The sequence below is a fragment of the Eublepharis macularius genome, chromosome 17 (assembly GCF_028583425.1).
Source record: "Eublepharis macularius isolate TG4126 chromosome 17, MPM_Emac_v1.0, whole genome shotgun sequence".
Lineage (NCBI taxonomy): Eukaryota > Metazoa > Chordata > Lepidosauria > Squamata > Eublepharidae > Eublepharis > Eublepharis macularius.
Genome location: NC_072806.1, coordinates 24,326,641 through 24,386,614, shown reverse-complemented (window position 1 = coordinate 24,386,614; position 59,974 = coordinate 24,326,641). Strand labels below are relative to the sequence as shown.

Sequence of the window (59,974 nt, the reverse complement as noted above, 5' to 3'; positions counted from 1 at the left end):
AGGGCATGTTCCCCTGGAGAAAATGGCTGCGTTGCAGGGTGAACTTGATGGCATTATACTCCGCAGAGGTCCCTCCTGTCCCAAACCCTGCCTTCCCAGGTGCCACTCCCAAAATCTCCAAGAATTTCCCAACCAGAAGTTGGCAACCTTAGGGCATGCTTTCAGTACTGGGTCGCCCGGGTCATGGGAATGTTTGTGGTCTGTGGGGATATTTACAGCAATGTAGTGATAGAAGATCAGGCTAGAACCCTGAAGATGTGAATTCACATCTTTATTGTGTTCTGAAGTTCATTTTGAGTAGTTATGCTATTTATTTAGGATTGCCAGGTATGGGTTGGGAAATTCCTGGAGATTTGGGGGTGGAGCCTAGAGAGGTGGAGTTTGGGTAGAGGAGTGGCCTCATTGAGGTATAATACTATCGACTGTACCTTCCAAGGCAGCCATATTCTCCAGAGGAATTCTCTGTCACCTGGAGATCAGTTGTAATTTCAGGAGATTTTCTCCAGCCACAACCTGGAGGCTGAAACAGAAATTAGGAGGGCTCCTCCGAGTCTGGAAAGCTACCCAATTGCAAAGAGAAAAACCTTGGAGGGACACTGGAAATTAAATGAAATAATTTTAATTAAAAATTTTGTGCAAAGTGCCAAAGTGCTAATATATAATTCATAATAAATATTATATATATATATATATCCAATAAATGCATATAAAAATACATATAAATTCAATCAAAATTCCAGCCGGTATAGTTTCACCACTAAGGTGATGAAGTAAAACCTCCAGAGATGTAGTTCATAATGTTAAAGACTTTTTCTGTTCTTTTGTAGAACCGTTGATTCCTGTGTGGAGATTCCTCAAATGGCAATGTAGTCTAGTGGTTACAGTCGAAGGCCAAAAATTATGGCTAAAGAGCCTGATGGGTTCTGCGAGCCTGTTATTCCGTTTTGGCAATGGTCCGTCGGATTTCATATCTACCTCGAGATGAATGTTATGGTGTTGGAGTAATTTATACAATGTATTTACGAGCCTTCGAAAAAGCAACTTGCCGAAATGAAATAACAGGCTGTCAGAACCCGTCAGGCTCTTTAGCCATAATTTTTGGCCTTCGACTGTGACCACTAAACTACGCTGTTCTTTGAGGAAACTCCACACGGGAATCAATGGTTCTACAAAAGAACAAAAAAGTCTTTAACATAATGAACTATATCACTGGAGGTTTTACTTCATCACCTTAGTGGTGAAATTATACCAGTTGGACTCTTGATTGAATTTATATGATTTTTTGTATGTATTTATTGGATATTTATATATAGTATTTATTAGGTATTATATTTTAGCACTTCTGCACCGTACACTCTACACAAAAAAATTTATAAAAATTCATTAATTTAACAACCTGAAGGCTGGCAAGCCTATGTTTATTCTTTGAGGACTCAAGCCAGCCAGCTTTTTCATATCATCTCACCTAATTCGCTGCCTCCCTACAACCCTCATTCCACATGATTTTTGTCTATGCTGGTCCCACGATCTCCAGCATAGCCTTTTTGGTGGTCAAAGGGGACCCCATCCTTCCCTTTTCTCACTGGGTAACCTGCCTCACCTACCTCACAGGGTTGTTGTGAGGAGAAAATGGGGAAGAAGACCTTTTTGCCCACCACAGCTCTTTGGAGAAAAGATAGCGTAAATAGATAGTTCCAATCTGTTATTTAGGCAATGGAGATGTGTGTTTTTTCCTCCTTTTTTTAGGGGTATTTTTTCTCTGTACACTTAGCAAGTAAAGACAAAACACTGGGTACATACAGGCATAGCCTCTCCAAGCATTTTTTTTAAAAAACCTTACATAAGTGCCCCATGGTGTGTATAAAGAGGATTTGCTACTACCCCCCCCTAATAATTTTCACTCTCATGCAATGCCATTAGTCTCTAGGCAATTAGTTTGAACAAATGTATTTTTTTCCTGTAAACCTCCAAAATATTTTTTTTGAAATCTCTCCGTCTGTGATTACGCAGCTCCTTATAATTACTCCAGTAATTCCCCAATTTATCATGCGGTGAGCCTCTCAGGACCCGTTTGAAGAACAGTGGGCTTAATGAAACCACGCAGGTTTGTTCTGTCCTTGCGCATGCCTGGCGATTGACAGTAGAGTGCTGCTTCCCGCGCTGGAATAATCATCAAATTCCTTTTGTACGCACAGTCTGATTATGCTGCGCACATTAGAGCAAAGTTAAAAAGCAGGGTGGGAGGCTTGCAGGTGGGGGAAAGAAGTCTATGTGCCTTGAACAAATGGATCTCTGCATGAAGCTAAAAAGCAAAAGCATTTGAATGGCATAAAAAAGGGGGATTGTCGTATTGAGGCATGTAATTCCGATTGGGACTTCACGCCCCCGCCCCATCCAGGAAGCAATTGGAAGCAAATGATATAGTTTGAAATTTGATGCAGTGTTGGGGGGGATACAGTCAGCGTGGCTTCCAGCTGAGACGCTTCTCTCTATGTGGGGGCAAATTCATTGTATATATAAGCAGGTCATTTTTTAATCGAAAGCCTTTCCAAGCTACTCGTACCAACAGGGCACCTTTGGAAAGCCGTGTATGTGCAGGCAATTGTTGCACAGTTAATTTTAGCAAACTTCTAGGGCCAAACTGGATACTTGAACAATTTTGGCTCCACGGCTGAAATGGCCCTCTCTTAGGCCAGAGGAAACAGTGCCAAATCTCCAAATTCGGGGCTTTTCCATCGTGCCCTGATAAATCTTTTTCAATCCCCCCCCCCCATTTTTTTTAAAAATTTGCTTAACATCCAGGCTGAGGAAGCCCCCTGGGGAATTCTGGGACATAGCTAGTCCTAATAGACATTTACCAAAATGTCTTCCTGCAATTTTTATAAGCCAATAGATCCCTGGAGATATTTCCATCCTAGAGAAAAAAATATTATTCTTACTATATTAGCATTTTGATAGCTCATATTCAAGATTAGTTATGCTGTTTATTCTCTAAGGGCTCAAGCCAGCCACCTTTTGACATCATCTCGCCCAATTCTCTGCCTCACTGCAACCCTCATTCCACATGACTTTTGTCTATGCTGGTCCCATGATCTCCAGCATAGCCTTTTCAGTGGTCAAAGGGGACCCCATCCTCTCTTTTTCTCCAGTGAAAATGCTGCTTGAATCCAACCCTGAGTTTGCATCAAAACATGATCTGTAATACTAGAATAAAACATTTTCAGGCCACATTTTTGTGGCCTTGAGAAGTGGTACATGGTAGCAAAATAATGACTGATGCTTAAGGAAACTTTCCTGTATACAGCAAGATGTTCTAGACAACATGAATGTACGGAGGGGCTGTGGCTCAGTGGCAGAGCACGAGCTCTGCCTGTAAAAGTCGCATGTTCAAATTTTGGCATCTCCATTTTAAAAAGGCTGGAAGGTTGGAAAAAGCCCTCTCTCTGCCAGAGACCCTGAAAGGCTGTTGCCAGTAAGACAAGACAATGCTGAGATAGACTAGTGATCCAACTCTGTGCTAGGCAATGTTATATATGCGTTCAAATTTGTTTTATTTGTTTCAGCAACACTATGAGATGCTAACAAAAAAGCTAATGCACAGAAATAACCTGCTATCTCCTCTTCTTGTTGAAGGGAAGCAGGCTGTCTCTTGCCGCTATTAATTACCCTATCCTAAACCCTGCCTCTAAACGTCTTGGGATGGCGACTGAGCCCTGTGTCAGCATATTCCAAAGACCCTTCAGCACCAAGCCAGTGGTGCACCAGTATGATCCCAGCATCGACAAAGAAATGGGCAGCATTCAGTACATGTTGGGAGTGGACTGCTGGCATAACTTTCAAAATTCCCAGACAACACATGCAGAGTGAAAATACAAGTTTGGGATGTCGAGTAAGGGAGATTTGAACCTATGGCTCAGTGCTACTTTCTGGGGATGTGCAATTGTGCGTTCTCTGGTTGCTGCCCTCGTCTCTGCACCCTCACCCCTTGCTTGGCAAGAAGGGGGTGCTCCTTAGGCTCTTCCCCCCACCCCAAGACCTAAATCCTTTTGCAGGAGAGGTTTGCGACTTGTTTTGGGTTGGGGTTGGAGAAGTGGGATGGGGTAGGGCTGGGGCTGGATCCGCTACGTTTCCTTCCCTGTGTGCCCACACAGCCCAAGGGAACATGTTAGCAGAAGAGAACTCAAACCACTTCTTTGGGGCTTTGTAGTGTGTGTTAATTCCAGGGTTCCAACCATGGGGTCCTCCTTACGAGGGGGGGGGTGTCTGTGCCCTTTGTTTCTCTTGCTGTGTTCTGTGTGTGGCAGTGGTAGGTTGATATCAATGGCTAAACCGGTAGCCTACTTCCCCGTCTGCTTGGTAAGGTGCTGTGCCAGGATTTGCTGTGTACTTTGCAGCAGATGCTCTACTCTGAACCTTCGCGTGACATTTTTTATTTATGTATTTCTCCTCAAGCGTAGGAGACGGACTAGGTGTAACAGCACCACAGAGGCATTGGGAGCTTAGGATAGGGCTGCCTGTTACAAGTTGGGAACCTGCAAAGAATCAAGGGGAGGAAGAGATAAACGAGGGAGAGATTTCCTTTTCTCCCCCTACAGTGAAAGAGTGCAGGCAGTTGCTCTCCAGAGCTAGATGAATATCTTCTGGCTCACCTAGCCCTGAACTTCAGAAGTCTAGTGCTGTCCTGCAACTACCCTAGTGTGCTAACTGTTGAGTCCCGGGTTAGGTGAGAACTAACCAAAACAGTGCAGGGAGGTGGGCATTTCAATCTCGTCTCCCTATGCTAGAGAGAAGAATTTGAGGTGTGCCAGTTCTGATTGTTCATATGTTTCTGGGATTGCCAGCCTCTGGGTGGGGGCTGGAGATCTCCCAGAATTACAACTACAGAGAGCAGTTCCCCTGGAGAAAATGGCTGCTTAGGAGAATGGACTCTATGGTATTTATACCCCATAACAACAACAGCAACAACAACAACATTCAATTTATATACCGCCCTTCAGGACAACTTAATGCTCACTCAGAGCTGTTTACAAAGTGTGTTATTGTTATCCTCATGACAATCACCCTGTGAGGTGAGTGGGTCTGAGAGAGCTCCGAGAAGCTGTGACTGACCCAAGGTCACCCAGCTGGCTCTCCAGATTCCTGCCACTCTTAACCACTGCACCAAACTGATAGATACTTCACTTCTGATGAAGGGGGCTTTGACTCTCTAAAGCTCATATCCTGGAAATCTAGTTGGACTTTAAGGTGCTATTGGACCCGAATCTTGCTCCCTCACATACCCCAGAATCCTATATGGGCCTCAAACAGTTTCCCAGGTACACCAATTTGCCCTCCTCCCTTTAACTGGCATTCAACTACCTTCAACAGTCCATGGGTTCTGGAGGGCAGCGAGCATGCTCGGTCCCATTGGGCTAGGGTGCGGAGAGTCCCCGTAATCTTGTCTGCAAGCAGCCCTATTGTGGTGACCTTCTGAAGCACGCTTGACTATATGGTTTATTATTAGGAGAGTGAGGGAAAATGGCACTTCAGCTGAGCAAGGAGAATGCCTGAAAAGCAAATTGCCAGCTCTGTTAACTGGTGGTGGTGGTGGGGACCTTTATTCAAACTGGCTAATACTTTCTCGTAGAGATTTTCTTTCAATAGTTTCTTAACGTCACTCTCTTACGCTGAAGTTCAAATTAACACCTGTGCTTATTCAGGGAGGGAGATAACCTTCGATGCGAGGTGGTAAACTGCCGAGCTAAGTGTTCCCATTTTTAGAAAGCAACACCCTCACCTTTCATTCATATATATATATATATATTTTACTGTGAGTAAGCCTGAGAATAAGAAAAATTACTTTCCAAGTCAATTCAAATAGGCTGCCCTTTAGAATTATTCTGCGGAAGCAGAGGCTGTCTGGCTGTGCTATCAGGGTACCAATTTTGCCTCCCTTTCATTGATGAGCTAACCAAGCTGAGATTTACAGCAGCACCCCACACACAAAAGGACTCCATCTCACACTCTCCTCTAGGTTATTGTACATTGGAAAGAGGGGGCAAGCTCATGGGCAAATAATTGTTTTTCATCACTGTACATGCAACGGCACACATCTGGTTAGGGATGCAACATGTATTGTATCTGTTTCTTGCTGCCCCAGACCTTCCTTACTGAGAGAATCTGAGGGCCAAGCTACAAGTGACGAATGACACTTGAACAGCAAGTGAACAGACTCAGAGCCAAGCTACAAGTGATGAATTACACTTGCCTCACAGGTATTCCTTCCTGTTCACTTGCGTTCCACTTGCAAGACTCACGTGTATTCCAGTGGAGCACAAGTGAATGGCAAGTGAACAGAGAGGAATACACGCAAGTCTGTTCACTTGCCGTTCAAATGTCATTCATCACTTGTAGCTTGGCTCTGAGCCACATGACTCCAGGTTCAGATGAACTAGGGATACATTGGTTGTTTTTATGCTTCTATTAAAAAAACCTTTTCTTAAAACAAAACTGCCTGACTAAACTAGGGTTGCTTTCTTTACCAAGTAAAAAGTTTTGATTAGTTCATCAGAGTAATTGATTCAAAACGACAGCCTTCCTTACAACTTTTCACTGGAGATATGTCTAAAAAATATCCGCTGGATGTAAGATGAAGCAAAACTGACAAGCCCTCCAAAGAAAGTTAATAGCTCATTGTACCAGTGTAGAATAGGGAACACTGTCTATTTAGTTTCTCAAATCAGCATTGCTAAATTGTGGAGCGGATAGATTGTTTGTTACCCTTCACAACCGAGGACCCTGAGCTCGGGCGACCACTTCTGGGCTGAACTGGAAGATCCCATCGTCTCACTGTTCACTGTCTGGGTCTGCCCTTAAAGACAACTCTGAAACTACATTTTGTACATTTGTACGTTTGGTACAGAATACTAGCTGGTCCAGGAGACGGGCTACTATCGGGCATCATGATATATATTCTTTCTGCAAATAGTTTCCACGGCCAAGGTCAGCTTCTGATGTGATCCCCCAACCCCTTGCGAGATCACAGATATCCCACCTTCATCTTACTTCTCCTTTCCCTAAATATCCTGATGGAAATAACTGTCCTCTTTACTTCTCTGTAGAGCATCAGGGAAAACAGAGGAGGAGACAGAAGGGGGAAAAAAATGAAACTTTCCTCTTTTAATAGTGTAAAGACTGCCATTTTCTAGTCAAAACCAACCAACAAACACAACATTCCAGGCAAGGAAAAACACTTTCCAATAATCGCGCCAACCTTCACACCTTTTCTGGCAGATAGGTCATTTTTGGAGCGATTCCATGTGGCTCTCTAATAGCAGCAATCTGTCCCTCTGTTACCCAATGAGGAAGTCTCCTTGTGAGTTGGGGGAATTAGCGTGCAAGGAGAGGCAGTGAGAGGCAGGTAGCTTCGGGATCTCCACCTGTGTATATGAGGACTGTCCCGGCTACAGAACTCTTTCAATGACAAGACAGATGTTTCAATCAAAAGGGAGGGGGAGGTATTGAAAATAATAAAGATCAACAGCGTGCAAAACACACACAACACACACTCAGAGCGAACTAGAAAGCAGTGGTGACAACCCGTGAAGGCTGAGTGGGTGAGGCACTCAGCGCCCTGAGTTGCCTGAGAATAGGAGAGTGGATTAGGGAAGATCGGTAGGGTGTGTTGTGATTAATTCAGGAACTCTGGGAAGACCATTTGTTTTAGGATCTATGCACAACTCCGGGGCGTGGAGGCTGAGAGCTGGCCTCGCCTGTCATCTCAGACGCTAACAATGTTCCGTCTCCCAGCTGGGATCTGGCTTTCATATTTCTGCCTGCTTGGGCTGTATTTTGTGTTTGAAACATTTAAAGAAGGGGCTTGTGGCATAGCCATATTCATAAGCAGAGCTTTTTCCTGGGAAAAGAGGTGGTGGAACTCAGTGGGTTGCCCTTGGAGAAAATAGTCACATGGCTGGTGGCCCCGCCCCCTGATCTCTAGACAGAGGGGAGTTTAGATTGCCCTCCGCGCTGCCAGATGGCAATCTAAACTCCCCTCTATCTGGAGATCAGGGGGTGGGGCCACCAGCCATGTGACCATTTTCAAGAGGTTCCGGAACTCCATTCCACGGCGTTCCAGCTGAAAAAAAGCCCTGTTCACAAGCCTTCTTAATATTCGAAGGGCAAGTCTGACTGCTAACACCACCGCATGAACAACAAGGCCTTATTGCTCATGCAGTGGAACAGATTGTCGTTGGAGAGCTGCTAGAGTGCATTGGTTAGCATATTGGACTTGGATTGTAAAAAACCTCATGCAACTCAAGATGTGACCTTAGGCCACTCCCTCCCTCTTGGTCTAACCTAGTTGTTGTGAGGATAAAATGGGAGAGGAAGAGAACCACATATGCTGCCCTCAACTCCATGAACAAAGGATGGGAGAAGAACTTGATAGATATCCCTCAGAGGGTCATGGAAACTCAAGATGTTTGTTGCCTGACTTGTAGGCAATAAAAACAGCACGGAAATCCATGAATGCCTGTTCCCAAACTCTCATGAGATTCCTTCTACTCACACGAGTTCAGCCACTATTTCCAGGTGCCTGTTGCCAGGGCCACCAAAAAGGGATCTTGTTTGGGAACTGGCCTCCACAGCATGCCACAGTGCTTTGAAGGGGGATCGGTTTGTCACGGCTATTAGCCATGTTGATCAAAGGGAACTTCCATATTCTGAGGTGGTAAAACTCTGAACACCAGTTTTAGGAGGCAACAACAGAGAAGAGCTCCTATGCCCTTTCTGTTGGTTCACTAGGGCAACTGGTTGGCCACTGGGTGAAACGGAATATTGGACTGGATGGACCATGGTGAGCCTCATCCTGCAGGGCTGTTCTTATGTTATGTTTTACTGCCACTGCCTCAGTTGACAAAACACCTTGAGGTGCCACCACTGCCCATAATGTCTGGTGAGATCTACTGTGGAGAAGTGGCTCTGTAGTCTTATAGGAAGGTCTCGTTGCTTCCACCTGTCTTTGTTTGTTTGTTTATAGTCTGCCTTTCTCACTGAGATTGAAGGTGGATTACACAGTGTAAGTCAATATGATCAACCACATTCAATAAACAATACAATAGGCGATGCATTGCAAAAATTTGAAAAGAAGCATAAATTCAAATATAGAAATACAGAGATGGAACTAGGGTTGCCAGCCTCCAGGTGGTGGCTGGAGATCTCCCGGAATTACAGCTGATCTCCAGCTGATAGAAATCAGGTCTCCTGGAGAAAATGTCTCCTTGGAGGGTGGATTCTTTATACCCTTCTGAGGCTCCTTCCCTCCCCAAACTCCACCCTCTCCAGACCCCACCCCCCAAATCTCCAGGGCCGTTTCCAGATGGCTTACCTGCCTCCGGAACGTTGCGCCATCTTGCGGGGAAAATGCGAAATATCGTGTTTTCTCGTGCGAGTTTTACGCGACGTCGTGCAAAACTCGCGCGAGAAAACGCGATATTTTGCGTTTTCCCTGCAAGAAGGCGCGACGTTCCGGAGGCAGGTAAGCCATCTGGAAATGGCCCAGGAATTTCCCAACCCTGAGCTGGCAAACCTAGATGGAACATTGTTGAAACAAAACATATGCAATTTGATGTGACAAATTAAAACACATGGAAATTACCCACTGAAGCATATCTACATCAACAGACAGTACTCAGCAGTATAATCTACAGTCCCTGTCCTCTTACCAAGGCATCTATGTTCCACTTGTATAGTTGAAAATAAAAGCACGTATTGCCTCCCCACTCCAAGGCCATAAGCACGCTGTCATCCACAGGAAACCAGACTCAGATTTCTACATGTCCTTGCACCTTCTCCCTGCTCAAGGTGTGTGTGTGTTGCATAATGAGGTGGTGGAGAGTGCCCTCAAGTCATAGCTGACTTAGGGCAACCCCCCGGCAGGGTTTTCATAGCAAGAGACTAACAGAGGCAGTTTGCCATTGCCTGCCTCTGCAACCCTGGTCTTCCTTGGAGGCCTCTCATCCAATTACCTACCAAGGCTGACGCTGCTTAGTTTCTGAGGTCATGTTACATAACAGTGTATGCTTAGGGTCTCATCACCAAATGAGACCAAATACACTCGAAACACTCGGGTAATTGAAGTGTATTTTGTAATTCAAGTGTATTTTGTCTCGTATGGTTTGACCTTTAGTCTTACATTCAACCGGTGGCCTTGAACAAGTCACAAAACAGAGAAACAGAGAAATCACAGTCTGCAGAAAGCATTGCCGCTACCCCTCATCACAAAATATGCTCAGGACTTGGAAAAATGCAACACAGGTGCAACCTTAAGGGAACGTGTACAGATTGGATACTACCAATGAGCAACAGACTTGCCTTTTTTTTTTTTGCACCTAAAACTGTTCATGGAAATCAAAAAGCTCCAAGAATCTTTAGAGGGGAAAAGAAAAAGCCTTTTGCAGAAAGACACCGGAACAGAGGTTGTGGACAACAATTGTGCCAGGTGGTCTAAACCAAAGGATATCTCGGAAGCTGAGCTCTTTGACAGGAGACAAAGAAATAGTGAGAGTGCGTCCCAATGAATCTCCTTGAGCGCTCAGTGATTTTAAAGCTTCCTTTTTCATTGCTATAGTAAAGCACTGAGGATGAGAAGATGTTCCAATTTTTTTTTTTATCATATACGTATCCCACTTTTCAGCCAAAAATTGGCTCCCAAAGTGGGGCAAAGGAATCTGAATCAATTAAAATTCAATGCAAAATGCTCCGAGGCGGGGGATTGCAAGCTGAAGGACTGCCCCGCTGATTCCTCTAATAGTCTCACTGACGGCAGTCTTAAACTAGTGGGTCAGAGGCTGTTAGCGGGATCTGGACCCAGGCATGATGCCCGTCTGCAGCCTTCCCTCCCCATAATGGAAGGAGAGGGCTCTCCTGGCAGATGGATTTGCCTGGAACTAGAAAACAGGGATTGCTTCCGGTAAATGGTTGGGAGAAAGGGAATCATGTACAATGCTGTGAGCACCTCAAAGGGGGGTGGAATATATATGCAGGGCTCATTTCGAGGGGGAATGCGCCGGAACACAGTTCTGGCAGTTCCCCAAAGAGGTCACATGTCAGGTGGCCCCGCCCACCTGACTCTGCCATTTTGGGCCCGTTTCAGCCTGGATTGGGGCCGAAATGGCCCAGATCGGGCCTCTGACGGGTGGTGGATCACTCTCCCACTCAGCAGCGGCCCAATCCTTACCATTCTGGGCCCCTTTTCGGCCACTTTCAGCCCCCTTTTGCCATTTTGAGCCCAATTTTGACCCTGAATGGCCAAGATTGGGTCCAAAACAGCCAGGAGAGGTGATGTCAGGGGGTGTGGCATATGCAAATCAATTATGCTAATGACACACTTCTGGTGATGTCAAGGGGCGTGGCATATGCTAATGAGTTATGCTAATACATTATGCTAACAAGTTCCTCCAGCTCTTTTTCTATGAAACGCCCCCTGTATATATGTGAATGTATTGTGCATGTCAGATTGGCAGATGTTTTCACAAGATGTTTTGGGTTGGGTCTATGTTGTGAAGGGGGGGCCAGAAGAAATCTTGGTCTGGGTGGAGGGCTGTGGTGGCTCTCAGCAGACCTGTCTAATTCTTGCCCACTCAACCTCTCTCTCTCTCTCTCTCATACATTTTTATACCACTCTTCCCTCAGGATGCCCAGGATGGTATATGTAATTGTCCCTTTTATCATCATAACAAAACTGTGAGGTAGACTGAGCTGAGAGAGAAACAAGGCCAAGATCTTCATGGCAGAATGGAGAAACTCATGCTGTATTGATGGTTGTTTTGGATTTTCCGGGCTGTATAGCCGTGGTCTTGGCATTGTAGTTCCTGACGTTTCGCCAGCAGCTGTGACTGGCATCTTCAGAGGTGTAGCACTAAGAGACAGCGATCTCTCAGTGTCACCAAATACTGTCTTTTGGTGCCACACCTCTGAAGATGCCAGTCACAGCTGCTAGCAAAATGTCAGGAACTACAATGCCAAGACCCCGGCTATACACCCTGGAAAATCCACAACAACCATCGTTCTCCGGCCATGAAAGCCTTCGACAATATATCATGCTGTATTAATCATGAGATGGTAATAATAATAATAACATTCGATTTATATACCGCCCTTCAAGACAACTTTACACCCACTCAGAGTGGTTTACAAAGTATCTTATTATTATCCCCAAGACAATCACCCTGTGAGGTGGGTGGGGCTGAGAGAGCTCTGAGAGAGGAGTGGGGAATCAAACCCAGTTCTCCAGATTAGAGTCCTGCTGCTCTTAACCACTACACCAAACTGGTACATATCAGGGTCTTTATTTCTTGGCCCTGGAACAGGTCTGGTGCCATCATCTACGTGAAAGCAGATTTCTAGTGCCCAAGAGTTGCCATCTAGGCCAACAAACGTGATCTCATTTCATCTAAGCGGCCTGTTGAAGCTGTTTGAAGAGAAAAAAGGAATGGTAAAATAATAAAAAATGTCACCTGTTCCCGCTTAGCTGTTAGCCGGTCCCTCTGGGAGTGCACTTAATTAGCCTCTCCACGGTGCCTAATTCAGTGGAGACTCCCTCCTACAGCTTCTTAATCAGGTCTCAATAAACGACACCAGCAAACCAGAGCATTTCAAGCAGGAGAGGTGCTGCATGGCTTACCCCCTTACAGATATGGAACGCCATCGGCCACAAAGACTACTCGCTACTTTGCTTCCCATTCGTCCCTAAACATTGACCCTCCTTGGTTTCTACTTAGAAGTGAAAGCAACAATATTTCAAAAAGGGAAAGGGGGAAATAGCTCTTCTAGCACCAGCTATGTGGCACAGATGTAGCGTAAGCATGCCTAAATCTTTGCCAAGGTAACCAGGAAGAGGTAAATTCAATGGGAAGTTTGTGAACATTCCATGACATCTGATCTGCTCAACCACTGGTGGGTGGGGTAGTGTCCTCGTTGCATCAACTGATGCCGGGACTGAGGCAGTTTCAGTACTCCAGAGTTCTGTGACGTCACAGCTGTTCAACTAACAGGTATGAATGGCTTGCTGGAAACAAAGAATCTGTGTATTTTGCCCTTTGAAAAACCATTCCTCTTCTCTTTGCAAATGCTCCGGTTTTTATTTCGGTATCTCATTTCTGTCTCGACAGAGATCTATCACATTCTTATCCCACCCAAGGACCTCAAAGCAGCATACTTGGTTTTCCCACACACACACACACACACACACACACACACACACTCATTTTGTTCTCACAATAGCCCGTGAGGTAGGTTAGGCAGAGAGGGTAAGGAAGTAAGTTATTGGCCCAAAGTAACCCAGTGAATTTCATGGCAGAGTGAGGATTTGAATCCATGACCTAGTTTAACATACAAATCACTATACTATCCCTTAGCTCACTATAATATATGATTCTTAAAATAATGTAGAAGATAAATAATAGGCAGTGGATATAGCAAAATGATACAAAAATGTGATAAACGTTAATATGAAAGAATTTTTTCTACAATTGGTATCTAACTCCTCTCTGTCTAAAATTTATGTATGTTAATGTACGCTGAATGCTGGCATGATTGAATGGCAAATGCTGGTCTGATTCATAGTTTTTGGAACTGTTGAATGATAATACCCCGATAGGTTCCAGACATTATTAGAGACAAAATTTCCTTGGATCCAAAAATTGTGCTATTTAAGAATTGCTGTTGAACTGATTCTTTGTCTAGCAACAGCAGTAAGAAATGAGAATGTGGGTTTTACATAGTTAGAACTTTCCTGCACCACCTGTGATGGGTCTCAAGGGTGAGGGTATTCCAAAGACAAGGTGCCACCACTGAAAAAGCCCCGTCTTTCTTCTGCCCACCTCACCTCTGCAGGCAACAGCATGGGGTGCAGGACTTGAGAAAAGGCTCTTAACTAGCATATTAAGTATGCTTTACAAAATGTCCTTTATATACAACATATTTTATCTTTTAGAAATGGGATACAGTCAGAGCTTTTTTTCAGCTGGAACACGGTGTAACGGAGTTCCGGCACCTCTTGAAAATGGTCACATGGCCAGTGGCCCCGCCCCCTGATCTCCAGACAGAGGGGAGTTTAGATTGCCCTCCACGCTGCTGGAGGGCAATCTAAACTCCCCTCTGTCTGGTGATCAGGGGGTGGGGCCACCGGCCATGTGACCATTTTTGCCGAGGGTGATTTAAACTTTAAAAAACTCCCTCCTTGTTCCAGCTGACCCAAAGTGACATCATTGTGCGGTCCTGGGGGAATGTGTGCACTTGCACACGCGCATGTGGTACCAGGGGCACTACCTCCCGCCAGGAGTTGCCCCCTGTGCTGGCAACCCACCGAGTTCCACCACCTCTTTTCCCAGAAAAAAAGCTCTGGATACAGTTATACATCATGTCTATGTTTTTTAATAATTTGCTGCAATTTCTCTAGGCAGGTAGTCTGGTTCGTTTGTGGATGATAAAAAGGTCTTGCTTTTTCTGCTCTTGGCGCCTCTAGCTGTTTGGAAGACAGGCAAATGGCTGGATTTCCTTTTGATTGACTGATCTCTTGTCAGTTTTCCAAAGGGGTGATTTTACTTGGCTGGATTGAACTGGCCATGGTCCTCTGTGATCAGGGGAAGCTGTCAAGTACATTGTCAAGTGAAGAGCTTAGCACAAAAAATGGGACAGGGTCATTCAGTTGCAGTTTGCTTCCAATTAAAAAGAGCTTATTAAAAAAGCGGTCCGGCTGCAAAGACTCTGAACCATGGAGAGCCCTGCAAAGCCCTCTGCAGGTAACAGCAGCAAAACACGATTGCAACTGGCAGATCAGCCGCAAGGGTTCCCCTCACATGCACACATGCACATTGTGGAATAAGTTTAATGCAGTATGTCATGTTGGGGGTAGAGAGTGCCCTCAAGTCACAGCTGACTTATGGCGATCCCTGGTGGGGTTTTCATGGCAAGAGACTAACAGAGACAGTTTGCCATTGCCTGCCTCTACCCTGATCTTTGCTGGAGGTCTCCCATCCAATTACTAATCAAGGCTGACCCTGCTTAGCTTCTGAGATCTGATGTGATCAGGCTCACCTGGGCTATCCAGGTCAGGGCACGTCACGTTAAGAAAAAGTTATTTTTAATTCACATTCATTTACTTAACCTATTCAGTTGCCATATATCAGGGATTCCCAACATGGCATACTACCAATGATTTTCCTGGCGCCGATTGGCTTTTACCACATTTTTATCCCACCCTTCCACCAAGGAGCTCAGGAGAGCATGCACAGTTCTCACAACAACCCTGAGAGAAAGAGAGCAACAGGTCCCAGGTGACCAAGTGAACGTCATAGCTGTGTAGGAATTTGAACCTCTGTATATTCCCAGGCCCTAATAGTTGCTGGCCTGCTTTTTATCAGTCAGGTCAAACAAGAACATCCACAGGAGAAGCACCTGAACAGGTATGGTTGCCTTATGCTCTGTTTCCTCTCTTGGCATCAGAGATTCCCACCATTAGAAGATGAGCCAATTGTGGCCCCTTGAGAATGAGAAGCTGCCTAGTTGTGTCAGTTTTTGACACCAGCCTTTGCGTGCACGCACACACAAAAGCGCAGAAATTTATTTAAGACATTTCCATGCCGCCTCTCGGGAGATCTGCTGAAGGCAGCTAACAATAAAAGACTCAACAAAACTAAAAATGCAAATTTGAGCCATCAGTCAACAAAACTCTTCAGTAAAAAGAACCCCTGCCAGCGATAAAGCCATCCCCTCCTGCAGTTATGAAACTGGCCACCAATAGGAACCACTAATGTTTCAGTGGCGTAAAACAAACACAGGGAGTACACAACCGCTCATAAAAACATGCAGGTAAAGCTTGTAAAAATCAGAATGAAAAGATGTATGAAATTTCCATTAAAAGCTCCTGCAAACGTTTAGATTGGTGCCTGAATGCAAATGGAGTAGCATTCATATATAAAGTGAACATAACAAGATGATGTGGTGGAAGGAAAGCGTGAAATTAATTTTCACCTGAAGCAGCGATTTAACTTAATCCAGCCCAAGAGTGTCCAGTGCAAGGCTCAGTACGCGGCATGTGAGCGTGCCGGAACAGGAGAGGAGCAGGAATAGGGCGTGAATAGCCGAGAAGAAGCTGTCTCCGAGAGAACTGGAGCCACTTGGGAGTCATGTTGGAGTTGCTTTGGGGGGCTCTTGACACATTAAAGAGAGCTGCAACTGTGGTGCAAATGAAGTCTCTCCCCCGTACCATTCTCCTGACCTGAAATGGTCCCTAGGGGGCCCTCTTTGGCCCATTGGAGAAACCCAGTGTACATGCATGTATTTCCCCAACAGGCCAAGCAGCGACCTGCCTGGACCATTTCAGGTCAGGAAAATGGCTCAGGCGGAAGACAGATGCCCCTTCTCCAGGTGCACCACCGTCACAATCTGAGTCAGGCATCAATCATATGGGAATTGAGAAGAACTCTGGACCCAAATTGTGTACTCTGCAAAGAAACTCTGTTAGATATATTGTTGAAGGTTTTCACGGCCGGAGAATGATAGTTGTTGTGGATTTTCTGAGCTGTATTTTCTTGCAAGGTTACCTGGGAAGTGAAGTCCTAGTGGTCCTTCCCCTCTCTGTTAGAATCGCGGCCTGAAGAGCCACAAGAGGGCTTTGTTTGGGGGCGGGCAGCTGCTACTTTCTCCCAGGGCGATCTTCAGGCTGCCTGCTCCCGGGAAGCTGCTCTGGAGAAAGCGGCCACGTCGGTGAAGCTTCAGCCGCAGTGACAGTGGAAGGATTTGCTGCAGATTCTTCCGCTGTCACTGCGGCTGAAGCTTCACCGACGCTACCGCTTCTAGAGCAGCTCCCCAGGAACAGGCAGCCCACAGGACGCCCTGGGAGAAAGTAGCAGCTTCCCGCCCCCAAACGAAGCCCTCTTGTGGCTCTTCAGGCAGCAATTCTAACAGAGAGGGGAAGGACCACTCGGACTTCACTTCCCAGGTAACCTTTCAAGAAAATCTAGTGTTCTCCACGTGAAGAAAGTCACTTGTAGCTTTGCTCCCAGGTTCCAATCCCCATTCGGACATGAAGGCTTGTGGTCTTTCTTGGCCTAACCAAGCTCCTAAGCTTGTTGTGAAGATAAAACGGAGGAAGAGAGAACAATGTTGTAAACCACTTTGGCTCCCCCCTGGGGAGACAAGCAAGGTATAAATGGCTAAACAAATAAATATTTCTCTTCTCCATGAATTTTAGTGTCCTTTTAAAGCCATCTAAATGAACGGCATGAGTATACTATGGCCATGAACACAGATGGATTTAAAAGGGGGATTAGACAGATTCATGGAGGAGAGGTCCCTCAATGTCTACTAGCCACAGTGACCAAGGGGAACCTTCATATCTAGAGGCAGTAAATTTCTGAATACCAGTACTAGAAGCAACATCGGGGGAAGGCCTTCGCATCTGTGTCCCATTGGCCAGCCTTCCGAGCAACTGGTTGGCCCCTGTGTGAAGCTGGATGCTGGACTGGATGGACCTCTGGTCTGATCCTGCAGAGCACCTCTTATGTTCTTAAAGCGTTAAGAGGTGGGGGGTTGCTGAGAAGAAAAACAGCTAAGACTCTCTCTACATGAGATATGTGACATGTAAAGAACATGATTTAGGTTTATGAAATTAGGGATTACATTTTCTTTCAGTTGGCAAGACTAGTGGTCATTTGGCTCTCTATCTCCTTCCTGGACTAGCAGTCCAAGGTCTCCATTTGTGGTCTTTCCCTGCCAGGCTATCTGAGATTTTTTTAAACAGCAGAGAAGCTAAGGATTGAATGTAGAACACTTTCCTCATGGAGCATGAACTCCACCACAGAACTGTAATCCCTGCAGAAGGAACTGCTTTATAGTTTCAAAGGGATTTAGCTGAAAAACTTTGCTTTCAGCGGCTTGATAGATAGTATGTGAAAATATCTTTCCTTGCTTTGACAGCTCTCCTTCCTGGGCTTCTGTAGTCACCAGATTCTCTGGCACGCTCCTCTGCCAGTTTTACAGTCGCAGATGGAGGCTTGCCGTATGATTCAGAGCACGTTTTAAATGCCACACGGACAAGTCGGTCCTCGGAAGCCTGTGTTGATCTTCAGACATTTTCTTTCAGTTGGCAAAGGGAGCAGGCCGTTCGCCTACTTCGCAGGAAGTTCGTGCAGCTGTTCTTCATGTGTGAGGTAACCTTTGTTCTCGATGCCTGCAAAAAGAGGGCCCCCGGTTAGAAAAGGCTGTAACAAAAATGTCAGTTGTGAGTGTTCCTTAAAGTGGGTGCTGTTCTTCATGGAAGCCTTCAAGGCAACGCAGGTGTGTAAAAATGTTCTGGGAATGTTTTAGAGTTTTAGATGATACCAGGACTACACAATTGATACACAATTTGCTGTTTCTGGGATTTCCCTGGCTCTATCCTTCAACTCATCAAGCAAGGCATGGCATAGTGCAGAGGTCCCCAACCTGTTTGAACCTGTGGGCACCTTTGGAATTCTGGCACATAGTGGCCGTTTTCACACATCTTACCGATCGCACAAAATCCTGCAAAACTCCCGAAATGACTCCGTCTTCCTGGTGCAATTTCCCGTCATGACTCCAGTTCCCAGCGCAATTTGACGTGTGAAAACGGCCAGTGGTGAGTAAAACCACAAAATGGCTTCCAGAAGAGGCGGAGCCAAGCACATAGTGTCAGGGAGTGAGGGCATGCATAAAAATAATAGCAACTCCTCAGCATTTCAGGCAGAAGCTCTGTTTAAAATAACCAACTTTACTGTAGCATAAGCTTTCGAGAATCACAGTTCTCTTCGTCAGATGCAGGTGCTACTGGACTCTTTTCTATTTTGCTCCTACAGACTAACATGGCTAACTCCTCTGGATCTATGTTTAAAATAATGTCTTTTAAAATGAACATATTGCTAAAAATTATTTTCTTGCATACACCTTCAGTCACGCAGTGAAGATCTTTGTGCTGTGTTAGCCGCTGCTGCTGAAGCAACTTTTTAAAAAATCTGCACAGCCAATCTGATTCCCAGCAGCCAACTGAAGTCCCAGTGCACAAAACCCCACCTGGCCCCACTCACTTTCTAAAAACTCTTGGTGGGTGCCAGTGTTGGAGTAATATAGATTAAAGCACATTACACAAAGCAAAACAAACACATGTATTCTGAGTGGACTTCTGCACTTTGCATGAACTGTCTTGTATTTTTTTTCAGAGTGTCATATAACTAACACAGGTGTGCTTTCATCTTTGACATTCAATTAAAAATAGTGGACACTATCTCGATTAATGTTCTCCAATCGTAGGATGGACCTAGGGTGAGCTACCAACTTAACTCTTTCTGTCATTTCTCACATTTATATTTTTGTTTTGCAAATTGGATATAACATCACTTTTTGGTTAATTAGAATGTTATACAATAGAAAATATGAATATTTCATTAAGCATTAAACCAATCATAGTATATCTATGCTATTGCATGAAAAAGATCTTAGAAATTTGCATAAGATAACCTATAAAACATGCAAATTCAGATAGTACGTCAGAGTTCTGATTGGAAGAAATCTCATGAGGATCTAGGTGAGACTCTTACCTTTGCATGCTATGGGGATCTGTATGCATTTCATATAAACTTTGATTAAAATTAAGAGTTAATTATGAAATGTTAGCAAACCCACTTTATTGCTTTTCTGTGTTCTATTTTTGTAGGATTTAATAATCATATTTGGTTTGATATCTTGCTTCCTTACAAGACTGGAGTGTAGTTTCAATAAAAAGAAATAAATAAACTCTAGAAGGTTTCTGTGTGCCTTGATGAGAAAAAGCTTAGCAAGAAGAACCCTATAAATAATGTACTAATAAGCAGAACTTGTTCAAACAGCAGTCTCTGTTTGACAGGTCTTAACTAGAGGCGGGCACGAACTGAAATACTAACCAAAGTTCATCATGAACTGGGCCAGTTCATGGTTCGCAAACCAGAGGTTTGTCAGAGCCCATTTCTGACGAACCACCACCAACTTTAGGCCAGTTCATTTGGTTCGTTTTTTGGTTTGTTACCGCAGACAGCCTGGCACCGATCAATCAGTTTCCTAGGCAACAGGGAGGAGAGGCTTTCTGCAGACCTTCTGCTGCCCCGGAAGTGATGTTTTCACACCTAGAAGTGTCATTTTCATGAACCAAATGAACCAGTTCACAAACCAGGGCAAGTTTGTGAAAGTTTGTGATTTGTGAAATGTGACCAAGCATGAACTGCGTAGTTTGGAATTTTCCTGGTTCGTGCCCACCTCTAGTCTTAACTAATTGCTGAAAGCTACCCAAGAATAAATATAAATCTTTCTTCTGGGATAGCAGAGGCTTTGGTAAGACACGGGTAAAAATCCATTACACCAGGAAAGGTGTTGGTGGGCTCCATGTTGCCCACAGGCACCATGTTGGGGACCCTTTGCAAAGTGGTTAGAGTGTCTGACTACAACCTGGGACAACTGAGTTTGAATCCCCACTCAGCCATGGAAACTTGGTCCATTGCAGTCTCTCATCCTACCATATAAGGTTGTTGTTCTGAGGCTAAAGTGGAGGACAGGAGAAAGATGCAACGGGCAATGTTGAGTCTTGATTAGGGGGGAAAGTGGGATATGTATTTTTAAAAAGTGCAAGAGTAGCAAATAAAATCCCTGATCTGGATAGCCCAAGTGAACCTGATCTCGTCAGATCTCAGAAGGTGAGCAGGGTCAGCCTTGGTTAGTACTTGGATGGGAGACCTCCAATGAAGACCAGGATTGCAGAGGCAGGCAATGGCAAACCATTTCTATTAGTCTCTTGCCTTGAAAACCCCACCAGGGCCGTTTCCAGATGGCCGACCGGCATGTGCGACGTCGCGCCACATTTCGGATTGTGCCGGGGAAAACGCGAAATATCGCATTTTCTCGCGCGAGTTTTGCGCGATGTCGCGCAAAACTCGCGCGAGAAAACACGATATTTCGCGTTTTCCCCGGCACAATCCAAAACGTGGCGCGACGTCGCGCATGCCGGTCGGCCGTCTGGAAACGGCCCTAGGGCCACCATTAATCGACTATGACTTAAGGGTACTCTCCACCACCACAGCAAATGAAATAAGCTGAACTGTCTCAAACATCAGAGAATGAAAGTTCCCATGGATCATTGGGGGAGCCATGACAGTAAGCTTGTCCAGCATTTGTGGGGACAGATCAAGATGGGTAGCCGTGTTAGTCTGTCTGGAGCAGTAGAAAAGAGCAAGAGTCCAGTAGCACCTATAAGCAGGGCCAGCACCTCCATTGAGGCAAGCCTGATGACCGCCTCCAGTGCTGAGGCGCTGGAGGGGGCGCTGGGGCCAGGGGCAGCGGGGCGCGCCGCAAAGCTGGCAGCAGCAGCACGCGGGCGGCTGACCAGGAGGGATAGGATGTGCTGCCCCAGCCAACTGCCGTGCCTAGCCCGCAGCTACTGCAGCTTCCCAGCTCTCCCGCGCTGCTGCCGCTGCCATCACCCCCCCCCGACCGGGAGCAGCAGCTACGGGCCAGGTGCGGCAGGCATCCGAGGCGGCGCATGGAGCAATGGAGCGGGAGGGCTGGGAGGATGCACGCATGCCTCCTCAGCCACCCACCGTGCCTGGCTGGGCCGGCAGCCTCCCAGCCCTCCCGCCCACTTCCTCACAGTCCAGGTGTACGCGCACACTCTGCGTGCAGGGGGCCAGGAGCAGTCCTGAAGCTGCCCCCCACACCTGGCCTCAGGCACCAGAAAACCTGGCACCGGACCTGTCTATAAGACTAACAAAATTAGTGGTAGGATATGAGCCACATCTGTGGCTCACGAACGCTCATACCCTACCGCTAATTTTGTTAGTCTCATAGATGCTACTTGACTCTAACATTTGTGGGAGAGAGTTGCTTTTTTTGCAAACAGAAACAAGAGCGGAAATTAGAGTAACCTTGAACTGATGGTGCAGCTTTCATGCGATCTTCTTCAATGTGAAGGGTAGTCAGGAGGAAGCAGCCTCCCCCTAAGATACTGACAAAAGCACACAATACAAAGCTGTACTGCAGGCTCCGGAAGGACCACAAGAAAGATGGCTGGGCCTGGTTCTTCTGGATGGCATCAGAGATCTAGAGATTAAAACAATTCACAGCGCTGTCAGCGATGAGTTGACCAAAAGGTGGGAGGAGAAAGCTGGACGTGGAACTCTTGAGATCCTACTATATTCCTGGGAAGCTGAGACCTCCAAAGGCTGACGTAACTTTCCCATCTATTCAGATTAGTGCCTTTAACCTTCCCAGACCCCAGACCCATGGAACTGCAAACATATGTTGTTATGTCCTCCCTGGCATCAAGGTCCATTATGAGGGCAGCAAATAAAGATAGGAAGTACAAGCTGGGCACCAGGAGGAATACCATAGCGTGAAACATGGAATTTGCCTATGCTCTGTTTCAACACTATGGCTGATTCCGCACACGTTGGATAATGCACTTTCAATGCACTTTATCAATCGTTTGAGGTGGATCATTTGTTCCACACATGAAAAAATCTGTTCCAAATGATCTATAAAGAGGATTGGAAGTGCATTATCCAACGTGTGCGGAATCACTCCCTAAGGCCCAGGAACCCTGGGTTCAAATTGCTACACCGCTCCCCATATAACTCTGGGTCAGGCACTCTTTGGAAAGAATTGCTCTGAGCTCCTTTGGAGAAGCATAGGATAAAAATGTGACTTGTTCAGATGCTTCTTCATCTAAATATTCTGGGTGGCAACCTGGCTTTCTCATTGCTCTAACCTGTTAACAGTTTGGACTGCAGCCACTGGAGGAAAAAAACCTGGTGTTTTCCTGTTTTGCAGCGGCCTTGGTTACATCCTGTCTTCTTCAATGGAACAAGCTACTGGCCACTGGAGATGGGGTTTCCGAGTAAGTTTTTTGCAGTAGATATGGCCCCTTTCTCCTTGTTCACACAAACTTTTTCCACATGAATTATTTGCACAACGTCAATTCTGCTCGGAAGCAGGATTTTTTCTCTGGTTCCCTACAGCATCGTGGTACATTTGTGCAACTCCCAGGTTTTCCCTGGCTTTTTTCTGATCTTTTCCAAACCTACTTTGCTCCAAAATTTGGGGAAATATTGCAGCAATGCCTGGATGGCATGTGGGTAGGATAGTTTTCCCTGCATTATCCAACGTGTACGGAATCCCTCTATTAAATCTTTAAACCGTTCTTTTCATTCTTTCTTTCTCTTTAAATCTTGCAAATTTCACGTATATACCCATTACATGTATATTGAAATGTTGTGATATTGATTGTAATGACTCACACCATGTAATCCCCCTTGAGTCTTAGTGAGAAAGGCATGACATAAATGACATAATATAAATGACATGAATAATAAATAAATAAACAAACAACCAAAGGGTCAGAGCCCTAGAGGAATCCTCTCCACGGTGGAGTGACCTCATCTCACCGACCTGCTACTCCTCCTCTCTAGAGGATCTCGCAACCCGGAACAAGGGGCTTTAAGACCCAGCTGAGGGCCCTAACCCACAGACTGAAGACTGAGGTCTAAATGGACCTTGGTTGGATTCAGCAAAGCTTGGATTGGGTGTCATTGTTTGCAAAACAGCAGTCGAAATGGCTAATAAAAAGAAGCCTGTTAGAATCAGTAGTGGACCTGATCCGTCTGCCAAAAACAGCAGTGCAAGATTTAAGTAAAGTGTAAGCAACAAACAAACAAACAACCCCAAAAAACAACCCCCCCATGTCTATTGTACTTTTTGTATCCCAATTCTGATCCACTTTCTAAATCAGCATTGCTCTTTCACATTAGCCTCTGGGCTCATCTTTGAGGGAGGTGATGGTTTTGACCCTTAATGCTGGGTATGGGCCCATTGCTCAGTGATTGAGCATCTACTTTGCACGCAGAAGGTTGGGGTTCAACCCCCAGCATCTTCAGTTAACATCAGGTAGCAATGTGAAACACCTCTACCTGGAAAGTTGCGGACAGTCTGAGCAGAGCCGTTCTGATCTTGGTAGACCTTTGTGATCTGACTCACTATCAGATCATTTCATTTCTTCATGCATGACCACAGCTGGTCTGAGAACTCTAGCAGAAATCCACCCAGATTCAGTCATCCTGTTTGAGTTTTGGTAGGGTGTTGAAATAGAAATTTTTGGAAATGTACTGGATTTTTGTGATAAAACGTGTTCTATCTTCCCTTCCATCCATAAAATGGATCCTCTGGGCACGTTACAGCCCATTACAACATGAATTGTAAAATTGCAATCAGCGCCATCAGCTTGATTATCTGATGGACCGTACACTAAAAACCAGCAGTGTTGAACCAACACTACTTTAAAGTAACATCAATCAAAACCAACATCTGTAAACAGCAGCAGCATCAACTAAAAATCTGATGGAATTCCAACAACGAAGGAACAAAATGAAATTCTTTCAGGAAGGAGGTCCAGAGCTGCCATTCACTATCGACTATATGTGCCAATAAAGGCTTATATGCCAATAAAGGCTAACTTGACTTGACTATAGACTATCATGGTCACTCAACATACTTATAGCAAGAAAGGTATAGCAAGAAAGACCTCTAAAAATTATCTCCATGCCCAGGCAGGTATGTGTGATATGGATGATTCTTGCCCAGCTAGTGAGTTGGATGCAATTTTTTTTTCTCAGACTCAGCCAATTCTCCTCCTTATTAACACCACAGTTTCACATGTTTTTTCGACAGGTCCCTTGACCCCCAATATAGCCTTTGGAGAAGAGGGAAACCTCTTCTCTCTTTTTCTCCCGTGGAAAAGCTGGTTGGGGCCAACCCATTGTGTATCCATTCACTGTGCAAGTTCCTATATTCTGGGTAAAATAAAACTGCACTGCACAATTCCCGCCTGACCTTACTCAGTGCAAGATCCCTCCAAACCCTCACAACTCACAACTCCAAGGAGATATGGGCTTCCGGCATCGCCCAGCAAATGACTGACGAAAAGTTGCAGTGACATCGCTGTGGACTGCCGTTCGGGTTTCACCACATACTGCAAAGGTACAAGAAAAAGGATTCTGAGGCTTGTTAGACATACCTGCTCCCCTTCCCCAGCAACACCTCTGTGGAAGACGAGAGGTTGATAGTGCCAGCTGTGAGGCCACTAGACAAGGACCCTGAACAGACCCCAAACAGTGGACACACCCAGGGCTCATTTCGAGGGGGAACGCACAGGAACGCAGTTCCGGCAGTTCCCCAAAGAGGTCACATGTCAGGTGGCCCTGCCCACCTGACTCTCAGCCATTTGGGGCCCGTTTCAGCCTGGATTGGGCCTGAAACGGCCTGGATTGGGCCTCTGACAGGTAGTGGATCACTCTCCCACTCAGCAGCAGCCCGATCCTGACCATTTGGGGCCCCTTTTTGGCCATTTTCAGCCCCCTTTTGCCATTTTGGGCCCAATTTCTGCCCTGAATGGCCAGGATTGGGTCCAAAACAGCCAGGATAGGTGATGACAGGGAGTGGGGCATATGAAAATCAGTTATGCTAATGACACACTTCCGGTGATGGCAAGGGGCGCAGCATATGCTAAGGAGTTATGCTAATGAGTTATGCTAATGAGTTCCTCCAGCTCTTTTTCTATGAAATGACCCCTGGACACACCTTTACAATAAGGACCTCTGAGCCTTAATCCTACGAGATGACACTTCTCTCCCCTGAGGAAATAGCAAACATGGTCCCCCATAGCTACATGACAAGAAGAGCTTCTGAAGTTGTCCGTACTAAAAACAATCTTTTCCACCAGGGAGTTATCTTGCCTCACTGTCCTGCCACTCTTCTCAGCTTGCATGCGATGAGAGACAGGTAATGTGGTGCTCTTGCTCTCTGTGCATGTGGGCTAGCATAATAAACATAACATTTGATTTATATACTGCTTTTCAGGAGAAGTTAACGCCCACTCAGAGTGGTTTACAAAGTGTGTTGTTATTATCCTTATGACAATCGCTGTGTCAGATGGATGGGGGCTGAGAGAGCTGTAAGAAGCTGTGACTGTCCCAAGATCACCCAGTTGGCTTCAAGCAGAGGAGTGGGGAATCAAACCTGGCTCTCCAGATTAGAGTCCTGCCACTCTTAACCATTACACCAAACTGGCATCCCGATCATCCGAAGACACAGCAGAAAAAATATGGTGGCTATAAAGGAGATCATAACCCAGCAGATGGAGTTCCACAACTCACCTGGAAGGGCTATGGCTCAGTGGCAGAGAGTGCGTTTGGCATGCAGAAGGTCCCAGGTTCAATCTTTTAAAACTGGAAAGATCAGGTGATGCGAAAGAGCTCCACCGGAACCCTTGGAGAGCTGCTGCCAGTCTGAGTAGACAACTGATTGGCCAAGGACTGATTCAGTATAAGGCAGCTTTAATGTGTTCACCAGAGGGTCCCAACTAATGGACTGAACAGTGTTTTACAGTGTTTTAATTGGTTCTTCTAAAATAATGGGTATTACTTGGAGAACATTCGTGTTGAAAAGTGGTATATCAATATCATAAATTAGTAGAAATAAGCACACATCTATACAACTACCGGCCACTCCCTCGCAGCTTCCTGTGCTCTGGCCAGTGAGGGCAAAGGGGCTGGGATTTTATTTATTTAGATAATTATTTCCTGCTTTTCTCTCCAATGCAGACACGGACCCAGACAACTTTCAACATCGTTGTTCCCCTTCTTCTATTGTATTCTCTCAGCACCACGCTGTGAGGCAGAGTGGCTGACCCATGCTCACCTCACGAGCTTCTATGGCCGACTAGGGATTCGAACCCAGGTCTTCCAGATCAGTTTGAGTCTCTTCCTGATCAGTTTGAGACTCTCACTGAAGCTCCTGGCTTCTTCTTGATCTCTAAGCGACAGCTATGCTGGTTGTCATGATTAACAGACTGAGAATGACTGACAGACCTGAGCAACTTGGGACCTTATTTTAATAAACCAATTTATTGAAATGCAAACTGTCTAGTTGGGGGCCAAACTTTTGCTCTTTCGTGTTAATGTAACAATGTTCAATCCTCCTCCCTGTTTCCTTGATATAACTTTAGTTCCTCTTGCCAAAGGGTAGAAAATAGAGACATTTTCTCTCATCTCAGAAGAGTGGAAATCCAAGAATAGATGCCTTGGTTTAGCAGTAAAATCTATATGGCAGTAAAAACAACGGAACGTACCAAGAGTATGTCAGTCACAACGGCCCAGTTTAAAGATAAAAGAAATTCTCCAAGGGCGATAAAAATCTGAAATGTTAAAAAAAGAGAGAGAAAGCCTGTTACTGTGCCATTGTGAGCTCACTGGGTAGAGGCACTGGAGAACAGCAAATAAATAGAGGGCAGCTGCTGCTTTCCTTTGACATTTTTCTCAAGCATTTCAGCCACTTTCCTTTGGATGCTGCCTGCTGGCTTATTAATGCATTTTGCTAACTTGTATTATAAAATATAGATTTGTCGACAAAATGGAAAATTGGCCAAGTTCACGTAGGTGTACATGAATGAGAAAGACTCTGGCTGACTGTAGCAGCCGGAGGCTCCAACAGCCATTACAAGCACCTGGCTTCTTCTTGATCTCTAGGTGGCAAAAAGGACCCAAAATGTTGCAGCCTCATTCCTCTTCCTCTCTGCTGCATCCTGCCAATGTACACATCATGAAATACACAAGTTGGGTCCAGGAACCCCTCCCCTCCCATGACCTGTGTAACCGTCAGACATGAGTTGTAGATTATCCTCAATTCCCCTAAGGAGGGAGCCTGATCAGGATTGGGACTGCGGTGCATTTGGGGAGGGGGCATCAGTTTTCTACCCAGCACAGTTTTCCTAACTGGAAACAGTCTGTGTGTGTGTGTGTGTGATAGTTGGCCCACTGGGGAAACCTACAAAGATACACATGGGTTTCTCCAAACAGTGCCCTCATGAGTCTATCTGTTTCAGCTTGGGAACATGGCATGGTGCGTGGGGGGCTGAAGCTCCTTTGCCACATGTGCTGCAGTTGTGATCCAAACTGGGTATACCGTGCAGAAACCATGCACCACTTCTGACTGTAACACAGAACACAGGGTGTGTACCCCAGACCCATTTTGCCCGTGTGTTCTATAACGTATAAATCTGAACATAAGAAGAGCCCTGCTGGATCAAACCAGTGGTTCATCTTATCCGGCATCCTGTCTCACGCCCGTTAATCTGGAGAGCCAACAACAGGGCATGGAGGCCGAGGACTTCCCCTGAAGTGGCCTCCTGGCACTGGGATTCAGAGGTTGACTGCCCCTGAATGTGGAGGTTCCCTTTAATGTGAGAACATCTGCAAATGCAAGAGGTCGTCAGGTGATGCTGGAAGGGAAATAAGGACGGGATTGACCTTTGGGTGCCCACTACTAATTAGAAAAGTCCAGGGCTTTTTTTCAGCGGGAACGCGGGGGAACGGAGTTCCGGAACCTCTTGAAAATGGTCACATGGCTGGTGGCCCCGCCCCCTGATCTCCAGGCAGAGGGGAGTTGAGATTGCCCTCCACGCCATGTGGCGTGGAGGGCAATCTAAACTCCCCTCTGCCTGGAGATCAGGGGGCGGGGCCACCAGCCGTGGCGTGGAGGGCAATCTAAACTCCCCTCTGTCTGGAGATCAGGGGGCGGGGCCACCAGCCACGTGACCATTTTCTCCAAGGGCAACCCACTGAGTTCCACCACCTCTTTTCCCAGAAAAAAAGCCCTGGAAAAGTCACAGAACACAGGACAGGGTAGTATTGGAAAAAGATACTCAGTAGCATGGGTTGGGGGGGGGGGGTTGTAAATTGAATTTTTCCTTACATATTGAAAGGTACATCCTCCAGTATTTTGGCTGGTCTTGTGACCATAATAAACCTTTGATTGATTGATTGATTGAATTTTCACAGATCACACCAAAGCCTCCCTCACCACCATCATGAAACGTTGCTGAAGGCTTTACTGCTCCTGCTGAGCAGTGCGTTGATTTATTCTGTAATAACCCTTCATTGGGAATTTCAAAACCAAGAGGAGTTTGGGGTGGTGGCACGTAAAATAGACTGCCCTGAACTGGATAGCCCAGGCAAGCCTGATCTAGTCAGATCTCAGAAGCTAAGCAGGGTCGGCCTTGATTAGTAATTGGATGGGAGACCTCCATTGAAGACGAGGGTTGCAGAGGCAGGCAATGGCAAAGCATCTCTGTTAGTCCCTTGCCTTGAAGACCACAGTAAGGGTTGCCATAAGTCAGCTATGACTTGATGACACTCTCCACCACCAAGGATACACTAGAAAAATGTATCAGCAGTCTAAAATATGACCTGGCAGCTGCAGTGTGCGAAATAGCAGAGTGCATAATGTCCCAAAATCGGGACAAAGCTTGATTTAAAAATTTTATAAGCCTGTTTTCCTTCCAGATAACTGCAGCCCAAGGCAGGGGACACCGATAAAATCAGTTTTAAAAAACCCCAAAATTATTTTTAAAAACAGGATTAAAACAATTAGCAAGGAAAAATAATTTTAAAATAAATGTCAACAAATATTCTTTCAATGCACCCACAGAACAATCATCGGAAGGGGCCAAAGTCCCTTCTAAAGAGTTCTGTTTTACAAGCCCTCCCAAATGGTAAGAGAGATGTAAATCTTTAAATTTCCTCTGGGAAGCTGTTTCATAACATGGAGGCTGCCACAGAAAAAGCAGTGGAACGTACCCTCACGGGGTCAGAACAACGAGAAGGCTGTAGCCTGACCCTGATAACAGATTTGCCAGGAGAGAGAGACCAAGAAAGCTGGTCGTGTCTCCAGTAAATAAAGATTGTTGGACTCATCATAAAAGATAAAGTTTCCAAATGACTTTCTGACCCACCTTTTACAGTTTATGCTTCACAAATATGCAGGTTGGCAAGTTCCAGTGAGTATAAATATCACAGGTATGTGGCACCAGCCACTGGGATGAGGCAGGGAAATTTGAGATGTGATGGAGGAAAAGGCATAAATACATCTCTCCCCCAGGCCCCCAGGGAACAGTCTGAGCAAAACACTGCCTCTTCCTCGATCTTGAACTGCACATGTCTACACTTGCAACTGAAACAGCTATTATCGAAGCCAAATAACGTTCTCAGCAAATACTTCTAAAGTTGTGTGATCTGCAGAGCGTTCGTCTTGTCCTGAAACGTTCTGCATGGCTACATAAATTCATTGCCTCCCCCTACCTTTAAATGAAATCCATCCACCCCTCATTGCTGCTGTGCAGAGTCCATGATTCCCTTCTGGACTTCCAGAGAACTCATGGGACAAAAAGTTCAGGACTGGGTCAGAATGCAGCTGCTGGCAGTGGATTGGCAGGTCTGCCTGCCTGCGTGTTGACCAACCGACCTATCTATCTATTTTTCAGAATTACATTTGGGGGTATCCAACTAGGCCCCCTGACCTGGATAGCTTAGGCAAGCCCAGGGCTCATTTCAAGGGGGAAGGCACAGGAATGCAGTTCTGGCAGGTCCCCAAAGAGGTCACATGTCAGGTGGCCCCACCCACCTGACTCTCGGCCATTTGGGGCCCGTTTCGGCCTGGATTGGGGCCGAAATGACCCGGATCGGGCCTCTGACAGGTGGTGGATCACTCTCCCGCTCATCAGTGGCCTGATCCTGACCATTTTGGGCCCCTTTTTGGCCATTTTCAGCCCCTTTCTGCCATTTTGGGCCCAATTTTGGCCCTGAATGGCCAGGATTGGGTCCAAAACCACCGGAATAGGTGATGTCAGGGGTGTGGCATATGCAAATCAGTTATACTAATGAGACACTTCTGGTGATGGCTGGAGGCGGGGCATATGCTAATGAGTTATGCTAATGAGTTATGCTAATGAGTTCCTCCTGCTCTTTTTCTACGAAATGACCCCTGGGCAAGCCTAATCTTATTGAATTGCACAAGCTAAGCTGAGTTAGCCTTGGTTAGTCACTGGGAGACCTCCAAAGAAGACCGTCACGCTGCAGAGGCAGGCAATGGTAAACCACCACTGTTAGTCTTGCCATGAAAAGGGGGTGACCATAGGGCTGCCAGGTCCCCCAGGGAGGGGCAGAGGATCCCTGCTCTCACCCTCTGCCCCCCCCACTCACCTGGCCAGCACAGGGGGAAGGTGGGGAAACAGGCCTCCCAAGAGTGCTCCCAGTGCGGCGCAATGATGTCACTCCCAGGAGTGAGGTCATCACACAGGGCCTGGGAATGCTCCCTTCACATTGGGCCAATCTGGGAAGATCACAGAGGTACCAGCCCCTCCCCACCCACTGGGAGGCTAAGGGGACCAGGTAACCCTATCTGTGAGCCTCATTATTTCTCCTGTTATATTGCTGAATACTCTTCACCAGGCACTGAGTACTGGGTTCATGTCCTCAGTGAATAATCTCTTATCTTTCACTGATTTGAAAGCCAATAGGGAAGTGGTACTTTTGGCCCAGGCTAGCCCAATCTTGTCAGCTCTCGGAAGCTAATCCAAAAAACAGAGGGAAACCCCACCTCCCTCACCGAGGAAGAGCAATCAAAAACCTGCACACGTCTATTAATGTGTATGGGAATGTATAGAATATTTATAATTGCTTTTCTATATATTTCATAAAGTGCTCACATGCTATAAGTAAACCACTAATGAATGTCACTAAATATCCCACAGATTCAGTAATCCAACTCACTCTTGCACAAATACAGTAAATACAATGATCTCAGTAAATACAATAGTATCAATAAATAGTATAAATAGCGGCCGCAAAGTTCAGATGTGGACTTAACTGGTCTGTTTCTCGTTATACACAGACACACCAGATTTAACCAGTCTCCACACTCCTGTAGTTCATGAAGGTAAGTGAGACTTAAGGTGGATTTCCAATGTAGTAATCAGTTCTTTCTCTTTTGTTTTCTCAAATAATCACAACTATGTGCACTCCACGGGAGTGAGGCATAACTTTTGGTTACTGATATTCGAGGTCAAAATTGAACCGAGCGAAGCGCACGAGCATGCCCACAGCTGACACAATGACATTACTTCAGGAAGTGACACTGTAATGCCCCACAGGGGATGTACCCAGTGCACAACTTCCCAGCGCTGATCACCTGTGATTGGCGGGCAACAGGGCAAACCCCCAAGAGATTGCCTGCCACCGGTGGGCAATTATGAAGTCTAGCATGCACAGATGTATCCACACTCCGAAATTTCACTTCTAGGGAATTTGGGGAGGGGACTGAATCCTGAAGAATAACAACATGATTGTGCCCCACACACACATCTTTAACAAAGTCGTGCCCCACTCTAATATCCACATAGTGATTTACCAGGAACAAGTACCAGAAAACAAGGCCTGCACACGCAGTTGCCCTCCTATGCCAGAGAGGAACGGGACCTTCCCTCACAACAGGCCCATTCATGCCTTTTTTGGACCCCAAATCTGTCATAATTATGTGGAGTTTTGCACACTAGGCCTTCCAAATGTTTCTTCTTTTCTGCCCACAAGGTGCCAACAGAACGGACCCCTCCCTCCTCCTCCTCCCTGAGGGAAGAGGCTGTGTTTTGAGAGAAGCCAGCATTTCAGAAGGACTGTTTTGGCAGTAAGGCTTCAATTACTATAATTAACTCTGCCTGAAGATGGTTGCGGTTAATTCTGGTCACAAGAACATGTCAGTCTCACCGCAGCTGTTCCAGGGAGGATTGCTGAGGTACAGCATGGAGTCTGGTTATCAAGCTTTTATCCTCACAGCAAACCTGTGAGGTAGCTAAGGCTGAGAGAGAATGAGAGAGAGAGAAACAGAGAGAAAATTGCCCAGAGTCACCCACTGTACAGGGTTGCCAACTCTGGGCTGGGAAATTCCTGGAGATTTGGATGCAGAGCCTGGGAAGGGTGGGGTTTGGGGAGGGGAGGGGAGGGACCTCAGCACAGTATAATACCAGAGTATCCACCTTCCAAAGCAGCCATGGAAACTTATCTCTAGTCTGTAGATCAGTTGTAATACCTGGATCCCCAGGCAACACCTGAAGGTTGTCAGTCCTACCCACTGAGCTTGGTTGGCTGAGGGGATCTTTGAACTCCAGTCTTCCCAGTGGTCTAACCACTGCACCATACTCTGGTTCTCCGCTGTCCTCCATCCACCTCTGCAACACAGAGCAGGGAAGCTAGCCTAGGCAGTGAAGGAAGACCGAGCCCATTCTAGACACTAAAGATTTTCCCTGCATGTCAGAGCAGCGTGTGTGTCATCTCCAACCGTAGAGAAACTGGCATGCAGACTGCTGCCAAGCTAAAAATCCCAGCAATCATTATGTTTCCCAAGATGGGAGGATACACAGAGGAGGAGAAAATATATTCCCTTCTTCACCAGCTACTGGAACAAAAACTTTGGCATACAGAAAATATCTCAGTGTCACTTACATACGTAACCACGAGGCTCTCCTGAGCCAGCATGATGGCCAGATACAGGCAGGGTGCCGAGGCGATCATGCCCACCGCACAGATGATGGGGTCAGCTTGTGCATTAATCTTCTTGTATCTTCTGGCAGCTTCTGCACCAATAACAACCCCTAAAATGCCCACAGCAACCGTCATTCCTCCGAAGATCAGGCTGGTGGGGGGGAAATTACACTGATTGGAATTTACACCATTTTGTTTTATTTGTAAAGCTAAAAATGTGGGAAGGGGAGAAGAAGCGGTGCCTTTCTTCTTGACAGGCTGTAGCCTTGTGAAACTGGTGGAAGGCAGATGTTCAAGGGGTGCAGCTTTTAGGCAACCGTCTGTCTCAGCACAGGAGGAAAGGCTGTCGAGTTTGGAGTTTTTTAAAATGGTCCTTGCTGCAGAGGAGCACTTGTGTTTGTCGGTGGAGGACACAGGAAATTTGTATCACATACACAATGGGAATTTTGTGCCACCCAGAAGCACAGCCCAAAACAACCAGCTGTGAAAACTAACTAGCCAGTTTGGTGTAGTGGTTAAGAGTGGCAGGACTCTAATCTGGAGAGCCAGGTTTGATTCCCCACTCCTCTGCTTGAAGCCAGCTGGGTGACCTTGGGTCAGTCACAGCTCTCTCAGAGCTCTCTCAGCCCCCCCCTACCTCACAGGGTGTTTTGTTGTGCGGATAATAATGACATACTTTGTAAACCGCTCTGAGTGGGCATTAAGTTGTCCTGAAGGGCGGTATATAAATCAAATGTTATTATTATAAATTGAATGTTATTACATCACAAGTCAAAGTAATATATCATATGCATCATTCAATGGCACATTTAAAGGTATATACCCAATAAAGTTTTAATTATATTTACTCATATGCTACTCTTTTAGTATCTAATAAAGTTCTCTAATGCCTAAGCAGTTTCTCAATAACATAACAGAGGTAGGCTACATAAATTTCAAGCCCACTCAAAGAACTAGCAAAATATCCATATCTTAGAGAGAGAGAGAGAGAGAGAATCTCAGAATAGTAAAGTGCTAGTGTATTCAAACCATTCCAGGAATATATTATACAAACAATTTTCATTCATCCTCTACGTAATACCAATCACTAAGAACAATATTTCATCATCTAATAATTCACCGTATAGCAGAAAAAGGTCCTTTCAAATCAACCTTTAAAGTGACAGCGCAAATATAGTCTATTCATAAAGTTGCAGACTGTCCTGCTATATTTGAACTGTGATGTGAGAAGCGGTTTCACCTCCCCCCACCACCACTATGCCATTTTCACATCTTCAGACCTCCACAGCTCCATTGTGAAAACCGGAAGTAACATGACTTTGCAGCGAAGCCTAGAGCTGCTCCGTGGGGCAATCTGAGGATGCAAAAACAGAGACTGACCCTTCTCCTCCCTTGCATGCTGTGGTCACGATCAGGAAAGGGTTCTTGCGTGTCCGAGTGGCACAAATTTCCCATTGCCCATCTGATACAAAGTCCTCATGTCTGTCTTCCCCAACAAGCATAAGGACTTTGCAGTGTGCATAGAGGGCCTCACAGTTGAAAGTGTTGCTGACTGTCCCAGAACCCAGCTCTTACCCCTGTACTGCGCTGTCGCTCATGTGAGGAAGAGGGTTTATGGGTAGTAAACATACTCCAGTGTTCCAGGCATCTGCATGCAGACATCTCAGTGGACTGGTGCTTCCTCAAGCCAGGAAGTTTTTAATCAAGTTCCATGTGCAGAGGGAGGGAAAGGGTCCCACACAAGCACAGCAAACGAGCTGTGTTCATGCCCCATCACAGCTGAATATCATCTGAGGGCCACAACACAGGGACTCTCAGAGTCTCTCTACATGTTACTAAGTATCGAGGAATGCTCAAGTGCCGGACTGTATGTATGGTCCTCAATTCACATGCAGGCTGTTCTTGCGCTGCGCACGTGAATGCCGCTTTCACGGAAGCTCCCTTTGTGTGACTCCATCCGCAAGTGATTCTGGAGGGCGATGCACCAATTCAGCTCTTTTCGCTGCAAGAACAAGTCCTGTAGGCTCCTTTGACTTGCCAATTTGCATTTCTTTAAGGTGTGAGAAAGTGTCAGGATCTGCATTTCAATGAATGGATGTGGGGGAAATTTGGGATACTTTTAGCAGCTGATATCAAACACGTGGATGAATTCACGTGGAGCAAATTGAAGTGTGACTGTGCGAGCGAGTGCATGGAAAGTTGGAGGGGGGACACGTGAAATTAGGTTCACTTGAGCATCCCTAGGTGCTTAGTAACGTGTACAGAGACTCTATATTGGAGTGTTTTTCTTTTCACCTAACAAAGATGGAGGCATGATCCAGCTCTGCTGGAAGTTGCTCTTCTAAGGCACCAGAAATGCAGTCCTTGGCTATTTTACTGAAGCAAGCTGTCCCCAAGGCCCAACACACTGAGATGCAGGTGCACCTTCTCCTCTTGAAGATGAGTTGACTGTGGCCTTAGGGAGTCAGTTTCCAAAGCGCTGAAAGGTGCTTGTGGTCTTGCAGGGCTAGAAATTCTTTGTCGACTGCACTAGGGAAGTAAATATCAGTGTCATCCTCAGCAGAGTTATCTACATCTAAGCCCAGTGTCTTCAATGGTTTTAGAAAGATACAACTCTGCTTGGAAGAACATTGTCAAGTTTGTGAAATACCCTTGCATTTGAATCGGTTCTGCTACACAACAACTTTTCAGATGAAGCCTTGGTTTTCGCGGAGGTTGGAGGCTATCAATCCAGAATCTGGGGCCAGGGTTTAAAATTGGGTTTATTAGCTGCAGAGTCTCTCTATATGAGACATCTTACACGGGGATGCTCACATTTAGGGATACGCAGTGGTTTAAAAAGAGAGAGCCTGCAGATTGCTCCTCAGAGGGTTTGTTAATTTCATCTTTGCCTTCCCAAAGGCGTTGTCAATTTCCCTTTCCCATTGGTGAGGCAAAGATGAAATTAATAAACCCTCTGAGGAGTGATCTCTGCCTGCTCTGTCCTTCTAAACTACACCTTCCGGTAAACATTGCATCTCCCTACACTTGATCATCCCTGTGTAAGATGTTTCATGTAAACTCAGTTAGTCTTAACTATGGTTTTGCAACTGAAAGTAGTTTTCTCTGTTCAGAGCTGCTCAGTTCTTTCTCAGTTCTTAACTACTAAAATACAGTAAGACATAACATGAGTAGTCAAGGAATTCCTAAGGAAGGTGAGCCATTCCCAGTGATTCTTCTCATTCATTCATTCATTCATTCATTCATTCATTCATTCATTCATTCATTCATTCATTCATTCATTCATTCATTCTCACTTAGCAAGAAATGCGGAGCAGGTACTTGAAACAATTTGCTAGATGGTGGGCAGAAATCTATTGAGAGCATTCCACCACCCAAGTCCTTCTTCTCCAGGAAGAAGCACACATGTCTCACCTGTTGGAGGCATTGCATTTTTCCTGCGTTGATGAAGAGCTGTTGCTATGGAGAAGGACCTGAGCTCTGCAGAGGAACACGGGGATCCAGAACCCCAGAGCTCCCGTGACAAAGGCTAGCGAGGTCACACCCAGTGAGGACGAGACAAAACTCCAGCTGCCAGAAAAATGAAAGCATTGTTACTATTTAAAATAAATTTATATCCTGCTTTTCTCCCAGTCAATATGCACAGTATTATATTAGACCCTGGGTCCATCACAATCAGTAACGTCTACTCATTCACATCACCTACGACTTAATATTTACTGAAGATGCCAAGGATTGAACCTGGGGCCTTCTGTATGCAGTGCGGAAGCTCTTCTAGCAAGCCAGAGCTCCTCCCCAAGAAGATCCCTATTTTCAGTCTGAAATAAGCCAGAGGAAGGGAGGAAGATGTAATCGAGTTTACATGGGGGGAGAATCTGCATTTGTTCTACAAAGTATGGTGTAGTGGTTAGAGTGCTGGACTAGGATTTGAGAGACCTGGGTTCTGCTCTGACTTGAATTTTACTGGATGTGTGAGTTGCTCTTTCTCAGCTTAACCTACCATTAGGTTCTTGGGAGAGAATAAACATGTGCTAAATAGACAGAAGTGAGTTTTGTGTGTTTATCTTAAATTTATCTTAAATTTCAGGGATATTAAGGGTACGTGGAAAGCTTCATAGAAAATGCAGGCTTTAAGGAGGAATTTCAAAGAAGAGAAAGGGGTGGAAGGATTCACGCACACACACAACCTTTATTGGCATGTTAGAGCGAAAAAAGGTACATTAAAATTAGTTGATAGCTTCCCTGATACAGATTGCAGATTGAAGAAAACTAGCCACATTAGAGGTTATAGAAAAGTTGTGACCAGATAGTAATCGCTGGACCTTGACATTATCAGAAAGGCCGCACCATGAATAAAGAAGGGAGTTCAAAAGTTTTTCTCAGATCTTAGAATAAAATAAACAGTATAACAGAACATGGGAAACAGATTCATTGACACCCAGGCCACAAGGGCATTTTCTGAGTTCATAAGGGGTCCCTTGGCATCTGCCAACGGAAATGGCCGAAGGCAGTATGTTGAATCTGGCCAGCATCAGTGCCAGATTGATGGGGCTCAGTTAAGAGAGCAGAAATAGGGTGGAGGGATTCTAGGCACAAGGTGGAGAAAGAGTGATTTAAGGAAGCAGGAGACCCTAGGAGCTGGAGGAAGGAAGGGACAGAGGGTATTGGGATATTAAGAACAGAAAGATAAATGGGGAGACACAGCCATGGAGGGTTTGGAGGCAGATTGGACCCATGCACAGAGCTGAGGGAGGCTATCATAAGGCCAGCCACTCGCCTACTAAAGGGAAAATGTACAGATGGGATTTCATAAGATCTTCCCCTTTCTCTCTAAAAAGGAGGGAATTCTATGCCAACTCCATGGTCCATAAACACAGGAAATGATTTGGGAATATCCTTAAGGGGCCCAGGGCCTGCCCTGAAGGTATCAGATGCAGCCACCTTGTTGCAGCGCAGCAGATCTAGGTCTGGTTAGTACCTCCGTGGAAGATTTGGGAACGCGACTTTGTGGTTTTAAGTGTTGTAAAGTAAGAAAGGTGGGATGTACAGGCAATAAATTATTATGCAAGAGAAGGAGCAGCTATTAGTGGGGAAGAAAAACACAGTGATGGTGGAGAACTCTAGTGGGTGGCTGGAGTGTGTGCCAGGGCACAGTGGGTAAATCAGTTTGCAACAGCAAAGGGGTAGATTGTGTGTCACCAGTTGAAGATTTCTGACGGTTCACGACCGATAGTAGAATTTCTGTCCCCACTTGATCCAACTGAGTTGATTCTTTCAGCTGTAGCAGATAACTTAGCTAATATGAAGCCTGAGCTTTTGCATGTTCACTCAGATGTAAATTACATTGGGGTAGCTGTGTTAGTCTACAGTAGCAAAACAAAACAGAAGTCCGGCGGCACCTTAAAGAGAGCTGTTTTGTCACTCTAGTTTAAATGATGTTTATTCCCAAGTAAGTTGCATACAATGGCAGCTTTGCTCATCTCCACACTGCAGTTAGATATCCCTGCCCTCCTGCCCCAAAGTTAGCAAGCGTTGGTTTAAAGATCTACAGATGATTTCTGTAAATCAACAGTGCCCTCTAGTGGAGATCTCTGCTCAGTGGAAATCTTAATGTCTAGAGACTTCAGTACAACATACATAAAAACATGTGAATTAATTGCACTCATCTTACATTTGTCCCATCCTGACCAGGATAGCCCAGGTGAACCTGATCAGATCTCAGAAGCTAAGCAGGGTCAAAATTGGTTAGTAATTAGGTGGAAGCTCCAAAGAGCAAGGTTGCAGAGGCAGGCAATGGCAAACCACCTCTGTTAATCTCTTGCCATGAAAACCCCACCAGGGGTCACCATAAGCCAGCTATGACTTGAGGACACTCTCCACCACCACCACCACCACCATGTTTGTCCCACCCAATACCTCACCTTAAGGAGGTGCACACAGTCTTCCTCTCTCTGTTTTATCTTCAGAATAACCACCCTGTGAGATAGGTTAAGCTGGGAAAGAGAGACTGGCCCAAGGTCACCCACTGAGCTTCATGGTAGAACAGGGACTCAAACTCAAGTCTCCCAGGTCTTTACTGAAGAGCTGCCATGTTTATTTACTTGTTTGTTTACTTTATTTACACCCTGCCATTCTCCCCAGCGGGGACCCAAAGCAGCTTGCATCATTCTTCTCGTGACCTCAGTGGCAGGGGGTTTCCTTACTTTCTGCAAAGCGAGGAGACATCTTCGCACCAAGTGGAATTCTCTTTGTGTTCACTAGCAGTCTTTGCATGCTTCTTAGCTGCACGGTGGGCAGATTCAGGGACCAATAGGATCAGAAGGATGAGGCCGACCGCTCCCATGCAAGGCGTAACCTACAAAGAAAGGAGCAACGGCTGATGTGCTAGGTAGAGGGCAGCTGGGTGCACCCAATGAATATCTTCTTACTGTCCAACTTGGCTGTCAAACCCTGCTCTCTGTGGGTCAAGCTAAATATGATGCCGAGCATGTGTTCTTTAATGTGTCGGGTGATGCAATTTTACCTAGGAACTGCAGTTTTAAAAGATAGAGCCACTCAGGATTGCTGGGGAGAGGAAGGATCAGGGCTTTTTTTCTGGGAAAAGAGGTGGTGGAACTAAGTGGGTTGCCCTCGGAGAAAATGGTCACATGACTGGTAGCCCCTGCCCCCTGATCTCCAGACAGAGGGGAGTTTAGATTGCCCTCCGCGCCGCTGAGCAGCGCGGAGGGCAATCTAAACTCCCCTCTGTCTGGAGATCAGGGGGCAGGGGCTACCAGTCATGTGACCATTTTCAAGAGGTTCTGGAACTCCATTCCACCCTGTTCCCGCTGAAAAAAAGCCCTGGGAAGGATTCTCTGCTGCCTCTGCCGGCTACTCAGCCCCACCCTCCTGCCTGGCTCGGGCTGCTGTTATTGCTCAGACAATGATGACAATTTGCAATTGTTTTCTTTAGCAATCTCAATGGAGAGAGGAATGGCCAGTTCTCCCCGTCCCCCACTCTGGGTGGAATCTGCTAGGTCTTAATATAAAATTTTTCAAAGGCAGGAAAGATTTAAAGCTTCTCTAGCACCACCTCTGCAATCAAATCAGAAGCCCCACGTGGTTGCTTTAAAGTTTTTTTAAAAAACAAAGAAGATCTCTCAGATCCTCTGCATTATTGTCCTGTTGGAGGAGCTGGTAGTTCCCTTCTCTGTTAAGATTATTAAAGGAAACAATTGCAAAGTTCCTCTCCCCCTGCAATCTCATGGGGTTCTGTCTTTTAAAACTACAGTTCCCAGGTAAAATTGCATCACCCAATTCGTTAAAGAACACGTGCCTGCTGTCACTTCTAGCTTGGCCTTGTGCCAAGCTAGGTAGGTGGAAGCTGGAGGCAGGGCATTTTCACTGGTGGCATCTTGCCTCTGGAATGTCTATTGAAGCTTGTCTGGCATCTACCGTACTGTCTTATGTGCCAGGCCAAAATGTTTATTAAGCCCAGACTTGTAACTAAGGGATTTTGATCATTTAACTGTTTTATGGTCTGCTTTTTTAGAGTGCTCAATGGTTATTTTATACCCATGGGCTTGTTTTGTTTTTATATTGATAATTCATGATGTTTTTTATGGTTTTATGGTATATTTATTGGTAAGCCATCTCAAGAAGGACTCTGGCGAAGTGGCATCTAAATTCAATAACAGAAATAAACAAATATCAGTAGGGGAGGATCCGAAGTTCTACAAGAGAGCTCTGCTAGCAAACTGGAACTTTTCTACATGCAACTAACCATGCTATCCCCTCTCCTGCAGCACTAGGGCTTTTCATTTTTTTTAAAAAAAACAGCAATTGACTATGTATCATCTTAATATTTAGACCAAGGTATGTACCAGGTTTTTAAAAGGCTCTACACCCTTTTGTTGCAGAAATATAAATGGAAATGCATATGTCCACAAGGAAAGGGTCTACAGAGTGATTTTTTTTAAAATAACAGAAAGCTGGGAATTCAGAGAACCTGACAGAGACATTGTTATAAGGATATTCAATTGCTAAGTAAAAAAACCAAAAAAAAACTGGTAGTGGTGGGGGATGGTTGCTGTGGGGGCAGAGGCAGGGGAAATGACAGGGGAAACGATCCTACCCACATGCCATCCAGGCATTGCTGCAATATTTCCCCAAATTTTGGAGCAAAGTAGCTTTGGAAAAGATCAGAGAAAAGCCAGGGAAAACCTGGGAGTTGCACAAATGTACCACGATGCTGTAGGGAACCAGAGAAAAAATCCTGCTTCCGAGCAGAATTGACGTTGTGCAAATAATTCATGTGGAAAAAGTTTGTGTGAACAAGGAGAAAGGGGCCATATCTACTGCAAAAAGACTTACTCGGAAACCCCATCTCCAGTGGCCAGTAGCTTGTTCCATTGAAGAAGACAGGATGTAACCAAGGCCGCTGCAAAACAGGAAAACACCAGGTTTTTTTCCTCCAGTGGCTGCAGTCCAAACTGTTAACAGGTTAGAGCAATGAGAAAGCCAGGTTGCCACCCAGAATATTTAGATGAAGAAGCATCTGAACAAGTCACATTTTTATCCTACGCTTCTCCAAAGGAGCTCAGAGCAATTCTTTCCAAAGAGTGCCTGACCCAGAGTTATATGGGGAGCGGTGTAGCAATTTGAACCCAGGGTTCCTGGGCCTTAGGGAGTGATGTAATAAATGTATTCCAGTTCCACAGCCTCAATCCGATGATTACATGGAGGTAAACTCATTACAGTCCATAGATCATTGTAATGTGTTCCCAGGGCTTTTTTTCAGCTGGAAAGTGGTGGAACAGAGTTCTGGAACCTCTTGAAAATGGCCGCATGGCTGGTGGCCCCACCCTCTGATCTCCAGACAGAGGGGAGTTTAGATTGCCCTCCACACCGCTGGCACGGAGGGCAATCTAAACTCCCCTCTGTCTGGAGATCAGGGGGTGGGGCCACCGGCCATGTGACCATTTTCTCCAAGGGCGACTTAAACTTTTAAACCCACCTCCCCTTGTTCCAGCTGACCCAAAGTGATGTCAGTGTGTAGTCCTGGGAGCGTGTGCGCACTTTGTGCGCACACATGCGGTACCAGGAGCACCACCTCCAGCCAAGAGTTGCCCCGTGCTGGCAACCCACTGAGTTCCACCACCTTTCCCCAGAAAAAAAGCCCTGTGTGTTCCTGTTACTTATTTCTTATCAAGTGGTCTCGGCAGGTTGTTGGAACAGTTCAGAAAGACACCTGCAAGGGCCAGTCAATAGAACAAATCATTGGTATACTGTGAATTTTGCACCTAGCACTTTCAGTAAGCACTTATAAACATTATTATTTGATGTCAGTCTTATTGTGGTGGGATTTCCCTCTGGGATCTTAGGCAGAGGTCTTTCACACCACCTCCTACCTGAGCCTTTTAACTGGAGATGCTGGGGGTTGAACTGGGAACCTTTTACACGCAATGCGTATGCTCTGATAGGCAGATGTACCTTCCCACTGGTATGAAAATGTAGAAGATGGACAGCATCCAAGTCCGGTGGTCTTTCTCAAATAAATCAGCAATGATGGAAGGAGCGACAGTGGAATAGCTGGCGGTGCCTGCACCCACCAGGCCTCGTGAAATGAAGAATAACCAGGCCATCTGGAGGTGGAAAAAATGCATGAGAACCTAGAAAGTGCATGTTAAGTAATAACCTCCTGCCAAACTGAGCAACAGACCTGTTTGCTTTACAGCAGAAACCTTTACTGTGTAATGTTATGCAACGTTACTCCAGTTGAACGCACCGAATTCAGTGGGCTTACAGAAGAATAACTCTGCCTAGGCTGGCACTTTGACAATGGGCTTAGACTGGAATAACTTTGCTTAGGATTGTGCTGTGAGTTATTTAATAGTTTTGGTCTGTCATTTAAACTGCTTTTATCAACTAACAAGGTATGCTTTAATTAATTGGTCAATAACAATTCATTTTCATTTTATAGTGCAAAAGTGCCAATGTGCAAAGTGCAAAGATACAGAACAATAAATATAATAAATACAATAAGATCTTATGTTTCTCGTGTCCAATCAATCATGGAATAATGATGTCCAAAAAGGGAATAACATGAAAACCCACACAGGGGCTGAACATAGAGTCACAATATGGGATAAGAGATGACCCCAGTCCAAATTGGAGTAAAATCCAAACGTGCCGACGGGATTATGCGAGCATCTTATACAATTCCCGTTTCGTATAGATGATACTTCTTCCTGGGCACAGTTAATTCTGGACTGTAACAAAAATATAATCTCTTCTTAAAATTGTGAAATTTCTTTAAAACATTCAACAACAATTTATCACAATACATACTTACTGGTCACCATATGAATAGATACACCAATGTGACAGTACATATGTTCATCCCAACTTCAATACTTCAATACATCACAGCAATGAACAATAACATGGACATGAAACATACAGGAAGAGGGAACCTCCTAAATACATAATTAACAAATTATTTAATGAATTGATTAATAGGTCCTGTCCTCCGGGACCACAAAACTTACAGCAATCATACAGCCATCAGATAGTAAAACTTACAGATAGTAAAACTTACACACAGCTAACAAGTAAACCCATCATATCTATGTATCTGAACTGGTTACCTAGTTGGGCTTATACTAATGTGCAAGGAGAAGTGGAAGGATTACTGGGGAAAGTGGAAGCAATACCAGCAAATTTCAATGTTACCCCCAAAAAGCAGGAATAGTCAATTTCATTATTAAGCCCGCCCGGGGCCAGGCTCCGCAATTTGAAAATCCACCTCGTTTCCAATTGCAATAGTCTCCTAGGACTATCTTCAGTGAATGGTTCTTTAATCATGTCGGCCACTGTAACCCTAAGGTCCCCCAAGCTATGATGATAATTCAAATAATGCAAGACCAGAGGTGCCTCCCTGACTTGGTTCCTTATCCTGGACACATGCTCCTGGACTCTGATTTTGAGCGGACGCGTAGTACTGCCCACATAATACAGTGGGCAGCTGCATTGGATGACATAAACCACGTATGAAGACCTGCATGTGGTAAAGCCGCGGCAATATTCCTGTCTATCCCTAATTATTTCCTCGAATTTAACCATATATGGGCAGACATTACAATCCCCGCATCTAAAATGTCCCTTGGGAGCCGTTCCACCACGATTCTGAGAAGGATCGTGACGTTCAAATTCAGAACGTGTTAGTATATCCTTGAGAGATTTAGTTCTACGGAGGCCGATAGCTGGACTGACTTCACACCCAGGGATATTATCTATTAAATGCCAATGCTTCCGAATAATGCGGGAAATTGGGGTAGCCAAAGTTGTGTAATTGAGAGCCCACTTTAAACGGTTATTGCCTGCGCGGGATTTTGGAACAAGTAATTGTTCCCGTGGCGTACCCACAGCTCGATTTTTTGCCGAGCTGATCGCTGGCAATGGGTAACCCCTGCTAGAAAATGCCCGTTCTAATTGGGTGCAGCTGGTCCTAAAGTCCCCTGTATTGGAGGAATTTCGCTTCAGCCTCAGGAACTGGCCCACTGGGATACTGTATTTCAAGCGTTGCGGGTGGAAGGAGGAAAAATGGAGGTATGAGCACCTATCTGTGCCTTTCTTAAAGGGCCGCACGCCAAGTTTCCTATCGTTAATTTTATAGACACTAACGTCCAAGTAGTTAATGCATGCACTGCTACCCTGCCAGGTAAACTTGATATCAGGGCTGATGGTATTTACCCATCTGCCAAACTGCTCTCCAATCTCCCGAGTCCTAATAATGGCCATGATGTCATCAATATAACGACAATAATATACAATATTGTCCTTAAGAGGGTTATTGTCCCTGTTCAAAATATAATCTCTCTCCAGTTGGGCCATAAAGAGGTTGGCGATGCTGGGAGCGGCAGCACACCCCATCGCCACCCCTTTAGTTTGATAATAGAAAACCCCATCAAACTTGAAATAATTCCGCTCTAGTATAATATCTAAGATGTTAAGAAGAAATGGAGTAGAGGGGCTTTGATTAGATCTGGTTAGTAAAGATGTTTCTACCACAGCCCTCGCCCCGTCGTGGGGGATCGAGGTATATAATGAGACCACATCCAGTGTCATCAAAAAAGCAGTGCTGGGGAGCTCCAATTGCTCCACCGAAGAAATAAAGTGCATCGTATCCCGTAAATATGCCTCAGTCTGGACCACAAGTGGCTGTAAAAAGTGGTCCAAAAAAATGGAAAGTGGTTCCAGTACGGAATTGCTGCCCGAAATGATTGGGCATCCCGGCGGTGGTCTGCCCTCTTTATGTATCTTCGGGAGCATATAAAACACAGGAGTGTGGGGATTCCTGTTCTGCAAACCCTCATAGGTTTTCTGATCTATTTCAGTCATCATTAAGGCCTCATCTAGAACAATCTTTATGACTCTTTGAATCTGTGGCAGTGGGTTCCAAGTCAGGGAGGCACCTCTGGTCTTGCATTATTTGAATTATCATCATAGCTTGGGGGACCTTAGGGTTACAGTGGCCGACATGATTAAAGAACCATTCACTGAAGATAGTCCTAGGAGACTATTGCAATTGGAAACGAGGTGGATTTTCAAATTGCGGAGCCTGGCCCCGGGCGGGCTTAATAATGAAATTGACTATTCCTGCTTTTTGGGGTAACATTGAAATTTGCTGGTATTGCTTCCACTTTCCCCAGTAATCCTTCCACTTCTCCTTGCACATTAGTATAAGCCCAACTAGGTAACCAGTTCAGATACATAGATATGATGGGTTTACTTGTTAGCTGTGTGTAAGTTTTACTATCTGTAAGTTTTACTATCTGATGGCTGTATGATTGCTGTAAGTTTTGTGGTCCCGGAGGACAGGACCTATTAATCAATTCATTAAATAATTTGTTAATTATGTATTTAGGAGGTTCCCTCTTCCTGTATGTTTCATGTCCATGTTATTGTTCATTGCTGTGATGTATTGAAGTATTGAAGTTGGGATGAACATATGTACTGTCACATTGGTGTATCTATTCATATGGTGACCAGTAAGTATGTATTGTGATAAATTGTTGTTGAATGTTTTAAAGAAATTTCACAATTTTAAGAAGAGATTATATTTTCGTTACAGTCCAGAATTAACTGTGCCCAGGAAGAAGTATCATCTATACGAAACGGGAATTGTATAAGATGCTCGCATAATCCCGTCGGCACGTTTGGATTTTACTCCAATTTGGACTGGGGTCATCTCTTATCCCATATTGTGACTCTATGTTCAGCCCCTGTGTGGGTTTTCATGTTATTCCCTTTTTGGACATCATTATTCCATGATTGATTGGACACGAGAAACATAAGATCTTATTGTATTTATTATATTTATTGTTCTGTATCTTTGCACTTTGCACATTGGCACTTTTGCACTATAAAATGAAAATGAATTGTTATTAACTGTTGATTCCCGGAATCGTTGTTTGTTTGCGTTCTTACTATCCGGGCGTTTCCCTTGTGTTGTTCATTAATTAATTGGTTGGCAGATTTTAATTTTTTTAAAAAATGTTTAAAAACAATTCATGCTGTAGGGTCCACCCTCCGAAGCTGCCATTTCTTCCAGGGGAACTGATCTCTGTGGTCTGGAGATCAGCTGTAATTCTGGGAGATCGCCAGGCGCTCCCTAGAGGATGGGGTCCCAGACACAACGCCAGCCCCTCCCACCGAAAGTCAACCCTTACCGACTCAGTGATGAAGGAGCTACCAAGAGTAACCCCTGACCAAAGTATTATTCCAGCGCCCAGGATGATTTTCCGATTGTATCGGTCCCCAAGGTATCCATACAGTGGTGCCGAGAACAAGAAACAGAGGATGAAAACTGCAAGGGGAAGAAAGCCCGAAAGGAAGAGATGTCATCTAATGATGTCACCAGGGCAGCCATTTTGTGTGCAGGGGAATTCCTCTTGGCTATGTTCAAGTGAAAAGCTGGTTGATACAGTGGCCAAAGATGCTGCCTGTCAGCTGTGTTTGGATCGCAAACTAAGGTCTGAGAGGAAAACGTTAAGTGCACCCAAACACACGATTTGCTAGTACTCTACTCAGTCCTAGAATCATAGAGTTGGAAGGTACCTCCAGTCCAGTGTCGTCTAGTTCAACCCCCTGCACAATGCAGGAAATTCACAACTACCTCCCCCCCCCCCACACACACACCCAGTAACCCCCTGCTCCATGCCCAGAAGATGGCAAAAAACGTCCAGGATCCCTGGCCAAAGTGGTCTGGAGAAAATTGCTTCCTGACCCCAAAGTGGTGACCAGCATTACCCTGAGCATGTAAGAAGAGGCCATGAGAACTAAGCACTGATGTAACTCTTCCTGCCCTGCCACATATGATCTTTTTCTAGCTCCTTTTCTTTAAAGACCAAAGTTTGCCGTACAGTGTCTGAGTTCTAGTCCACGAGAGCTTATGCTTGAATAAAAATGTCTTTAAGGCTCCTGTAGACTCCTGTCTCACTGGCTGCTTCCACACACGTTGGATAATCCACTTTCAATACTCTTTAGTGAACATTTGAAACTGATTTTCCATGTGTGGAACAAAAAATCCACTTCCAAAGGATTGCGAAAGTGCATTGAAAGTGCATTATTCAACGTGTGTGGAAATGGCCTTTGTTGCTATGTAACATTTATTCTGACCCTCAATGCAGGACTATAGATTCTTGCAGAACAGACCCAGCCGTGTCTCTGGCCGCTAGAGAGTTACGTGAGTGTGGAAAACCAGGCTGGCACAATCAACAGTTTGTTGGCTGCAGACTAGGGCGATCTGATTTCAAATTCTTGCCCAGCCATAATCCTTAGTTAGATGGCCTTGGACTAGTCTTGATTGGATTACTTAACGAGACTGTTCTTCCTACCTGGGGAAATGGGATACAAATATTTGGAGAGGAGATTAAACCAGGGATGTGCAATATTGAACCTACTGGTTAAGTCTGAGAGGACAGTACAGAAGAGGTATGGGCTTAGGGTTGCCAACCTCCAGTTGGGGCCTGGAGATCTCCTGGAATTACAACTGATCTCCAGACCACAGAGATCAGTTCCCCTGGAGAAAAACGACTGCTTTGGAGAGAGGACTCTATGGCATTATGCCGCATTGAGCTCCCTCCCCAAACCCTGCCTTCCCCAAACTCTATTCTACCAATCTCCAGGTATTTCCCAACCTGGAGTTGGCAACCCTGCACACAGGAACATCCTTTTACCTGTATGCAACAGGCCAGCCCTGCTGTCTCCAAGGTCGAAGTATATCTGTATCTTCTCTAGCACTCCTATAACAAAGATCAAAGAAAGATCAATCAATCAAATATCTCTAATGGCATACAAGAATCTAAAACAGCAAACAAGTCACTATAAAATTACATAAAATGTCAGAAAAAAATATATTTAGACAAAGTTTGTATGAATCTTAAGCATACAACCACTCTAGAAATCACTGTATCATTATCCTTCAACAGAAAACGACAAAAGTATAAATTGTTCTGGTATTCAATATATATTGGCAACCTCTCAAACAACTTACAAAGAAAGATTTATCATAGCCATGATGTGCCAGGGAGACAAAATTATTCATTTCTTATTTTTTTTAAACTGCCCTGTCTCCCACAACTCAGGGCAGCATATACAGTTTTGTCCATCGCTACTTTCTCCTCACAACAATCTTGTGAAGTAAACCAGGCTGAGAAATAGTGAGTAGCCCAACATTACCTGACGAGAGTCCTGGCTGAGTAGGGATTTGAACCCAGGGTCTCTCCATTCCTGCCCTGAGACATAATCAAGGCCTGCAGATGTTCCTTTAGGCTTTAAGGAATGAGACGGCAGCATAGGGTCAAAGCAGATGAGATACTGGGTCATCTGACATTAAAACTTCCCAGCAATTTTCAAAGAACAACTGGGTCTGCATGGGAGCCTCCATGCTTTCCTCAAACTGTGCCAAATTGAATTATTCAAGAGGACTTTCTTACACAGATAATAGGCTGTACTGTAAGGAAACAGTCAAAGAGATGCTTTGAGAGGGGATAGGGACTGTAGATTATACTACTGTGCACTGTCTGTTATTGTATATATGTTCCTACTGGGTCATCAAATATGTTTGTTTCAACATTGCTTCAGCTCTGTATCAGATTTCTGCTTGTTTCCAAATTTCTGCGACCTATACCCTATTGCATTATTTATTGAACATCCAAGCTGTTGACGGTATTGAATTGTACTGTGCAATCTGCCTTGAGTCTCAGGGAGAAAGACAGATTATAGATAACGTAAATAAAATAAATCAGGGTCATAGCACATTGTGAGTGAGGTTTAACGGTACCAGCCCTGCACATTTTTGCTAACTGAAACTGCTTCCCACATCATTAAAAGAAAAAAGAATAAAGGCAATACAGGAGCGATTATGTTGAGCAAAACCATGCAAGTCTGGAAGGGTTAGACCTCTTCATCACTCACCAGGTTCTGAGCCCCAAATCCAAAGCACCATCTTATCTGCTTAACTCACATTTGCTTAAATTCTCTTGATCTATTTCATGAGACATATTCTGGTCAATGGTCCCCATTTTGGATCTTGGAAAGATTTTAAGGGCATGCTTTAAAAACATTAGTTGTAAATTTTAAAAAAAGAAAAAGAAGAAATACAGAACAATACAGACAGAAAAATCAGCAGCATAATAATATTACTTCCAGAAAATTTCTTATAATCTATGTAATGTGGAAATCCTTTATATTATAGCTATTTGATCTTGATAAGAAATCAAAAGAAAGGAAATAGTTGGATATTAGTGAGCATAACTCCATCTCATTCTGGATAGAGATATTGTTAGGCTTTAACCAAAGGAAATGGCTGTGGTCAGTTTAATAACACCTCTTCACTTTAGAAGCCAGTACAGGAGAGTTTGCTGAAACATAAATGAATTCATGATTCAGCACGTCTTCACCAACGTACAAGAAAAAGAGTATGCGCACACATAGACAAAATGCTCCCTTTCTCATTTGCAAAGTGCTGTCAGCCATAGGTATGTAATATGACCGAACCATTCCAGTTGGCCCTGCTTTCTGCTAGCCAAGGTACAGAGGTCTTGCGAAGTAGCTTGTTTTGTTCTTGACAGCTCACGTTGTGCAAAGCCGCTTTGGCCACTCTCCGCTTGTAATGGAACTTGCAGCATTGCTTTGCTTTCACTGTGCTCTGCTCTTGCAAAACATATCTTCTTTGGTCAAGAACCACATTGAGGAAACCCCTCTGGAGATTTTGTTTTCCTCCGTGTAGTTTGGATGAAACAGAACACAGCTAAAAGTGCAAAAGGCGGCCAGAAAAAGAAAGGGCGCCTCTTCTCTTGATAAACTTGGCAAGCCTGAGGTGTTCTTTTTGGAGAAACTTGAGCAGATCAAAGGTTCTGATTTTTAAAATACTGGTCCTGTATGTGTGGCTAACAGGCAGAACTATGAAATGCCAGAGTAAAACCTGGAAGAGTACCCTATTTAGTTCAATATTATTTATTCTGAAGGACAGCAATGACTCTCCGGGATCTCGGGCAGACCTACTGCCTGAGATACGGGAACTGGAGATGTCAGGAATTGAACTGTCCTGAGTCTTAGTGAGAAAGGCTGGCTATAAATAAGCTGAATAAATAAATAAACCTGGGATCTTCTGAAGACAAAGACTCTTTGAATACAAAGCTCTTCCAATGAATACAAAGACCTTCTCAATACAAAGGTGCTATTCCACTCCACTCTAAGCTCAGTCCCCCTGACATTAAAAAAAACCTGTCCTGGGGCATAGCTATTAAATGCTCGCTGATGGCTCCTGATGGGCTTTAGAAGCCATTGATCACCTTACCTGGCACAACAAACCAGTCCATGTAGTTCACCAGGTTAATATAGCACAGGACAGCAACCGCTAAGTAACACCTTTCGGGCGAGAATTTTCCCCATCGCTCTGACTCTTCGTTTGGTCCAATGGTGCCATAAATCTTCGAGGGCTGAGGAGGCTGAGATGACAGGCCTGCCACTGACTCTTCATTCATGTCTGTGGAGCTTCGGGCAGGCTTGAGAACTTGCCTGCTTAAGGCGAGCTGTCCCCCAACTGCGAATCCCAATGTTATGAGGAACCTTCTCTCTGCTCAGTCATTTCCTGTAAAGAGCCACCCACAAACCCAGACGCAAAACCTTCGAGCTAGAGGCTTCCTCCTCCCAAAAAAAGTTGCATCTCTGCTAATAAAGGCAAGGGCCCAGGGTAACCTTGAAGGGGAGGCAAGAGTGTGCAGAGAGCATTTTAGATAAGCGTGTCTCTGATAGCAAACGGGCTGTACGGTTTAGTATCCTGCACCTAAAACATTCCAGTTTGCCATTCCAATGAGATAATGCCAGTCAATAATCAGTGCGAATTTGGGAGGGCTAACTTGGTCAGCCTGCTGTAGCCGAATCAACAAAGAATGCTGCAGCATATTAGAGGCTAACAAATGTATCATGGCAGATGATTTCCTGAACCCAGAACCCACTTCGTCAGATCCATGAAGTGTTCCCCTCCACTGGCCGACGTTGTCACTGCAGTTATTAGAGATTTATTTCCCACTTCTTACCCTAAAAGGATGGAGGGGGGCTTCTAAATAATTTACAAGTGGCATTTATAATAACCAGCCTCTCTCCCTACCAAGAACTCAAGGCAGGTCACGTAGATTTGTTAAAAACATCAACACATGACAATGTTACCTCGCTCAACAGCAAGAATGATTAAACCAAATGCCAAACCCAGCCTGGGACCCAATAATCATTTAAAATTTAACAAATCAGTATCGAGCAATGCTCTAGGAATCCTTCCCAATCTCTACGCTAAATACCATAGAGATTGGGAGAATCCCTAGAGAGTTGTTCAATGCGGAAGCCACCCAGAAGTGACGTGTTGCGCAACGTTATTTGTACCTGCCATTCCCCCCACCCAATTGCTCCCTTGAGTTAGTGCAGGAGATGAGACCAAGGGCAGAAATTTGCCCCGGGAAACTGGGCAACTGGTAAGCCTAGCCAGAGCATGAGAGTTGGGGGCTTCTTTAAAAATGTCATGTCTAGCGTGGCCCCTTAGGTTGCAATCACCTACTCTGGCTGGCAGCAGCTTTACAGAGTCCTAAGCAGAGAAACGTCTTTCCTAACACCTGCCGTTTGAAATGGAGCCTGAGGCTTCCTGCTTGTGCTCCACTGCTGAGCCTTAGCCCCTCCCCAAAAAGGCAGGAGGCTCACATTTATTTTCAGCCACAAAGCTCTCTGGGTGGTGTTGGCCAAGCGCATTATCTCACAGTTTGGATGATGGGATCGAAAGATACTGTAACCTCCCTGATGTGGGAAAACTGATTGTCCACCACCTGTTGCAACAGGACCTTGCCCACAGGCGCTTTCCCTCCTACGCATTTGCAGACATCCCTGCACACGTGAGATTGTAGGTCCAAGAAGCCAAACAAAAGCTGCAGCGTATCTTTTCATTAGAGCCAACCAAAATCTCACGAAACAGCACTCAAGACGTTGAGTTCTGCAGAACTCTATCAAACTGGATTTTTTAAAAAAGAAGGGCATGGTGGTGTAGTGGTTAAAGTATTGGATTAGGGTCTTGGAGAATCAATTTCCAACTCCAACTCGGCCATGTAGTTTTCTGGGTGACCTTGGGTCAGCCACGCTCTCTCATCCTAACCTACCTTGCATGAGTGCTGATCACCAAACAGTAGAGGGGAGAAAAAATGGATGCCGCCATGAGCTCTTTGGAAGAAGGGCAGCATTAAAAATGTTCTAAATAGTCCGGCTAGCCAGATCTCATCAGATCTTGGAAGCTAAGCAGGGTCAGCCTGGGTTATTACTTGGTTAGGACTGGAGACCACCAAGGAAGTTTAGGGTTGTTACACAGAGGCAGGCAACGTCAAACCACCTCTTGCCTTGAAAACCCTATGGAGTCGTCATAAGTTGGCTGTGATGAGATGGCAATAAACGAATGAATAAGAAAAAGGTTTTCAAGCCATGTTGTAAGTTTGCTGTCTGATTGCTGAGAATGGGTTGGCCCCTGCCATTGGGCCTGAAGGACCCCCACCCCCACCGGTCAAGGCCTTTGATAAAGAAATCATCATGTGTTTCAATAGCTAATTGTTAAAGAGATTCTCTCCTCTGTTCTTGAATGAGCACTCAGGGAAGGTCTACGTGAGCCTGTGAAGTAAAACCAGTTATTTTGGAAGGGACACAGAGGCAGACAGAGAGCAAATTGGCTGAAGGAGAACCCACTTGGGGTGTAGGGGCCTTTTGGGGGGGACCTGAAGTGGGGAAACAGAACGGTTCCTTTCGGCTTCCACTTGCCTGTCAATACTGCAAAACCCCCATAACTCTCCAATGAGTTCTTGGACAAAGGAAACTGTGCCTGGGTTGTGCTGTCGGACTCCTCGCTAGCAAGTGTATAATAATATGAATGAACATCCGGTTGCCCAGCTCCCCAGCCTCAAATTTGAACACAGGACGGCCATAGAAAAACATACTGTAACAGTCCTTCTTCAAGTGTGGTATAGTCCTTTCTTAGGGCTCATATATGTCTGGGGATGCCACTGTCTGATCTGGAAGCCCTTTCTTTAATCTGAGGAGACACCTTGTTATTAGCCAGAGAGGTGGAAAATGCCTTTTCTTCCACCTTTCAGTTTGCCCCCTGCTCTTTACTTCCATGAGCAGCCCTACCAGATTTACAGTAAAATCTTAAACAGAGTTACTCCAGAGTGGAGTTTAGACTGGAGTAACTCTGTTTAGGATTGCACTGTAAAGCCTCAATCCCAGGAAAGTTTACTAAGGATTAAGTTCATTAACATTACAAAGATCTCACAAATCTCCATGTACTCTCATGTTAAAGAAGGTGTTTAGGGTGATTTGCTGCGCAGTCAGGCTGCCCGGTTCAGTATAGCAGCGGTAGTCACACATCCACCAGTTCTTAGGGTTCCCAACTTTGGAGAGAGGGGCTGAAGATCTCCAGGAATTACAACTGATATCCAGACAACAACAGAGATCAGCTCCCCCTGGGCAAAATGGCTGTTTCACAAGGTGGACTCTATAACACGGCATCTCTGTAGAGCTTACCCTTACCCTCCCTCCTCAGGCTCCACCCTAGGAAAATCTCCAGGAATTTCTGTACCTGGAGTTGACAAACCTGCTTGTCTGGGCCCTCCAGCCAGCACTGAGAGCCAAGCTACAAGTGACGCCTTACACAAGTTGGACACTTGTCAGCTTACCTCAAGTTTTGATGGGAAATGTAGGCGTCCTGGTTTTAACAGCTTGGCTCTCCATTACAGCTGCAAGACCAGGATGCCTACATTTCTCATCAAAACTTGAGGGAAGCTGACAAGTGTCCAACCTGTGTCAGGCGTCACTTGTAGCTTAGCTCTATGTAGTACTTTATTTATGAAACTCCACACTTCTGCTTGCTAGGAACATGGTTTTGGTCATTTCATGTGCCAGGTAAAAAAATATCTGGCATGTACAGATTTTGGTATGTTTTATGTGTGGGTATTTGGACAAGCTGCTGGCTCAATTGTTGGGATGTGTTTTTTGCTGAAAGCAGAATATTGTTATTGTTATTCTTGTATCTAATAGCCCGGAGCTGACCATGTAGCATCAAGTCACAACTTACCCAGTTTTCAAGACAAGTGAGAAGCAGAGGGGGTTTGTCATTGTCTTCCTCGGTGGTCCCCTGTCCAAGATCCGATGAGATTAAGCTATATCATGCTGCCTTCCCTCCTACTGACAAAAAAAAAAATCGGCTCAACAGGACCAACCATAGCTACAATTTTGGCTTCTGGAAAAACAGAGGAAAGTCCACATTTGCCAAAAAAATTGCTTAAATAAAATGCGGGGATAAAACCTTAAATATGGTAAGAGCAATGTTAAAAAAAAAACCCTCATCAGAGTTCAGGCAGTATACTGGGTTGCCATAGCAACTCAAAATGGCACCCGGAGGAAGAGGAAGGAAGTTGAGCTGCAGCCAGAGTTGCGGGTGGGCAGGGGCCAGTGGGGAATGAGATTTCCCCTCCCTTGTCAGTCCTTTTGGGCCTTCTCTTGTTACTGTTGTTATTAGGCACCTTCCTGAAAGGCCAGGGGTCCGACTGCTCAGCAGTGTCTCCAACAGAGCTGGAGGATGCTGAAAGCTCCAGATTGGCACACACTGCCTGTTCAAGGTGAGAAAAGAGGACTTCAGGAAGCATGTCTATGTAGCAAGTTTCCTGAAGCCAACCACCAGAGGCTAAAAGTGCTTTCCACGGGGCTACTTCCTTAGAGATAGTAACAGGAAGTGGCAAAGAAATACCTCAGGGAACTGGTACTGTTTATCTATAGTTGGTGATAGTGTTGGGGGGGTTTCAACGCTGGCGTTATCAGATCTGCCCATAAGCGATGAACATCTCTTGCTAATCTAGATTCAGGCGGGCAGACGTGTTGATCTGCAGTAAGACAGGAGGATTTGAGTCCTGTAGCAACTTAAAGACCAACCGGGTTTCCTGAAAGAAAGAAAGAAAGAAAGAAAGAAAGAAAGAAAGAAAGAAAGAAAGAAAGAAAGAAAGAAAGAAAGAAAGAAAGAAAGATCAATGAAAAATTCCTGATACATCACATCACTTCCACTTCAGAATAAAAGGCAAATATTTCCGAACTCTAAAAATCCAGGGAAAATCTATCTAAGCAAGACTTTGGAAGTGTCCTATACTATGTATTACTGATCCTCGCCTGTTCTCTTCAGCCCTCTCCAGACTTCCTTCTATCATGAAGCTTGGATCTAAATCCCCCTGAGTTCAACAATGGGATTTGCTCCCAAGTAAGAAGGTGTAAGCTTCCAAAATGCTTGATAAAGTAGAGCTTTTATGCTTCGTGAAATGCTTTTTTGAAAGCTTTAAAAAGAACGTTCTCTGTTACTGACTCCTGAGTTACTGTTTCGGAGTAAGCAATTCAGAGGGGCTCTTGTGGCACCAAGACCTGTTTTGCACCTGAGAAATTAACGGAAGTGATAGGAAGGACTTCCTGATGGACGAGTCTGGTCCGAACTGATATAGGCTTGCAATTAAGAAGCCCTGAGTGTCCAATTAGCTTTCCTGTATCAAATCATTTAACTCCTAGCCAGGGGTACACCGCCGATAACATCTTTGGTTCATTAACAGGTATAGTACACAAATGATACAATTATGGAGTCTCCGCTTCCTTTTTATTCTTTTATTATTACAACATGCCTGCTTAGTATATTTAATAACAACTCAATCAACAGAAAATCGTACCATCCATTATAACAAATACAAAAACCATTAAGGAGCTCAATTACATGAGTCCAAAAGGTATCTTACCGAAAGATAAGAAGGTCACAGGCAAGGAGTCCCTTCAAAGAAGCTTGCCACCAGTTTAGCTTGTCGCAGGGCTTTTGTTCAGCAGGAACGCGGGGGAACGGAGTTCCGGAACCTCTTCAAAATGGTCACATGGCTGGTGGCCCCGCCCCCTGATCTCCAGACAGAGGGGGGTTGAGATTGCCCTCTGCGCCGCTCGGCGGCGCAGAGGGTAATCTCAACTCCCCTCTGTCTGGAGATCAGGGGGCGGGGCCACCAGCCATGTGACCATTTTCTCCAAGGGCAACCCACTGAGTTCCACCACCTCTTTTCCCAGAAAAAAAGCCCTGGCTTGTCATATTTATAGGGTTTCAGAACCTTTTCCTAACAATAGCGGCATCAGAGACTCAAATTCTTGGCTAATTTGTTATCTTATGATTTTGCACACAAGATTATCCATATTTGAAACATCTTCTTGAACCGTATAACAATAGTTAGTTCAGTCTTGCTACTTTTTGTGTTAACAGAGTCTATGTAGAATTAGTGATTACAAGTTTCTCATATATCTGAATATCTTCTGGCCCTCCATCAGTATGTCTATAATACTGCCAGCTTCTCTGAAGAGAGATATTCCTGCCATTCTGAGGACCAAACTACAAGTGATGCCTGACACAGGTTGGACCCTTGCCAGCTTCCCTCAAGTTTTGGCGGGAAATGTAGGCAGCTTGGCGGAATGTTGGACAAGTGACAGTTGAAAAGTCCATTGGACAGCAGTTGGAGAGCCAAGCCGCAAGACCAGGACGCCTACATTTCCCATCAAAACTTGAGGGAAGCTGACAAGGGTCTAACCTGTGTCATTCGTCACTTGTAGCTTGGACCTCAGATTCTCCTTGCACCTGGACCTTGGTACAATGTATAAATGAGTATGAATTAGATGGGTTTTCTAATCTACACATGGCAATACTACTTTGTGACTCTATTGTTTAATGGACCTCTCCAAGATGGTTTTATTGTAGGCCTCTAGTCTCCCTTTGTGGCCTGTCTAGTTATGGGTCCAAGCTAGCCCTTTTTCTGCCTGCATAAGTATCTTGAATAACTTTCTTGGTCACGTCCAGCAATTGTTCCCCTATAGTTCTAGTTAAATTATTTGATATAGGACAGCTAATTGGACATTCAGTACTTCTTAAATGCATGCCTATATCTGAATTAGGTCTGACCAGAGCCATCCAGAACAACCTTTTGTGAAGCAAAATGACGTAAGTATCGCCAAATCATTAAGGACTTGGTTGGACAGTTTGGGAACCTTTAGATGGGGAAAACTGCTAACAGCATATGTCCAGCAGTATTACAACAGCACCTTGTCCCAGAAAACTGGGATGGACTAGAAATACAATATATAAGTATGTGGTTTGCTTTGTAGGATTACCTAATTATGAAGGCTGTGTGTGTTTGCTTATTTATACCCATCTCTAATAATAGCTACTAAGTCACAAGGCGTAAAGGGCCCTCTGAATAGAGAGTAGAAGCTATTAAAACATTCCCTTCTGGTGAGTCAATAACACAACAGACCACAAGGTGTCACTACAAAATTTTTTAAAAACCCTAATTATTATAAAAACAAGAACAGGCCAGGAATATATGTGTTTAAAAACATTTGGGATAGTTTTTTGTGTAATCATTTCTTGCATATCATGGTATTAAATGAGAGAATTAGGAACAAAAATAATAAAGACGCCATATCCAACAAACTCAAAATGTCCCATAATACCTTAGGAACTAGCTGATTGATTACAGAATAAAATCATAGCGTAGTTGCCATCTTCCTCAGATGAAAAGGTGGCAGATATTTATTCAGTCATCTCATAATCACTCTTAACTTTCATGAAGTGGCTGAGCTGAATCGATCTCCTGATGTCTGTTCTCTCGTTCTTTCTGTTTTACAGAGCTGCTTTCTCTTTTACCTAGGATCGCCAGCTTCAGGTTGGGAAATTCCCGGAGATTTGGGAGGTGGAGCCTGGAGAGGGTGGGGTTTGGGGGGCAGAGGGACTTCAGCACAGTGTCCACCCTCCAAATCAGCCCTTTTCTCCAGCCTGGAGATCAGTTGGAATTCTGGGAGATTTCCAGCCACAATCTCCAGGCTAGCAATCCTACTTTTACCCCCCACCCCTTTTATTTTGCCTGCTGTTTTTCTGCAGCTATCCGGGTTTTTGCTGCTGTATCAAGAAGTGTAATCTGGCCACAATCACTCAAGCTCTGGTTGCCACACACACACACACCCAAACTAGATTACTCTTCCTCTCTCTTTGTGGGTCTGCCCTTAAAGATAGTGCAGAAACTTTACTTAGTCCAGAATGTAGCAGCAAGACATCTAGCTGGGGTAGCTGTCTACAAGAGCCATATAACAACAGTGATAAAGCTCTCCACTGATTGATGGTTTGTTTCCCTTTCCAGTTCAAAGAGCGGTTTTCAACCTATGAACCTGGTTACTTCATGGATTTCCTGCTCCCACCAGGAGTTGTCTTGGGGCCAAACCAGGGCTTTTTTTCTGGGAAAAGAGGTGGTGGAACTCAGTGGTGGAACTCAAGACTGCACAATGACGTCACTTTGGGTCAGCTGGAACAAGGGGGGAGTTTTTAAAAGTTTAAATTGCCCTTGGTGAAAATGGTCACATGGCCGGTGGCCCTGCCCCCTGATCTCCAGATAGAGGGGAGTTTAGATTGCCCTCTGTGCTGCTTGGTGGCGTGGCGCAGAGGGCAATCTAAACTCCCCTCTGTCTGGAGATCAGGGGGCAGGGCCACCGGCCATGTGACCAGGGGCGGCGCAAGGGTTTACCACGCTCGCGGCTGGCCAGCCGGGCGCCCCCACATGCGCACAAGTACGCACACACACCGGCCTGCGTGATGACATCACGCGTGACATCATCACGGGAGCGCACGCACCGCCGCCGGCCCAATTGCTGCGGCGGGCAGCCTCCAAGCTCTCCCACTCGGTTGCCTGCGTCGCCGCAGATGCCTGCCCGCGGTGGCTGCGCCTGGTCGGGGGCTTGTGCTGGCGGCGGCAGCGGCGCGGGGTGGGAGGGATAGGAGGCTGGTGCTTTGTGGCGCGTGCTCCCGCCCGCCGCGCCTCCTTTGGTGCTCCCTCTGGCACTCCGCGCCTGCGGCCACCGCCTACCTGGCCTCAATAGGCGCACCTGCATGTGACCATTTTTAAGAAGTGCCG

The 59,974-nt window shown here is 45.3% G+C and overlaps 1 protein-coding gene across 1 annotated transcript; it reads right to left on the bottom strand.

Annotated features, from left to right (window-relative positions):
- Nucleotides 1-17,666: 17,666 nt before the first annotated feature.
- Nucleotides 17,667-51,472, bottom strand: SPNS3 (SPNS lysolipid transporter 3, sphingosine-1-phosphate (putative)). Its single transcript, XM_055001833.1, has 12 exons — nt 51,286-51,472; nt 48,662-48,727; nt 47,153-47,289; nt 42,912-43,063; nt 41,793-41,859; nt 39,644-39,795; nt 36,855-37,010; nt 33,402-33,591; nt 27,200-27,265; nt 24,944-25,042; nt 21,945-22,119; nt 17,667-18,214 (listed from the first exon to the last, which is right to left on the bottom strand). Exons 1-12 carry the CDS (start codon nt 51,470-51,472, stop codon nt 18,153-18,155), a joined length of 1,509 nt encoding a protein of 502 aa, XP_054857808.1. The 3' UTR covers nt 17,667-18,152.
- Nucleotides 51,473-59,974: the final 8,502 nt, after the last annotated feature.

Excerpts from the sequence above, each read along its gene's own strand:
- SPNS3 (XM_055001833.1), bottom strand. The coding sequence starts at position 51,472 with ATGAATGAAGAGTCAGTGGCAGGCCTGTCATCTCAGCCTCCTCAGCCC. Across the intron at positions 22,120-24,943 it reads GCCCATATCTCCTTGGAGTT|ATCTCTGATGCCATCCAGAA; the intron begins GTGAGTTGTGAG and ends TTTAATCTCTAG. Across the intron at positions 18,215-21,944 it reads AGCTGCACCATCAGTTCAAG|GCATCGAGAACAAAGGTTAC; the intron begins GTTACTCTAATT and ends CTCTTTTTGCAG.